Source organism: Rattus norvegicus, chromosome 6 (genome assembly GCF_036323735.1).
Source record: "Rattus norvegicus strain BN/NHsdMcwi chromosome 6, GRCr8, whole genome shotgun sequence".
In the NCBI taxonomy this organism is placed as follows: Eukaryota; Metazoa; Chordata; class Mammalia; order Rodentia; family Muridae; genus Rattus; species Rattus norvegicus.
Window position 1 is genome coordinate 101,201,347 of NC_086024.1, and position 57,963 is coordinate 101,259,309.

At 46.2% G+C, this 57,963-nt stretch overlaps 3 protein-coding genes and 1 non-coding gene across 8 annotated transcripts; 2 read left to right on the plus strand and 2 right to left on the minus strand.

The window, feature by feature from the left end:
- The first annotated feature begins 2,431 nt into the window (after positions 1-2,431).
- Churc1 (churchill domain containing 1) lies at positions 2,432-17,018 on the plus strand. Of its 2 annotated transcripts, NM_001106741.2 has the most exon segments (4): positions 2,495-2,583; positions 8,564-8,699; positions 10,954-11,024; positions 16,849-17,013. In NM_001106741.2, coding segments are annotated over 4 exon segments (339 nt in total). In that variant the 5' UTR covers positions 2,495-2,544; the 3' UTR covers positions 16,942-17,013.
- On the plus strand, positions 5,958-6,060 carry LOC120093305 (U6 spliceosomal RNA). The gene has a single exon (XR_005486411.1). It is a non-coding gene; the product is annotated as a U6 spliceosomal RNA (small nuclear RNA).
- Positions 17,019-25,398: 8,380 nt separating the features above from the next.
- Gpx2 (glutathione peroxidase 2) lies at positions 25,399-28,687 on the minus strand. The gene is made up of 2 exons (NM_183403.2): positions 28,345-28,687; positions 25,399-26,065 (listed from the first exon to the last, which is right to left on the minus strand). The coding sequence occupies exons 1-2, from the start codon at positions 28,564-28,566 to the stop codon at positions 25,715-25,717; spliced, it is 573 nt and encodes a 190-aa protein (NP_899653.2). The 5' UTR covers positions 28,567-28,687; the 3' UTR covers positions 25,399-25,714.
- A 2,706-nt stretch (positions 28,688-31,393) lies between these two features.
- Positions 31,394-56,042, minus strand: Rab15 (RAB15, member RAS oncogene family). Of its 4 annotated transcripts, none has more exons than XM_063261727.1 (7): positions 55,957-56,042; positions 37,603-37,663; positions 36,814-36,874; positions 36,311-36,388; positions 35,308-35,397; positions 34,084-34,149; positions 31,394-33,929 (listed from the first exon to the last, which is right to left on the minus strand). In XM_063261727.1, exons 1-7 carry the CDS (start codon positions 55,985-55,987, stop codon positions 33,771-33,773), a joined length of 546 nt encoding a protein of 181 aa, XP_063117797.1. In that variant the 5' UTR covers positions 55,988-56,042; the 3' UTR covers positions 31,394-33,770. The 4 variants fall into 4 exon arrangements, with proteins under 4 accessions (XP_063117797.1, NP_942044.1, XP_038967946.1 ...); NM_198749.2 differs by lacking the exon at positions 55,957-56,042 and adding an exon at positions 55,239-55,737; XM_039112018.2 differs by lacking the exon at positions 55,957-56,042 and adding an exon at positions 53,077-54,567.
- Between the last annotated feature and the right edge of the window lie 1,921 nt (positions 56,043-57,963).

Here is a 57,963-nt window from a genome sequence, read left to right on the forward strand (position 1 = left end):
ACCTGAGGGAAATGTGTGCTAGCCATGGGGAGGTTTGGAAGCACCCAACCATTGAGCTGGTCAAAGCATATAAAAATCAGCTGGTGTGTGTATGTGTGTGTGTGTGTGTGTGTGTCTTTCATTTGCAAATCCAGAGCTCTTGGGTGGGTGCAGCATGAGACTTGCCAGGAGCCAAAGCAGTTTAACGAATTAACTGCTACACTTTCTGTTCTCTTTTCTCTATGTAATACTATACACACACACACACACACACACACACACACACACACACACACTAGTGACTACATTCTGCATATGATGGAATGTATGATATTTTCTTCTTTTTCCTTCCTGAGGTTCTATTACCTTGCTTAAAATTATAAGTCCACGGGGCTGGGGATTTAGCTCAGTGGTAGAGCGCTTACCTAGGAAGCCCAAGGCCCTGGGTTCGGTCCCCAGCTCCGAAACAAAAGAACCAAAAAAAAAAAAATTATAAGTCCATTCATTTTCCTACAAATTTTGTGATTTCAGTTTTTCTTTTCTTTTTTTTGATTTGTTTATTTATTATATATAAGTACACTCTCGCTGTCTTCAGACACACCAGAAGAGTGCATCAGATCTCATTACAGATGGTTGTGAGCCACCATGTGGTTGCTAGGATTTGAACTCAGGACCTCTGGAAGCACTCAGTGCTCTTAACCACTGAGCCATCTCTCCAGCCCTCAGTTTTTCTTTAGAATGGAACAGTATGCCATTTTTTGTTTGTTTGTTTTGTTTTTTGAAATGGGATGTTTCTGTGTAACTCTGGTTGTCCTGGAACTCACTCTATAGACCAGGCAGACTTTAAATGCACAGAGATTGGCCTGCCTCTGCCTCCTGAGTGTTGGGAGTAAAGTCATGTGCACCATTGCCCGGTTCATTTTTTTAAGATAGATAGATTTATTTATTTATTTATTTATTTATTTATTTATTTATTGTATGTGAGTACACTGTCACTGCCTTCAGACAGACCAGAAGAGGGCATCAGATCCCATAACAGATGGATGTGAGCCACCATGTGGTTGCTGGGAATTGAACTCAGGACCTCTGGAAGAGCAGTCAGTGCTCTTAACCTCTGAACCATCTCTCCAGCCCCGGTTCATTTTTTATATGTAGAAATTTCTCATTTCCTTTCATCTGTTAATGAACACCTAGGTTGATCTTAATTCTTTGCTAGAGTGAATAAATCAGGAATAAACACAGGAGTGTAAATATCCCTATGTATTCTGAGTAAATGCTTAGGAGTGAAATAACAGGGTCGTATGGTAGTTCTGGTTTTAATTTTTTGAGAGATCTCTCAACTGACTTCCACAGTGGCCTTAATTTGCATTCCCATCAACAGTGATAGTTTCTTTTTCTCCACATCCTCTCCAGCATTTGTTGTCAGATTTATTGATAATGCCATTCCAACAAGGGTGAGATGGTATCTCAAAATAATTTTAATTTGCATTTCCCTGATGACTGAGGATACTGAACACATTTAAAAATGGTTATTAGCCTTGTGTGTTTCTTATTTTGAAAAGCATCTATTCAGTTCACTTGCCCATTTATTGACAGGCAGTTTTATTTCCTTGGTATTTAGTTTCTGCAATTCTTGAAAATTCTGAATTTTAGTCCCTTGTCTAAAATATGACTGGTAAAGATGTCTTCCCATTCTGTGAACTGTTTGCTCTGCTAATTGTGTCCTTTGCTAAATAGAAACTTTTTCATGAAGTCTAGTCTGTTGATTCTGAGGGTCCATTTCTGTTAGTATTAATTAGTGTACTATTCAAAAAGTTCTGTCCAACCCAATGTCTTTTTTTTTTAAATTGCTTTTATTTTATTGGTGTTTTGCCTGCATGCATGTCTGTGTGAGGGTGTCAGATGTTACAGTTGTGAGCTGCCATGTGAGTTCTAGGGGGTGAAATTGGGTCCTCTGGAAGAGCATTCAGTGCTCCTAACGTCTGAACTATCTCTCCAGCATCCTCCAACCCAATGTCTTGACAACTATCCCCTAGGTTTCCTTCTGGAAGTTTCAGTGTTTCCTGTTTTAGATAAAAGGTTTTGATCTACTTTGAATTGATTTTTGTGCACAGAGAATGATAAGAATCTAATTTAAATGGTTTAGTAGATTCTCGACAGCACTTTAAGCTTCTCTTCCCAAACACCTGCTCACTCTTAAGTCTGATCTCTTCTCTGTTATTATAGCACAAAATGGTATTTAAACTATCATTCAGATTCTTTGAATCTGGAGTAAATGGAAGCAAGAAGGCGCCTACTAGAAGTTCACTCTGGCTCAAAGTCGCTTTTCGACACATCTTTGAGTCCTCAGATCCTTTCAATATCTAAACATTTTTGAGTCCAGTCTCTGGCGCACCCTCGTTGCCCGGAGACCGCGGTGCATCCCGCCTAACAACCGTTACTATGGGCGGAGACTGCTAGCCAACTAAGGAGTCCTTAGAACGCTTGCGGCAATCAAAATCCCAGTTCTCGCGAGGTTTCGTCTTCCGGGTGTCGCTGGGGACGTTCTCCATAAACTGCGTGACGATGTGTGGGGACTGTGTGGAGAAGAAGTACCCCAATCGGGTGAGCAAGTGGGCACGAAGAGCCTCCCGCAGGTTCGGTGTTCGACCGATATTCCTAGACCTGCCAGAGCCCACTCTGCAGTCCTGTCACCTCAGTGACCAAGCTCACGGGCCTCAGGTCCCCTCCTTGGTGACTGACGTCAGCGGCCCTTCCGGTTCTCTTGGGTTGCTGGGGACAACGGGGAACCCTCAAGACTACCTACCCACCCAAGTTGACAGCAGCTCCTTCTGGCCTTTCTGCAATCCCGGCTTCGTCCTCTAGCTCTCTTGATAAAATTCTTATACTTAATTCTGTCGCTGGATGAACGTCTGAGGTCATTTTAGAATTCTCTTTTTGGAGACAGGCCTTGTGTAGCCCAGGCTGGCTTCAAACTCACTATGTAGCTGAGGAGGATTTTCTTTGACTTATGATCCTCCTTCCGCATTATCTCTTGAACGCTGGCATCACACCCCCAGCCTCTTGTTCTAACCATATTTGAAGATGGTAGAACTGGTATGCAGAGAGGAACTATCGCTTGCCCAAGTATAAGAGCAAAGACTAGATTGTGATTCCCCTTTCCGTCTTGTCCAGTTCTTTTCCTTTCCCCTTCTCTTTGTCCTTCCCTTCTTGATATTGAGGATTGAACCCACGGTGTGTACCTGCCTGGCAAGCACTCTAACCAACGGAACTATACCCCCAGCCCTTATTTTAAGTCTTTGTTCCTCTCAAGCTTAGGAGGTTTTGAGGCTCGATTCTTACCGTTCTTTTGCATATTGATGTGTGTAGACAGATTGCTTTGCTAGTCTGTGCAGGAGTGACTACCAAGGCTCGGGGCTGCTTATGAACTTGCAGTTTGGGAAGTATGATTGACAGAGTGCTATTTAATCGATGTGAAAAGGAAGACTGATCAGGAATGGGGATGCAGTATTTTCCATCCAAATAAGGTATGTTTTGGATGATTTAGAGGGGGAAGAAAATGAAGGAAAATAGCAAGATGAAGGATCCTCGTGTTGGTTGGGAGGTAAAACATCTTCATAGTTCTTTTAATATTTCATGAGTGATAGGGTACAGAGGGTGCAGCATGCCTCTAATCCCAGGACTTGGGAGACAGAGGCAGGCAGATCTCCAAGTTCAATGCCAGCCTGGTCTATAGAGCTAGTTCGAGGACAGCCAGGGCTCGAACACACACACACACACACACACACACACACACACACACACACACACCACAAAAACAAAACTTCTCTTGTGAGTGATATGCAAGTCTTTTGAGATGGTTGTTACATGAATTTTCATTATAGTACAACCACTTTGATTTATAAAATAATTAGCATTCATTATCAAATTTAAATGGCCACTGGAATGGCACAGAAATGTTTATTCTAAAAGAATGCACGTGCACATCTCCTGGCAATGTGTATGAGAATGTTTGTAACATTATTTGCAGCTAGAGCAAAACTCGTATTCGTAGAAGGGAATATCGTAAGAGTAGGGCCATGAATGTGAATTAGCATAGAGCATCTCAAGGGGAAGTGGTTTTGCCTCCCAGGGGATTTGGCAGTATCCAAAGACACTTGATTGTCACAATGAAAGAGCTACTTTACATCTGATGGGGAGAGACGAGGTTTTATGCTATAATAAACAGGACAACCATCAAAACGAAGGGCTCTGTATCCCAGTGTCAGTAGTGCAGAGGTAAGGAACCCAGAGTTAGAGCAATGCAAGCACTAGAATCAGATACAGCCATTTGACTTTAGTCTGACAGTATTGGTGAAAGAGCACATGAGGTGCAACTTTAAATCAAGCAAACTAAATACAGTAAGACTTTTGCAGTTGGTAAAACCAGGCTGGGAAGCAAGAAGTTACTCTAAAGTCATTGTATTGATGGTTGCTATACAGAGTGTGATCAAGGGTGGTCATATAAGGGGCCAGAGAGATTGCTCAGTGACTGGTGCTATTGCAAAGGACCTAGATTCAGTTCCCAGCCCCCACAGGGCAGCCAACAACTGTCTATAACTCCAGTTCCGGGGGATCCAACTCCTCTGGTCTCCATTAGTACCAGGCAGGCATTGATAAACATAAAATAACTATAATCTTTCAACAACAACAAGTGGGGGAGAAGCTTCTGGAATGTAAGAAGTGGGTGGTTTGTGTTTTACTTAACTGGTGGTTCTGTTTGCTTATAATTATTCTGTATGTCTCTGCTTTTATTATTTTTCTATATTGTGTTTTAGTTCATGCTTTTTTTTTTTAAACTAGAAAGGGGTTTTATGGGTCTTAATGATAACCATTTCACACGGGAAACCATGAGGAAAAGTTTGTGGTAAACAGAGTTGTTAGGGGCTAGAGAGATGGCTCAGGAGTCAAGAGCATTTAATGCTGCATCAGAGAACCAAATTCCATTCCCACCACTCACATCAGTGCTCACAGCAGCCTCAGCCCTGGCTCAGGAGATCCAGTCCTCTCCTCTGGCCTGGCCTACACAGGGACTGCACTCATTGCATAACAAGGACACAGACACTTTTTTTTTCACCTTTAAAAGAGAGAGCAGCCGGTTCATTCTTTCTCCTCCTGACCCCAGAAGTAGCAAGAGAACTTTATTTAGAGTACATGATAGTACAGAATAAAAGGGAAATGTGCAGGGCTGGCAAGATGGCCACACTCCATTTCTGTGGCACTGCCTATTGAACCCAGGGCTTCATGTAAATGCTCCCCAGTCAAGCTAAACCACTGGCCTCATCAGCCCTGTTTTTAATTGTAAACCTTCCCTGACAGAAAATACATAGTAGCATACATAAACCTTATAGCTACATTGACATGTATGATCAGAAATAATAATAATGTTTTATGTTGTATTCCCTGTAGTTTCAGGTTTTCTGAAACTTGTAAGTTTTTTGTTGATTTGTTTTGTTGGTTGGTTTTGGTTTTTGAAGACAGGGTTTCTCTGTGTAGTCATGACTGTCCTGTAATTCACTCTGTAGACCAGGCTGGCCTCAGACACAAAGATCTGCCTGTCTGCCTCTTGAGTGCTGGAATTAAAGGCGTGCATCACCATGCCTGGCCCTCAAATTTGTAAGATTTTATACTATACTATCAAACTAATAATCTTTACTGACTAATTTTCATGGTTTTTAGCCATTTCTTCTTTTATTTATCCCTTTACAAGTCTTTAGCTGAGTTTTCTGTAAATCACATTTTCTAAGTGTCCTTAACAGGCCATCCAGGGCTACACAGTGAGACCCTGTCGAAAACAAAGAGTAGGGCCAATAAACATATGTATAGACTCCAGGGAGACTACTAATCATTGGGAGAAGGCAAATTAAAACTTTGGTAAGATTTCCACTTATATCACTAGAAAAGTGAAAAAAATGTGTTCAATAACTGTGGTTGGGGACTCGCTTCAGCAGCACATGTACTAACATTAGAACGATAGAGAGGAGATTAACGTGGCCCCTGTGCAAGGATGACACGCAAATCCGTGTGGCTTCCATATTTGTAAAAAATAGGGATGGGAAGATGTGGAGTGACTGGGGATAACATTGCTGACAGGAGTGTGAAAAGGAGAACCCCGGGTGTGTGCCTGGGGGAGGGGAGCTAGAGAGATTGCTCAGTGGAAAAGAGCATTTACTGCTTTTGCAGAGGGCCGGAGTTTAATTCCCAGCAGCCATATATCAGGCAGCTCATCGATACCTGTAATCCAACTCCAGGGGTATCCAAGATCTCTGGCCTCCCTGGGCACCTGCATCTACTTGTACAAACCCACAGACAGACCACGCATGTTCACATAAAAATAATGGAGAACTTAGAAGTATTTGGTTAACTTATTACAAAGTTCAATATACCACTTAAAAAACAGCCTATGTGACCCAGAAATTGGGTCCACACAAGACTTGTATATGAATCTTTTTTTTTTTTTTGGTTCTTTTTTTCGGAGCTGGGGACCGAACCCAGGGCCTTGCACTTCCTAGGTAAGTGCTCTACCACTGAGCTAAATCCCCAGCCCCAAAGATTTATTTTATTTATTCCATGTATGTAAGTACACTGTTGCTGTCTTCAGACACACCAGAAGAGGGCATCAGATCCCATTACAGATGGCGGTGAGCCACCTTGTTGTTGCTGGGAATTGAACTCAGGACCTCTGGAAGAGCAGTCGGTGCTCTTAACCGCTGAGCCATCTCTCCAGCCCAATGAATCTTTATAATTGCGTTATTCATTATAGCCCCAAACTGAAATCAAGTCAGTGCCACCAACAGCTAACTACACAGAACACTACTTGGCAATAGAAAGCAGTACTAACATAGACAGTGTGTTGAGAAAAAGAAGCCAGAAACAAAAGAATAGTCTAACCATTTGCATAAAATTCTGGAACATGGAAGATTAGAAAGAATAAAATCGGGCTGGAGAGATGGCTCTATATAGTCATGTCTTAGTTCCTGCTCTAGAACTATTCTCTTCTTTAACACACAGTGGTAAGACACCCTCAGAACGGAGAGATTATGGTGCCCGAACTAGGAGGATTTCACTATGGTGTTTAAGGTGGCTCTTCCTGAACTATGTGTATAAAAATCACATTTGGCTCACCATCCCTGTAGTATGGATGGCATCAGGTACATAGGCACTTTGGAGAAATGATTTTTATATCACATTAACTATTAAAATCTCTCAATTGGTCAGGAGAGATGGCTCAGTGGATGAAAGAGCTTGCAAGTCTGATGACCTGAGTTCAGTCCTCAGAACTAACATAAAGTGGGAGGACTCCACAGAATTGTCCTCTTATCTCTACACATGACCACTGGCACATGCGCACTGCCGCACTCCCATTTTATATATCTATAAATAAAAGTATTCAGTGTTGCTTGCAGTTGGATTGGACAATTTGTAAAATAGCTTTTATGTTAATAGAGTCTTTAGCCAGGAATCTGTTTAGTTTCTCCATGCCAAATAAAAAGCCTTGGTTCCTTGGCCACTTCTGTGTTAGTCTGGTCAGTCAAAGCCATTACCCGTCTCTGCCTCAGTCACACACACTCTTAAAGGCTGACGTTTATAGACAGATTTGCTGGTTTATTTTGTGGTATTAGCAAAGGCATGAGAAGTAGTCCTTTCAACAGTGTGTACACTTACTTTTAGTTGTGACTCATTTGTTTCTATTTTGATTGATTTAATTCTAGGTTTTTGGCCTATATTTAAAAATACTTTTAAAATTTTCTGATTTACTTTTTGTATTGAATGTTGTTTTGTTGTTTCTAAGTATTTGGACTTAGTTCTCTTACATTTGTTTGCTGTGATACAGGGATTGCAGCTAAGGCCTCATGGATGCTGAGCAAATGCTTTACCACTGAGCCACATCTCCAGCCCTACTCTTCTTTGCCAAACACACTTGTAGTCCTTAGAAATTCATGGACTTAACATGTTCATCAAGTATCCTTATAAGTATTAATACTGTAGGAAAGCTAGCTACTTAAAAAAGTACTGTGAGCTTTGAGGAGGCTGGAGAGATGGTTCAGTGATTAAGTATACTGGCCGCTCTTCCAGAAGTCCTGAGTTCAATTCCCTGCAACCACATGGTAGCTCATGACCATCTGAATGGATCCGAAGCCCTCTTCTGGTTTGTCTGAAGACAGCTACAGTGCACTCAGATAATTCTTTTTTTTTAAAAAAAAAAAAAGTACTTTGAGCAGGTGTGTTCTGGCTGTGTCTTTGGCCTATAGAGACTTTGAGTCGTTTGGTCAGTTTCACCGAAGGTTTCTTTTTTTTTTTTTTTTTTTTTAATTTTTTTAAGATTTATTTATTTATTATATATAAGTACACTGTAGCTGTCCTCAGATACACCAGAAGAGGGCATCAGATTTCCTTACAGATGGTTGTGAGCCACCATGTGGTTGCTGGGAATTGAACTCATGACCTCTGGAAGAGCAGTTGGGTGCTCTTAACCGCTGAGCCATCTCTCCAGCCCTCACCGAAGGTTTCTAAGTATAAGAGGATCCCTGTTCTCATGCTCTAGGGGAACACCTGTCTGGAGAATGGCTCGTTCTTACTGAACTTTGCAGGCTGCGCCGTGTGCAGTAAGCGGGACTTTATGCTGATCACAAACAGATCCCTGAAAGAGGAAGATGGAGAAGAAATAGTTACCTATGACCGTAAGTAGAGTTCGTCTTGAAATGCAGATCTGTTTGCAGACATCAGCTTTCAGAAGTGGTCGTGTTGTACGGGTGTTCTGAGAGCACGCTCAGTGTTGGGTGTAAGTTACTGAGAGGAAGATAGGATAGGACCTCCCGCTGTGAATAACAACCTGTAGGTGTGATGATCTTCCTGCTTCTGCCTCTTCAGCGCTGAGATTATGCATGTGTGCCACCATGCCCAGCTAGTTGTACAGACTTTATATCACTGTAAATGAGATGACTTCTTGGTTTATTTGTTGTTGTAGTTGTTGTTGTTGTTGTTGTTTTTTGAAGTAAGATCTCATTTTGTAGATCAGGCTAGTCCAGAACTCATGCTATAGCCCAAGCTTCCTAGAACTCATGACTGTCCTGCCTTAGCTTCCCAAGTGCTAGAATTAAAGGCCTACCCACTACTCCTAGCCAGGGATTTTTTTTAAACTTGGATCCATGGGTTTTTAATGGAAGGGGTCCTTCAGTAGATGTAAAGGTCGGGACCAGCCTGGTGAGGTATTTCACCCCTGCTGTGCCAGCACTCAGGTGGCAGAAGGAGGAGGATCAGAGGTCCAAAGGCAAGTGGGGCTGAAGAGTTAGGGGAAAGTTAGAAGAGCGGGGAAGAGTGTCACAGTATAGCACCATTTTCCCTGGTACCAATGACCCTGGTGTGCTTTGGTATTTCCCGCTTTGTTTCTGTTTTTTACCTGCTTTGGCCTCTTGTCCCACTGTCCATCTGATGCTTCCTTCTCTTGCTTTTATTACTGGACCTTCCTATCCTCAACCCTAGCAAAACACACGCAGAGAAAGTTCTTCATGTGAAGGAAGTGTATGTGCATGTTACGTGTGCATGTCATATGTGCATGTTATATGTACTAACGTGTACATGTCATATGTACATTTTAAAATTTTTATTATTTATTTTAAGTATATGAGTACATTGTAGCTGTCTTCAGACACACCAGAAGACAGCATCAGATCTCATTACAGATGGTTGTGAGCCACCATGTGGTTGTTGGGAATTGAACTCAGGACCTTTAGAAGAGCAGCCAGTCCTCTTAACCACCGTGCCTTCTCTCCAGCCCCATATATACATGTTATATGTACATGTTAGCACACAGACATTGTGACAAATATTTAAACTGCTCACATCTCCTCTTTGGTTTTCTTCTGGTTCTTGGTATGTTCTGAATATGAATAAGGAACAAGGATGCTGATAATATTTTTAAGGACAAGTCTGAAAAACATCAAGCTCTTAGAATAGGCTCAGACAGTTAAAAATACTCCAGAAGGTGTCTCTGTCTCCCTTTTTAAGCCTGTGTCCTCTGTAAGATTTTTTTTTTTTTTTGAGCTAGCAGGGAATAGTGAATAAGAGTCACATTCTTGGGTTAAAAATTCTGGCTCCAAACCTCCTATCTCTGTAGTCATCTGCTTACTTAACCATAGTGTGCCTTTTTTCCTGATAAAGAGGTAATAATGTTATGTCTCATTGAATTTGAGGTTGCAAGAATAGCTCTAAACATATCTAAAGAGTATCTGGCACAGTTTATTAATTATTGTTACATTGTTTTTATTTTTAGTAGATATTTTGTTACCTCATATTCACTTTATGCCCACAGTTGGTTTTCTTTATCCCTGGTTATAACTGCAGATTTACTGTCATTCCTGAGAATAACAGCTTCTGCATAGCTAGATGGGCCCACACTTCTAAAAACACACAGTACTGGACTTGGTGGCACAGACCTTTTATCCTAGCAACTTGGTGACAAGCACCTTTACTCAATCGTGCCAGCTTGATAGCAGCTACTCAGGAGACTGAAAGGTCAAGGCCTGCTTGGGCTGCAGAGTGAGTTCAAAGCCAACCTGGACAACTTAGTGAGACCTTGACTTAGAAATGACAAGAGGGTTGGGCATGTAGGTCAGTGGTAGAGTGCCTGCTCTAGGATTGGTCCTTAGTACTGCAAAAGTAAAGAAGTAAACAGCACCTAAGTATCTGCTTGCTACTTTCTGTAGGGAGCTTTCGATAGGAATTAACAAGTGCACAGTGAGCACTTTAGTTCAGATCCTAATTATGTAAAGTTTGATAGAATCTGGATTTCTTGAGGTCAGTATTTTAATGAGTTTCCTGCTCTGTTAAATGTGACAGAGTTAAAATTTCTTTTAAGTACTATGTGCTGAAAATAGAAATTTCATTGTTTTAATAAACTTTTCTAGACTTCATTATGTGTCTTTGTCTTGGCAGATTTGTGTAAGAATTGTCATCATGTCATAGCCAGACATGAGTATACATTCAGCATCATGGATGAATTTCAGGTAAATGTGTATATGGGTATTGTTAAAGAGGGACAAAGACTAAAAGTATTCTGAGCATCTACATATAATTTTTGTAGTGAAGTGCTAACAGTTATTACTTCAGCCCACCCTGTCTTTACCCATGCATGCTGGGAAGCTTTAAAGGTGGGTGGATCTGTGCTTCGTCACAGGAGTCACAAATCAAAATGACATTCCAGCCCTGTTGTTTTATTTAATAACCCAGTATTGGGTTCCCAAAGGAAAAGGATTTGTTTGTGTGTGTGTGTGTGTGTGTGTGTGTGTGTGTGTGTGTGTGTGTGTGTATGTGTGTGTGTGTGTGTGTGTGTGTGTGTGTGAGAGAGAGAGAGAGGTGCCCCCAGAAAACAGAAGAAGGACCTAGATCCTAGATGGCTGTGAGTCACCTTGTGGGTGGTAGGAACTGAACCTGGGTCTTTTGCAAAAGCAGCAAATGTTCTTCACTGCTGAGCCATCTCTCTAGTCTGCCATTTCAGGTTTTTATGGGATTACTACTGAGGTACCTTTTCTGCAGTGGCTTACTTCAAGCGTTGGCTGCTGGGTGGTAAGAGCAGTAGCAGCACACACCTTTAATCCCAGCGCTGGGGAGCCAGAGGCAGGCCCGTAGTGAATTCCATGTGTTGTCCAATCCTCTTGGTGGGTATGAGTCTGACAAGGAGGCTGTCTTTGTTTGCTCCTGTTGGTGTGCTGATTTGAGCAACTCTTTGGTTTTAAGTATAATAAGTTTTGGGTTTTTCTTTTTTCTAATTTGTTAAGCTAAATTTCCTTTTTAAAATATTTTTTAAAATTTTATTTATTCTTTTATGTTATGAGTACACTGTAGCTGTCTTCAGACACACCAGAAGAGGGCATCAGATCCCATTACAGATGGTTGTGAGCCACCATGTGGTTGCTGGGAATTGGACCCAGGACCTCTGGAAGAACAGCCAGTGCTCTTAACCACTGAGCCATCTCTCCAGCCCCTAAGTTTTACTTATTTTATTATATGTATGACTATTTTGCCTGCATGTATATTATCTACCACATTTGTGTCCAGTACCCATGAAGGCCAGAAAAGGACATTAGAACCCCTGGATCTACAGGAGATTTGGAGCCACATGTGTCATGAGCTGGCTGGCCTATGGGTGCTGGATACTGAACCTAGGTCTCCTACAAGAGTAGTAGGGAAGCAAGTGCCCATAACTGCTGAGCCAGCTCTAGTCCCTCACTCATAGCTTCAGTGGATAAAAAGGAACATAGTCAGTGTCAAATGTTTTAGTCAATCTATACATCTTGACCATAACTCTTTAATGTCTAGATTTTATGCCTTAAAATATTTATGCACTATGTGTACCTTAAAGCAAAACCATGGTTCAGGGAATAGAGGCAGCCAAAGAAGAATGACCATTTCATGGCTTAATTCCCCCACCCCCCAGCTGTCTTTATGAGAGGAAATGAGCGCCTGCAGCTCTCTTCCATGAGAGCACATGAGAACCCCTGAATGGATATTGAGATTGCCTGTTTATGTCCTGAGAGAGCTGTTGTAAAGCTTTTCCATGAGACCAAAGTCTGTCATTGTCCTTGACTGAGTGCAGCCACCTTCCAACAGCCCCCAAAATTACTCTGTGTAGACACAAGGAAAGGAAAAAGGAAGATGCTGTAGTCATGGTGTCTAGGCAATCACCACTCCTCCTGAAGACAGACGCTCTTAGGCTGCACTCTGCCTGCAGTCTTATTTCCAACACCTGCCGCTGCTCAACCCACATCCTGTACTCGGCCAGTAGATGGTTTTTGAAAGTATTCTTTTCTACTTCCTTGTTGGCCTTTGATGCCATCCTTGCTACAGATCCTTGCTAATGATCCTTAGCCCATGGCTGTAGCTGGCCCAGCTTCTCTCTCCCTTGCCTCAGCTCTTCCAGACACACCCACATGAGAAGTGTTTCAACAGCAGCCTCTGCCCTCCTTCCCTCCACAGGACGGTTATAGTTCCTCTTCGAAAGCTGCTTGACCTCATTTCCTGCATGATTACATAGTACTGTCTCCAGCATCTTTTCCAGATTGAAATTTTATATTAAATTTATGTTTATATTTTATATTATCCAGTGCCCTCTTTTGGCCTTTCTACAGGCACTGCCCTTACATACTCCCATCCATAGCACACACACAAAATACGTTATTTTTTAAAAATGTTTTAAAATTATATTAAATATACTTAGTTCTTATTTTGTTAAAAAATAATTTAAACTTACATTACTCAGCTACTTCTGTGACCCATTCTGAAAGCAACTTTTTGTCTTTTTCTTTTCTTTTTTTTTTTTTTTAGATTTATTTATTTATTTTGTATATGAGTACACTGTAGCTGTCTTTAGACACACCAGAAGAGGGCGTCGGATCCCATTACAGATGGTTGTGAGCCACCATGTGGTTGCTGGGATTTGAACTCAGGACCTCTGGAAAAGCAGTCGGTGCTCTTAACCGCTGAGCCATCTCTCCAGCCCTGTCTTTTTCTTTTCTACCTGAATATTTTTGTTTTTCCTATTTTGAGAGTGACTCATTGCGCAGCACTGGGAATCCTCCTGCCTCATCCCCAAGTGCTGAGAGCGTGGGCTTGCACCACAAGGCTTGGTTTTGAAAATTTCCTTAGCCAACTTTTCTTATTTCCCTGTTTCTCTGAACTCCGTCATTTTCCTTTGAGTAAATCTACCCTCTCATAGGCTTTCTGTGGTCTGTCTGAATCCTGGGCTTTTGCCCTCCTAACTGGCTCAGTATCTTTCCAGATCTGGGTTTAACCAGATCTTAAGCATTTCTACTCTTGAAGTCCATCCTGCTTGACTGTTTTTCCCCTGTCTTTTAAAATAATTTCTAACTGCTTCTTTGCTTTTTTTCTTTTCTGTTTTAATGACAAGAACACAGGGGGGAGGCATGATAGAGAGAGAAGTACAGAGTACAACAAAAATATATCCCCCATGACTGTGATCTTTGAACTCTTCCACAGAAGCCTTTCAGTGGACGGTGTGTGGCCTCAGGGTGTTGGGATGGGAGATTGTCTTCTGTTCCTCACAGGCCAGGAAAGAGGACGGGATCGAGAGAAGTAGGGTAAAGAGCAAGGGCCTCTGAGTAAGCAGAAGATCTGACCCCACAGTGGGCAGATTCTGCCGATCCACCCTTCCTCCAGATCTCTAACCCTTAGTACTTTGAGTCTCCTATGAATGCCTGGGGCCCGTGACTCTCCCCACTTGGACAGCTTGGTAAGAGGTCCTGATCTCACCACAGCCCTGACAGCACAGGGAGCCAAGTCCCTGGCATCTCAGCTGAGAATCTAGGCATACTTTCCTATGGAAACACTGTAATATGTAGTTAGAGTCCACAGCTTTTGTACAGTGCAAATGTAAAAGACTTGGGCATTTTCCTGGGAATTTGACTGCCACATATATAACATTACTCCCGTGGGAAACTGCTTTTGAATTCCAAATCATTGACTTACAATGAAATTTGCATTTGAGGCTCCCTATAAATCAAAGGGTACGAGTATAACCAGTCTCTAATTTAATAATCTTACCAGGTTATATCATACATTATATCAGTTTTTTTCTACATGTGATGTGTGTCAGTTTGGTAAAGATCATGGTGCATTTTTTCCTTTGTTCATGATTAACCACTGTGCATAACATCGCAAAGCTTGGAAGCATTGACTAGAAACTTGAGAGAGGTTAGGTTAGTTGAAAGTTCAGTTCCCTCTTTTTTAATTGCACAAACGTTTTTATTTAGTTGCTGTTTAAATTTTGTTTTGTTTTGAGCCACAGTGGGAATTAAACCCTAGTCTTCATGCTTGCAAGGCAAGCACACTACCAGCTGAGCTGTATCCTCACTGAGAACTCAACCACGTGTGTAGCTTCCATACAGTCGTCCCCCTCCCTCCCTTCCTCTCTGTGTGTGTGTGTGTGTGTTTTCCTGTTGACACAGGGTCTTGCTGTGTAGCCCAGGCTGACCCTCAGCCTTATGATCCTCCTGCCTCAACCTAGTGTGTGATTGGAAATGTTCTCCATCACACTTGGTTACTTTGATCTTTGTTTCCAATAAGAGATTGCCTTCCCAATAGTGATGTCTAGTGGGTTCAAGCAGTAGAAGTATTTGACAATGGTAAACCCTTGTAGAGGAAGATTAGTGTTGTATTTTATGCTCATGTGTGGTATTTATCCTGTAATCTTTAGCCTGTATGTATTTCTACTAGGCGTACAGAGGAGACTTTAAATAATGAGTGCAGGGGGGTAGCTCCGTGGAAGACTGCCTGCCTAGTGTGCATAAAGTTTAGAATTTAACCTCTAGCACTGAAAAATCAATCAGCTGGCCGATTGATTAATTCAAGAACAGTCTTTAAGAAGCAGGCTGGCTGCTGGCTGCTGCCTGTCTGGATTGGACTTGCCAGCTGAAATAGAAAGGAACTTCCGTTCTTGAGAGTCTTTATGCCCTTGTCTCTGTTGAGATCAGCATCCTCCTCTAGTGACTGTCCAGACCCAAGAAACTAATTGACTTGATCCATTTCCAGGCAGCTAGCGATAGCAACATCGTGTGGAGACACTAGAAGAATTGACGGAGATGCTTGTTTTTGTAAACAAAATAAAAATGTTTAAAGGGAATACGTCTATGACAACTGTCAGAACAGGACTTTGCCCTAAGGAATTGTGCTTAAAATAAATCCCCTTCTGTCAGCAGTCTAGATACTTGTTACATACCAGATCTATGAAACTTTGTAGGTACTTAAATAGATGAAGTCTTAGGCAATTAACTGTTTTAAGTATGAGGTACGCATGCTAGTTAATTTAATGCACTTTTTTTTTATTTCCTAGAGCTGATAAAAATAGCTTTTCGGTTTGAGAATTCTGTTTCTTTTTTCCCCTCCTGTTGCATAAATATCCTGAAAGGAAAGGTTCTAAGAACAAGAATTTGTCCTTAGAAATACCCATCCAAACTGCTCTGTTATTTATCTTAGTGTGTGTGTGTGTGTGTGTGTGTGTGTGTGTGTGTGTGAAACAGAGAGAGAGAGAGAGAGAGACAGAGAGAGAGAGAGAGAGAGAGAGAGACAGATAGAGAGAGGGAGAGAGAGAGAGAGAGAGAGAGAGAGAGAGAGAGAGAGAGAGAAAATACAATGCACATGTTCGGAAGTAGATTCTCCCACTATGTAGGTTCCTAGGATCAAGCTCAGGTTACCAAGCTTGCTTTACTCAATGAGCCATCTCACTGGCCTCCTGGTCTGTTTTGTTCTGTTTGTTTGTTTGTTTGTTTTGTTAGTGGTGGTGCTGTGGTTTTTGTTTATTGTGTTTTGTTTTATTTGTATTTATTTATTTACTTATTTATTTTTTGATACAAGATCTCCTGGAGTCCAGGGCAGTTTTGAACTCCTGATCCTCCTCCTGAGTGCTGGGATGTAGTTGTGTACCATCATGCCCAGCTGTACCCTGCTGGAGATTGATATCAGGTTTTGTGCATGCTAGGCAGGTACTTTACCAATTGAGCTACATGCCAGCCCAGATATCTTCATTAGTTTTAAAAAAGCACTAAGCTAAATGTGTATGCTTTCTTAAGCCAAGAAATAGCCATATACTTCAGTATACTTAAGCCATTCTTACATACGTGATGAGAGTTTACATAAACAGAAGGCTCCAGGAATATACAGAATACACCTAAAGCATTACTAATAGGTTTTGAAGAGTTAATCTAATATGCGAGAAGATTATCAGTGATAATTCTAGAGAAGCTTTATGGAGCAGTGGTTTATAAAGCGTCTTTCTCTCTGTCCCTTGAGGTAATTTTGCACTTTGTCTTGTTCTAGGAATATACCATGCTGTGTCTGTTGTGTGGCAAAGCCGAAGATACTATCAGTATTCTCCCTGATGACCCCCGACAAATGGCTCTGTTATTCTAAGCCTCCTGCAATTCTGTTGTAACTATATTGGGTTGCTTTAAAATATAGCAGGCCTAAAGGTTTGGCTAATAATGAAAGTTGTTTGTATGTTTTCTTTTCTATTTAACTTTCCTATTTGGATGAAAATGTAATTTGGGTACTGTTGTTTACTAGAGTTGAGTTGCTCTGCTAAAGTCCCCTGTACACATCAGTGCAGCTAGAGTGAGACGCCTTTGCCAGTGGTTATTTGGCTAGAACACAACTAGAACCAAAGCACTTCTGCACTCAGATCAAGGTTTCCTGACAAAGGAACCCAGGACTCCTTGCAAAAGTAAATGATGGAATGGGGCAGAAATTCTGCATTGTGAACTTAGAGCATTTTGTGCCACCAAAAAAAAAGGGGGGGGGGAATATATGAACAAAAACCACAGTGATTAAGGCAGTGGTTCTCAACCTTCCTAATGCTGTGACCCTTTAATACAGTTCCTCCAACTGTATAGTTGGGTGGCCCCCAACTATAAAAATATTTTCATTGCTACTTCTAGCTGTAATTTTGCTAGTTATGAATTATAAATATCTGATATGTAGGAGATCTGATATGTGACCCCTGTGAAAGGGCTGTTCAGTCCCAAAGGGATCGCAACCCATGGGTTGAGAGCCACTGGATTAAGGGATGGTCAGACAGGAGCTCCCAGTGAACATAGCTTTAATAATTTGAAAATGAGCAAGTTGCTGCTACAGCCCAGAGTGTGCACTGAATTTCCATAGGTCCATGCTGATAGCAGTGATTGGGTGGGTGGATAAATAAGGAAGAGAAAAAAGCAGGAGCAGGGGTAGGAAGGGATTTCTGATGGTCCTACTTTGTCAGTGTGGGCTGTGTACCAAGTGACTTCCTTCCAAAGAGTAGCAAGGAAAGAGGGGGCGAGGGTGACTTCAGGGAAGAGAAGCCTAACAGGCACTGACTCCATCAGGTGACGTCAGGCATCCTTGATATGATGCAGTGGGAAGGTCTTCCCAGTGAGCCATAATCTGTGTAATCATAAGACCAGCATGATAGTTCAGTTAAACAGACTACCAGGGTCTTCCAAAACAAGGGAAATCTGAGAAACTGTTAGGAGGCGGAGGAGGGAGGCGTGGTGACTGACAGTACATGGAAGCCTAGCCCAGAAGAGCACATGGTAGAGAGCAGAAATCCGAGTAAAGGGTGTGATATGAGTGAGTAGAACTGTTCCATTTACTCCACAGGGATCTTAGAATGTGCTGTGTGCATAACTGAGAGCACTGGCTTGGTAGCCATAGCACTGGCATTTAGGTTGCACTGTCCTTGACAATCAGATAGCCACTAAACAGAGCAGTACTCTGGACTTCGGTATCTGGTTTCTGTAAAACCAGGCTAACAGAATGTGATATTGTACTCCTTTTGCAGTTCTGTTAGGAGACCCAAATGAATTAATGACTGTAAAATACTTTGGAAAGCCTGTAAAGTTCTAGATACAATGATGCCCCTTCAGTTCTTAGTCTAACACCCAAGTTTAAAGGGAGCAGGTATTAGAAATAAAGCTATTTCTTACATTGTATCTAAGAGTTCCCTACATGCAAAAGGTGAGCCACTGTGCAGTGTGGGTGCCAGGGAACCCTTTATGTATTGTAGCAGTTTGAGTGCTGCCCTGCACAATAGCCATTGAAAGCTCGCACTTACCCTGCCATGGAAGTGGTAATTCCACCTTTGAGGCAGGAAGAACCTACTTAGTGTGAGCAGCTCAGAGTCTCTCAGCTACCCAGCGACCCCTCCCCACAGTGGTGCTGGCTGATGGTGAGTTATAGAGCTCAGGAAGAGGTTGGTTCAGGGTGCGATGATGACGCTCCACAAAGCCCAGGCATGTCAGGCGAAGACTTATTATTCAGGCTAAGTCAGGTGGTTTATTCCTGGACAATGCTCTCCGTTTTGCTATAAATGTATATCTGATCTGTTGAGGAAACCATTTGGTAAAATGAGTCCAAAAGACTGGGAACTGCTTCATTTCTGCAGATAGCAGCAGTGAGTGATTACGGCCGCTGAGAGATCCCTTTTACAGTCTGCTGATGGCCCTGGCCTAGTCATCTGAAGCTGAAGAGTGCGATTCTGTGCCCCACTGACACCTCAGCTGTCACAGAGTATTACAAAAGTATCCATCTATCTTGGATATAGATTACAACGTTTCAAAACACAATATCCTTTCTATTTCACTATTATTCAGCCCACCTAGAGCTGTACTTTGTAATAATGCTGTTGTGTTAGGGAATTCTTCTGGGACTCTAATGGAATTAAGATGCCTTTTTCCCCCCTTTTTTTATTAATTATTTCCATTTGTTTATATCTCAAATGATATCCCACTTCCCTGTTACCCCCTCCACCAGGCCACCCCCCATCCGGGAAAAAGATGTCTTAACTCCAGTTCTGCTGATTTCTCCTTTTTCTGTTCAAATGAAGGAAATCCAGACAAACTCATTAGTCTTTACTAATGAAAGGAAGTCACTGTGAGTATTCGAGTGTCCTCTGTTCTGACATTTCTCTTTACTCAGCTATGATGACCGATCGAGAGTCTGCCTGACTGTCTTTTATTTCTACATGTGTTTTGTTGTTAGTTGTATTATTTTTCATGTTTTATTTCCTTTTTGAAAGTTTCATATACTTTACTGACACACGCTTTCCCTCCCCAACTCCTCCCAGATCCACTTCCACCTCCTTATCCTCCCAACTTTATGTTCTCTCTCCTCTCAAACAAACAAGCAAATTCGAAAACCCAAGCCCAAACCAGCAACAACTACAACAACGGTGGAGTCTGACTGATCAGCTACGGGGTGTGCGGCCCACCCTGGCGTGTGGTTACTGTCCCCAGTATCACTCCACTGAGGACAAGTGGTTTTCCTTCTCCCAGCAGCTATCAATTGAAATAGCCTCTTAGCTAGGGATGGGACCTTGTGCCAACCTCCTCTTCTCTGGGATGGAATTTGTCTGACTTGAGCTGCGTGGTTTTCATTTGTGTGTGCGTGAGCGTGTGTTCTGAGACAGGATCTCCTTATGTAGCCCTGGCTGGTATAGAATTTACTAGATAAACCAGGCTTCATCCACAGTCACAGATACCCTCCAACCTATGCCTCCTTCCTAGTGCTATTAAAGGTGTGTACCACCATGTCTGGAAACTTTATTTACTTTTGGTTTTTTAGGACAGGGTTTCTCTGTATAGCCTTGACCATCCTGGAACTGGCTCTGTAGTCCAGGCTGGCCTCAAACTCAGATATCTGTCTGCCTCTGCCTCCCAAGTGCTGGGATTAAAGGTATGTGCCACCATATCCAACCTTAAATACTTGTTTTTATGTTTATATTTGTGTGTGTATGTTTGTGTGTGTGTGTGTGTGTGTGTGTGTGTGTGCGTGTGTGTGTGTGTGTATGTGTGTTTGCCTCATGTGTGTGGGTACCCGAGGACATCAGAAGAGCATGGCAGATCCCATGGAGCTAGAGTTACAGCCTTTGTGACCTACCTGCCCAGTGTGGGTACTGGGAACCAAACTTGAGTTCTCTGGAAGAGCAACAAATGCTTTTGGGCAGTCTCCCAGCCTCCATAATTGGCAATATATACATACATACACACATACCTACATAAATACATACATACATACATAAAATCATATACTTAAAGTTTGTAATTAAAATACAATTACATCATTTTCCCTCTTTGATCTCTTGTATTTGCCCCTCCACTTGCTTCCAAATTCATGTTGCTTTCCCCGTGTGTGTGTGTGTGTGTGTGTGTGTGTGTGTGTGTGTGTGTGTGTGCGCTATTCCTAAATACAGAAATACAGCTTGCTCAGTGTGTATAGTGTTCCTTGTGTGTATACGATTTCAGGGCTGACAACTTGGCACTGGATAACCAACTTGGGCTTTCTTCTGTAGCTAGGGAAGACGATTTCTCCCTTGTTGCCTGGAGCTCTCTGCCTGTGGTTGAGGCCTCTCCTCCTTCCGTGTTAGCATGTCTACTGGTAGTGTCCTGGTTCTGGTCTTGTTTAGACAGCCATGTTGATGCCAGTTCATGGTGTTTCTTCATTGATATTTCTAGGACACATAATCTAAGCAAACTTCCTGTTCCTCTGGCTTTTACAATTTTTTTTAAGGTTTACTGATCTTTATATATGTGAGTACACTGTAGCTGTCTTCAGAGGGCATCGGATCCCATTACAGATGGTTGTGAGCCACCATGTTGTAACTTGGAATTGAACTCAGAATGTCTGGAAGAACAGCCAGTGCTCTTAACCATCTCTCCTGCCTCATAATTTTTTTTTTTTTAAGAATTTCACCCTGGAGGTTGGAGAGATGACTCAGAGGTTAAGAGCACTGTCTACTACTCCACAAGTCCTGAGTTCAATTCCCAGCAATCACATGGTGGCTTATAACCATCTAAAATGAGATCTGGTGCCCTTTTCTGGCCAGTAGGCATACGTACAATCAGAACACTGTATACATAATAAATAAATAAATCTCTAAAAAAGAAAAAGAATCTTACCTGCTTTGGTCAGGAACTCAGTATGTCGAAACTTTCAACTTTCAATTCTGCTATTTACTAGTTCTTTATCCTTGGTAAGATGTCTTACCCAGGGTTCTCTAGAGGAACAGAACTTCAAGAGTCATCTGTCTATCTATCTAGAGAGAGAGTAAGAAAGACAGAGAAAGCTTTATTGAGTGACTTATAGGCTGTGGTCTAGCTGACTCTCTACCAATGGAAGGTCTAAAATTCTAGTAACTGTTCACCACAAGGCTGGATGTCTCAGCTGGTCGTCAGTATGTGCCACAATCCCCAAGAAGTAGGCTCTAATGCCAGTGAAGAAATGGACTTGCTAGGGAGAGCAAACAGACAAAGAAAAGCATCCTTCTTCCATGTCCTTTATATAGGCTGCCAGCAGAAGATGTAGCCCAGATTTAATATATATCTTCTTGTTTCAGAGATCTGGGATAGAAGTGGGTCTTCCTACTTCAAATGGTTTAGTTAAGAAAAAAAAAATCCCTCACAGGTGTGCCCAGCCATTCTAGATGTAGTCAAGTTGATGACTAAGAATAGCCATCAAGTCCACCCTTGCCAATTTGCCAATCATACCTCCTCATGCTTAATAACCCAATGAAAACAGTAGCCAGGTCATAATGCCTAAACATGATGGAACTGTCCCAAATACAATTGCAAACACACTACATATTTAACCACATTATAACTATACCTAACATGATATAGCTATTCCCCAGAAGGCTGAAAATTGTGAATTTAGAGTAGGGGGCAATGTCCCTCTAAGGACATTATTTTAGTATCTCAAATATAGCCACTGATATTTTCTTAACCGTTACATCAGATGATAAATTGAGTAAAGAAAACACAAGTATTTGTATAAAGGAATACTTAGCAAAATATGGCAGAAGCATTCGTGTCAATTATAATCCTCATTTCTACAAATGGCCAAGTAACCTTGGCTGACTTTTATAACTACCTTTCTCTGCTACCCACTCTGTAGTTCCTGCAACCTTAGAAGGTCTTGGTTTCCCGGAGGACTGATCCATACCTTCATTCCTAAAGGGTGTGTGCCCTTAGTCATCCGGTCTGGATTAGGTTTTTATGTTTTCCTAGTGACTCTAATCACAGCACATGGTAGCACTAGTAGATGCCCTAAAGCGGTGGTTCCCAAACTTTCTAATGCTGTGACTCTTTCACACAGCTCCTCATAAAATTATTTCATTGCTTCCTTATAACTGTAAGTTTGCTACTGTTATGAATTGTAATGTAATTTTTTTTTTGGTTCTTTTTTTCGGAGCTGGGGATCGAACCCAGGGCCTTGCGCTTCCTAGGCAAGCGCTCTACCACTGAGCTAAATACCCAACCCCTGTAATGTAAATTTTTAAGAAATACTGAGCCAAACTCTAGAACTTTCCTATAAACACCATTTACCACTATAATTGAAAATGCCAGTTACTTAAATAGACTATATTTACACTCTGCATTGAGTAATTTATGCGTTATTTACATGGACTCCATGAGAAATTCCCTCTCTAAAGAGAGGGTAGCTGGACCAGTCTGTAAGCCATTCTAATAAATCCCACCTCCATGCCCCTATGGATCCGTTCTATAAGTTCTGTTTATCTAGAGAACCCAAAGAAAGGCCTTTTGAGGACACCGTTAGAGTGCCAGTTACACTGCAGCAGCCTGGAGGGCTGGGCCAGGGATTGCGGGAAGGCAGAATATGCTTTGGATCGGTGTTCAATATATGGTCCCATAAGCAGAATCCACAGGTCCAGGAGTCAAGGGGTGGGAATGAGAAGAGCTCCACTCACTGTCTCCCCTAGTGACCCAGTACCTAGTGACCCAGTAGAAACGTTTTTGCTTCCTGTTCCTGTGACCTCAAGTTCTACTTGAATAGAAGTTTTGTTTCTAGAGGTGGGAAAGCTCCTGATAGAAGTCACAACAAACATTCCATTGAACTGGAAGCCCACCCCCCACTCTCCACTACCCCCTACCCACACACCCCCACCCCGCCACTTGGGGCTTCTGATGCCCTTAAGCCAACAGGCTAAGACAGGAATAACATCGTTAGGAGGAGTGATTGATCCAGATTACCGAGAGGGAAACTGATTGCTTCTCCACAATGGAGTACGATTATGTCAGGAGTATAGGAGAGCCTTTAGGGCAATTTTCTCAACCTGTGGGTGGAACCTCTTTGAAGGACATTGACCAACACTCCCACATGGGAAAATCCAACACACTGCACTGGCACATCACACCCTAAAGTCGCCAGTGGCATAATGCCAACATCTAGGCTCGCCAGACATCCAAGATAACCGTCTCTGTTATCAGATACAGTGACAGGCACCAAGATGATAGAAAACAAGACAAAGCAAAACATAGCCCCTGGTACAAATCCCCGACCCCATTTTATCAGAGTCTCTCTCTATCATTACTACTGTAAAATTAGTGCATGGTCCCCCTGCAAAAGAATTTATACACCAGCTGCTGGCTTTGAGATAAGCCATCCAATAGGGCTGAATTTTCAGAGTCAAGCTGAGGGCAGCCTTAATGGAAGGTGCCTCAGAAGGACACCTGGGCTCCCCACTGTAACACTCAGGTTACCCCTTTGAAATGAAGCACCACCTGTGACAGCTGGAGCTGAAGGTCAGACAATGGGCATCATTAACCTCAGTCTCACACTCTTGCTTCTCAAATGATACACATGCTTGGAAACAGAGTATGAGGAACAGATTAAAGGGAAAACACCGTCAGTATTGCCATTCTTTAGCAGGGTCTCTTGCTTGGAGAACCAATCCTTGAGGGCTTCAAGACAGAGATGATCGTCTATTGCCCAAAGGGAAAAATGTTAACAGGAAGGAATCCTCCAGAACATGACAGCCCCTGGTTTTGGTGTTATTGGTACTTTTCAATGTGCTGGATGAGGAATTGGGGGCATCCTGACAAAGCCATTTGTCACCCCTGTTCTCACAGTGAGTACCAATTGTGGGAAGATTATAAACTCATTCTCTAAAGGGTCTCTCTGACCCCTCACTCATGGAGGAAGTAAATGCAATCATGCCTCTGTCCTCTTCTGTCCCTACCTTCATAGAAGACACGAACTCAGTCATTCATTCATGCCTCTGCTTGCCCTGTGCCTGAATTTGTGAGTGTGTGAACTTGAAATGAACAAAGGTAGAACATGAGTGTCCATTTATAAGTTCTGATGACCTGATTTCAGTCCCTGCCATTCCCATGGCAGAGGGAGGCTTTGCAAGTTACTCTCTGACCTCCACATGCCACAGTAAATGCCCATACACAGACATGTATATGAACATGCATGTGTGTGCACACACTATAATTTAAGAAATTTTAAGTAATCAAGAAAAGGATAAAGTGCTTTCGTGTTCCTGGTAACTGTGCACTTTACACCCTTGCTGTCGGTAAAAGTCAGTTAATGTTTAATTAGTCCAGGACCCACAACGATGTGATGTCATGACTGTAGCTGTAGTCTAACAGCCTCCTAATACACTCAGCCAAAGGGCCCTGCTGTCTTTTACTTCTCTTTGTTTCACTCTGTCACTGCCTCTCTTTGCTTGGTTCTAAAAGAGCCATGAAACAATTCAGTTACTACAACTCCAACTGTCACAGCAGACCTTGACCACACCCTAATCCATACAGTATGGAGTATCCCCTTGACCAGAGGGAGCCACACCCTCCCAAACCTTAGTGTGTTTCCAGCATCCCACCACAGTTCTGACTGCCCCTCTACTTCTGTCCTGAAAGAACAGGACAGAACAGGATGGCTCAGTGAGGCAATCCCAGGGACCCAAGTTCCAACCCTGGAGCCAAGGTAGAAGGAGGGAATAACTCCCCAAAGTTGTCCTCTGACCTCCACCCATGTGCTCACTCATACACAGAATGAAATACTGGAGGATTTTAGAAAGGAAGACACAAAGACCCAGGTCATTCCTACCCTTTATTGGACTCTAAACCGAGCTGGCTCTGGGCCCTTCACAACGTCTCAGACATCCCCCAGAAGGGTTTAGGAAGATGCCATCATTCTGTGAAGAAGGCCTAGCACCTACCCCAGACTTAGAGCCCCCAGTGGACTCCCCAAGAGCCTTTAGGGAGCTAAAGGAAATGGGTGGCAGGAAGGCAAGGGGACAATATTGAGGAAATGCTTCGGTTTCCCAGTGTCTCCTGAGGGTACACTGAGCTCTGAAGAGGACTACTTGGAGAAACAGTCGGAGATTCCTAGGCTGAGCAGCCCTCATTTAGATGGCAACTTTGAGGAGACGTTTGATGTCAGGCTCGATGTTGATGGTCTGGAAGGTGCGGCTGTAGCGACGGAAAGGCTCCCCTTCTGGCCCTATGAGGAACTTCTCAAAGTTCCAGGACACATCTGAGCGGCGCACCGGACTCCATATGATGAGCTTGGGATCGGTCATGAGGGAGAATGGGTCGTCATAAGGGTAGGGCAGCTTGTCTTTCAGGTAGGCAAAGACAGGATGCTGATTCTGCCCATTGACATCACACTTTTGGGTAAGACTGAAGGTGGGCTGGAACCCACCCCCAGGGCGGACATACTTGAGGCTGTTCAGGATCTCCTCATTCTGACAGTTCTCCTGGATGAGAAGACAAAGAGCATGGAGAAAGGAAGAGGAAACCAAGGATGCACCAGTGCAAACCATTCCTTCTCCAACACTCTCTCCCACGATCACGCTTTCCTTTGTGTGTGTATGAGTGTGTTGCTCATGTGTGTCTCTTCTCCATTTACTCTGCCCTCCCCTGCCATTGTGTTGTTGTTGTTTTCTTATTTTTACATTTATTTTATACTGAGTGTCACCATTGTACATGTAGAAGTCAGAGAACAACCTGTGGAAATCACTTCTTTCCTTCCATCACATGGGTTCTGAGGACTGAATTCAGGTCATCGGGGTTGAGTGGCCTTTGGTGGCGGCATGATAGGCTACATCCAAAACTCTGGAGGCCAGGGAGTACCATATGATTTAAAAGAGTCTACTCTCATAAATTGTCCTCGAATCTCTACCTGTGCACTGTGGCAGGTGCACAGCCTCACGCACATTAAAATAAATTAATACACATAATTAGAGATTCAGCAGTTTTTAACACTTGCTTCAGACCCTAATCTGGTGTTTGGTGCTTTAAGGAACCTTGAGGCCAGGGAAGAGAGGGAAAGGAGGTGCTTCTACATCTATGTACTCTATGTACACACCGCACACACACACACACACACACACACACACACTCTCTCTCTCTCTCTCTCTCTCTCTCTCCCTCCCTCCCTCCCTCCCTCCCTCCCTCCCTCCCTCCCTCCCTCCCTCCCTCCCATTTTTCCTTTCCTCTGCTCTGACTGTGCTCCTTTCTGGCTCTGTGGATACTGAGTTTTGACGTCTTCCAGCAGTTAGCCAGCCGCAAGTGAGGTGTAAGGCCAGAGGTGCCTCCTGGGTTGAGAAACGGCTGCAATGAGGTTTAGGCTTTCCTATCTCTCCCTGGAAAAGTCTAAAATGAGGCTTGAGGGGAAGGGATCTGTGAGCACAGTGATGGCTGGATCTCTGGTTTATCACAGCCACCCTTCCTGTGTATGCCACAGTCACCCTTCCTGTGTATATCACAGCCATCTTTCCTGTGTATATCTCAGCCATCCTTCCTGCCACTGTGATTTGAACTGTGGGGACTCTAATTAGAGAGTCCACTTAGGGACACCTGGCTTGCTTGTGCAGTTAAAGCCTAAGTAGAACCAGAATCCCTAAAAGATAGCTGGAGGCGTACACGCTGAAGCTCTGTAATAATGTGACCCGTTCTTCAGAGACTGAGGAGCATGTGATGTCCAGAGGAGGTGTGCACGCTGCTGACCTTTCCCTTCTCTCATGTTCCCTTTCCAACTTGCCGATTAGAAACAAGTCTTTAAATAATAAAACTGTTTATATTCGCACACTATTTCCACATCTTTCTCCTTCTTTTTCTTTTTTCTTTTTTTTTTTTCGGAGCTGAGGACTGAACCCAGGGCCTTGCGCTTCCTAGGCAAGCGCTCTACCACTGAGCTAAATCCCCAACCCCTCCTTATTTTTCATATGTCTTATTCCATAAGCCTCACAATAAACTTATGAGCTAAGTCAACTTCTATTAAATCAACACACGGGGAAATTCAAACAGAAAACAATGGTCTCAGAGCCATCAAAGCATAGAACCAAGGCAACAGGGACTAAGGACGCCCAAGGAACCGGTCAGCTTAATTCCAATTGTTTGTTTTTCTGAGACAAATTGCTCAGGCCAGGCTGGCTTCAAACTTGCTGTAGTCAAGGGATCGCCTTGAATTTCTGATCTTTCTGTCTCCATCTCCCAAATGCTGGGATTACAGGCTAGCGATCAGCGCTGCCTTCTGCAGTGCTTGGGATCAAACCCACGTTTTGTGTAGGCTAGGCAAGGAATCTAGCAACTGAGCTATATTCACGGGCTGATGTTTGAGATCTTGCTGATAAGCCCAGGTTCGCTGTCAGTCAAACTCACATCAATCCCCAGCCTCCACCTCACACGTCTTCCTAGGATTGCAAGGACACTCAACCATGCCAATTTAGTGATTCTTAACCTTCTATTGTCTCCACTCATTCATTCAACAAATAATGAAGTACTCCAAGACACAATGGAGAGACCTGGTAGCAACCCTCATGAACTGTTCTGGAAAGACAGTAATAAAAGTCACACCCTTGATATTTAATCTCAGACCATCTCTACTTCCCTGTGCTGTTTTACGTTCACCTAGACCTAGATTGATGAAGCGTGCCCTTCAAGTCCAGATACTCCAAGACACACTCAATCCTTTCTTTATCCCACTCAGGCTCCGCCAATCGGCTCCTTGGGTAGGACCCAAGGGACGCCTCACCTGATGTCCGAACTGGTTGCAAGGGAAGCCGAGAACCACTAGGCGCCTGGGAAAGCGGCACTGCAACTCATTGAGCTGGGTGTAGTCCCGGGTAGTTGTTCCTCAGAGCGAGGCCACATTCTCAATCAGCACGGCCCTGCCTCGGAACGTGTTGAAGTCTATCTTCTCCCCATCCAGGCCGATGGCACTGAGATCGTAAAAAGACTTGGCGATGTAAGCCATGCTGGAGTGCTGTGAGTCCTGCCCGGCTGTGGGAGCCTCCTTAAGTTCCTTGACTGGGTGGGGAGGAAGGAGGAGCCAGGAAGGACAGAAAGAATTTCACAAAGGGCCTTTGAGCATTCCCAGAATGACTTAGCGAAACCAGGTACCCACCTGCGGAACTGTTTGAACAAGGTTGTAGCTCCTCCTATTTACAGCCACTGAACAAAGCCGCCTCTGCCCCACCCCGCTGGCAGCCTGGAAAGGGCCAATTTGATATCTACGAGAAGATGTGAATAATTCACTCCTTGCTGGAAACCAGAACCGTAAAGGTCAAGTGGGGAGGAAAAGAAGGGAGGGAGCATGCAAGATTGACTTCTGTTTGCCCCAGCAAGTTGTTTTTACCCGGCACAGACATGTTTTAACGCATTTAATGAGCATCCGTCTCTGAGTTGTGGGAGGTCAGATGTGCTTGGGTCTGAACTGAGTCAGGTGGATTCTCGAGCAGAATCAAAGGGACCCTTAGAAGGAGAGTGCGTCGTTTTCTAGAAGCAATCGATTTCCAGTGCCTCAGTTTGCACCAGGCAGAGGGACAGAGTTGTGTTTGTCTTAGACAGCCTTTTGGTGAGTGATGTTCCTTGTCCTGGAGAAGAGTGAGGTCTTTGTCCCTGTACTGTCGCATGTCCTACATTAGAGCCTCCACCTCTGTTCCACATTCCCAAACCAGTCATGAGGATGGAGTCCTTGCTGACTTAGTGATCAGGAGTCTCAGAATGGATGGTAAATTCTGGGTAGACAACTGTACCTATCTCCCTTTCAGACAAAGTCTCTGAGACTTTCTGTGTCAATGTGTGACCATCTCCTCACAGGAGGGAATATACAGGAAGGCAAAGCAGCTGTGGTTTGCCAACTAGGCCACTAAGATGTCTTTGGAGCCGGCCAGGTATGATGGGATATCTTCGGCCTGCTGAGGGCTGTCACTGGGGTCCACTCTTGGAAGACCAGCAGCTGAAAAGACCATAGTGCCACTCCATTATCCAAGCACTAGCTAACTGAATAAGAAACTTTTCAGAAACACCATTAGGCTTATCCTGACTGTTCTAATGAGGCAGGTGTTTCCCAGAGAGCATTTTCACAGGTTCGTATCCAGTGGGAGCTTCTCCTAGAACAGAGTCAGCAAGTGTGGCAACTAGTCTTCGAAATTTGATTTGTTGGGAGACAAAAAACTGCTTGCTAGGGAGTGTTCGTCAATTCTGCCGAATAGCTTGTTTTAAAGGGTGTGGGGCTCATTGTCTCGGCTGACAGCTCCCTAAAAACAAGTTTCCATTATCCATGTGGGAATGGAATCTTTTGATGCCATAAATGGTGGTAAGAAGGTAAGTCTCCTGGGGCAGGATCAAGTCCTTGGACACAGTCAATGAATATTTCTACCAAGCTACAGAGCCAGAGGGACTTGGCAGTGATGTAAATAAGAACTTGATACTAGGGCTGGAGAGATGGCTCAGCGGTTAAGAGCACTGACTGCTCTTCCAGAAGTCCTCAGCTCAAATCCCAGCAACCACATGATGGCTCACAACCATCTGTGATGGGATCCGATGCCCTCTTCTGGTGTGTCTGAAGACAGCGACAGTGTACGCATATAAGTAAAAAAAAAAATCTTAAAAAAACAAACCTTGATATTAATTTACCAGGTTTCTCTGCCCTCTAGAGCTTTCTCCAGCATCGGGGGCTTCCAAAGAGAAGCTCTCATCAGGCAAACCATGAGTCTTGAGTGAGGAATGGCTTCGTACTTCTCCAAGAAAACCTAGAGCCCTCATAGGTCTCCTGGAGACTCACTTCTCACCACTGAGTAAAACTGTTAAGGTATTCCTAAAATATCTGTCTCCAGGTGTATACACTGCCTCCCCTTCCAGAAGCTTATAACTTTGTGTATGCACCGACACAGCGTGTTCCCTGTGGTGTTCTGCAATAGAGTGATTGTCCTTATTCTTAGTAGGTAGAAAAACCTAGGTGGGTGGTTCTTGGTTCTGACTGTAAAAGAGAATTGCTTATGGAGACTTTTCTTTTTAGATAGATATTCCAAAGCGTTATCACATACACTCTAAATTCTAGGAAGTCCAAGGCACTGATTTCAGTTATTACTCTGCTATTTCCTTGGAACCCTTGGTGAAGTCTTTAGAGCTCTCTGAGTATCTGTTTCCTTATCTGTTGGACTCATAAAGATAAGCACTCCCTCCCACATGTGTTCAGAGTCCGGAAGTGCTCTCTAAAGTGCAATGGAGGTTTAAGACTGCCACTGTCCTGCTGTTTCACTCCTTCCCTCCACCTCCTACCCACCTCGTCTGTCTCCAGTATCCATACTGCCAACACCTTACCTTCCAAGGTTCCAATCCAACCTAGGTCCTCATGGGGTCTCTTATGGGATGGGATATCTGGGCTCCCATGGGTTATCTTATGGCATGGGGTACCTGGAATCTGGAGAACACCTATGCTTGCTCTATTCTAGCAGATCTGAAACATTACCCAATCCTTCCTAATGCCCCCCAGGAAGGACTTTCCTGATCTAGCTTCATCAGATGGTCACCAATTTGGCTTTAAAGATCCCCATGATGTTCAGCCTCCTCCTAGTCCTACCCCTGCTCCTGTGAGTTCACACTCGTGCAGTGGGTAGGTGGGGGCGTTGCTCTGGGCTCTTCTGCAGATGTTACTAGGGAAGACAGATGAAGCTCACCAGGTCCACTGCCATTCTGCTGTGGCTTTAGAATTCTGGGGGCTCTTCTACCGTTTCACTCTGTCTCCCATGTCCGATAACACCTTCTCCCTCACAGAGATTCAAACAGGCCCGCACACCTATGGTTTGAAAGATTCTTTATTTTGTAAACATTTGTGTTTAAAATAGATGAACCCTGCTCACAATTCATATAATGAACTCAAGACACGGTACACAAAGTTCACCCATCACGGGGAGATTGTGGGACTCGGGTGATGTACCAGGGGGAGCTGATCTCGGGTGACAGGCAGACAGGCGGGAAAGCCTGCTGAACAGTCAAGGCCAGTGACACAGCCCACGCCACTTCCCAGACTGGCAGTTAGGGTGAGGCGAGCTCCAGAAGAGAGAGAGCACAGATGTTCTTCATATCCCAGTCCCCTGTCGCTGTACCTCAGAGCCGTGACCATGGTACAGAGTCCCTCCCAGAATCCCCAGGGTAGTAAAAATCAAGTCCCTGCTTGAGGGGCTGGGACAAGAAGAGAGTGACACTTGCCACAGGTTAGGGCCAGTGCCCTGTAGAAGCTCTCCTCGGGTCCCTGGCTGAAGGCAGCTCTGCTCACTGTTGTGTGAGTCTACCTAGGACCTGCTACTACCTAAGAGTCAGTCCCCAGGGAAGCCACCTCAGCCAGTCATGGTCCAGGCTTCCAGCCAACACCCTGTCTCTCTTTAGTGAACAATGGCCTACTATTCCCGGTCTCCTTTTCCCTCCACCAGACATCCAGAGCTGTTCTCTCCCGCTGAATGCTTCCTGGCTTGCTAAGTCAGGAAGGAATTCCCATTGCTTTCATCCCCATCTCCTTTTTAGAGGACTAAAAAGGTGTGAGGCTCTCTGTCATCACCGCTGTGCCCTGGATTTGAAAAAATCCCTGGTCAGTCAGTGAATGCTCATCAGAGCCCAGCTCCTCCTTTGGTTTGGCTCCAGACCCAGCCTTGAAGTGCATCTTGGGACTATTCTCTTACCTGAGCTCCTCCCACCTTGGGAATGTAAGGACAAACCCTACCAGGGTTGGTTTTTTGCTTTCGTTTTCTTTTTTTTTTCTGAGGGGCCTCCTTCAAGCTACTCTTGGGCCACAGGGTTAAAGAAACTTCCTGAGCATAGAACTCTGGAGGAGGTGTCCTTCCCTCCCTGAGTAGCCACTCAGCAGTTGGCAAAGCTTCAGCCTTAGACTTAGAAATAAGGGAACAAGGGGGAGGGAGTCCTGGAAGGCAGAACAGCACCAAGTATTCTACCCATACCCGCCCTTCTCTTGCCATGTTTAAGGCCTGTTGTCCACGGACTCTGGGGGAAAACCTTAACTTCCGAAGGCTGGGTTCAGTGAACGAGGAGTGATTGACTATATCACTTGTGACCTCTGCCAGGGAGTCTGGGTAAATGTCCTCACAGGGGACCGCCCTGCTGTCACCACAGCACTCACTGTTCTGTGAAGCCCCCTCTACTCTTGTCCTAACCCTGCCATCTAGGAGCCAGCTCTTCGCATCCGCTCTGGCCTCTAACTCAAGCTCACAGCTGACTACACAGTGTCTGACCCTGGGGATCCCCTTGCCCTCTGGCGTCCTCAGGCCTTGATCCCATCTTTAAATCCACGAACCCGGGTGAAAAGGCTGTGCACTCGCTGCATGGGAGGTAGAGAACAGAGTGACTTAATCCCCGCCACCCCATCTTGTCATCTTCTTCTCTGCTGTGCCTGCCTCTGGACTCAGGTCCTCACAGAGGCACGTAGGCAGCCAGGCAAGGCCAAAACTCCAGCAGAAGGCAAAGGCAGAAGAGGCCAGTCCAGGCTTGAGGACCACCTCATAGTGTTTCCTTCCTACCTCAATGTTCTACCTCCCAGGCCATTGGGGAGGCAGCCCATGGCACAAAAAGGGGCAGCAGGGAGGGGAGGAGGAAGAAGCACCCTTAGCCTTCAGCCCAGCCCAGAGCAGGGTGAGCCATCCTCCCTGGGGCAGAGCCTGGGTCCATTCCCTTAGGCAGAATCAGGAAGGAAAGAAGAAAGGAACTGCATTAGCAGGACACACAGGCTAGGGAGGAGAGACGTGGATGACGTGGACGCAAAATACATGGGAAGGAAGGGACTGGAGAAAGAGAAGAAAGAAGAGAAAAAGCAGAGAGCCCACGAGATGCACTAAAGGAGTCTTTAAGTGGCTTTGACTCCAGCCTTGACCGTTGTCCCAGGAGCCTGGGGTGGTGAGATGGTCGAAGCACATTCTGGGGTCACAGCAGGCCTGCGGCTGGGAAACAGGTTGAAAGGTTACCACTCCAGGATAGCAGGGCTGGGGACAGAGGTTGCTCGGAGACCACAGCAAAGCTGCTCACAGGGCCAGGCAGGGGAGTAGCAGCTACTGGTTTTCAACAGGATCTTCAAATGAAAGGACAGTGATGGACAAAGCCCAGACTCCCTGCCTCCACGGGCCTCCTGAGGGAAGGGGACTGGGGGAGGGAGGATTCCACACAGGACCCTCAGCACCAGCAGGTCTTTGAAGAGTTTGCTGGGCCTTCAGTTTTGCCTTCGTCTTCCTCCAGCTCGGCCAGTGCGAGCTCATTGCTGGCACATGTTCGGAGACCATCCAGCTCTTTCCTGTGAGCCTGCAGCACCAGCTCGGTCAGACGAGTGAAGGACTGGGAAGGCAAGGAACACAAGTTAGGCCAGCGTATCCATCTCTGCTTATCCTTCTACTGCCAACATGGAGGCATTTCCCACCTTATCTTGGCTCCTGTCTGCTGCTGCTTCTCACCATCCCACCAGAGACAGAGAAGTCCCCACTGTTCTCACCTCTTTAATGTTAAGGTTGGTGCAGGCACTTGTTTCGTAAAAGTCCATGCCATACTCCTTAGCCAGCTGCAAGACAAGGGCATTTCTGAGAGAGAGTCAGTGAGGGAGGGGAGGCCCATGCCACCTGGTGTGTGCCTCTGCCATTGCACGGCCCGGCCAGGGTGCATTGAGAAAACGACCGAATGTCTTACTTCTTAGAAACTGTGGGCTTTTTAGGACATAGGCTGGCAGAGAATGGGACAAGATATCCCACCAATACATCCATTTCATCCAAATCTACACACACACACACACACACACACACACACACACACACACACACACACCACTATATCAGGTCACAAAGACAACATGAGGAGTATAAATGAGAAAAATGGGCTTTGAGTGTAACAGACCCAGTCTAGGTGCCATGCTGTCACTCAAGAGCTGTAAAAGCTGGAACAAGTTACTGTGAATTCTCTCCAAGGCCCAGCATCACCCTCTGTTAAAGGAGAGTGGCGGTGTCTACATCAGGGTTGTAGAATGATCCCATTGGGTCACACGACTAAGAACACTTACCGCAGTGCCACGAGTATAGCGCTCAATAAGAACTGTTACTCTCATAGGACATGTCTCTATTTTTCACATGTTAATGACATTGTGTTATTTTTTATGCCCCCCCAAATCAATTTTATTTTAAGGACTAATGGAATGCTATTGACTGCAGAGGAAGAGGAAAACTCCTGAGGTGCTCAGGGTTGAGAGGATGACTCTTGTCTCAGAATAGTAACCTTTCTGTTGTGTGGGAGTATGGTCTCCCGGTGTGTGTGTGTGTGTGTGTGTGTGTGTGTGTGTGTGTGTGTGTGTGCTTGGACCCTCTCTGCCCCTTGGCTTGGCTACCTGGGGACCCTTCATTCCCACACTTTCCAGGCATGTGGAGTCAGGGTGTGGGAGGGATGCAGTGGGAGGTGGTTCCCTGACTGCAAAAGGTCAGTTGTACACAGATGCTGTTAAAAATGCCAGCAACTCCTTCCTCATTGCCGTCACAGAGGGGGTCTTCGGAGCACCGTGCCATCCTGTTTAGGGGGTCTGGGACCTTGCCTAAGAGGTCTTATTTGTCCCCTATGTGGATCCCTGAGGGTCAGAAAGCAAGCTCTCTCTCAAGAATGTAGACTCCCCAGTGTTAAGGTCCCTGCTCTCTGGACAGGTCCTGCAAGAAGCCCTGAAGGGTGGGACTTCACCTACCTGCTGCCCTTGCTCTCTCCCCACCTGCCGTTTCTGTTCTTCGTCAGCCTTATTCCCGATGAGGATCTTCTGGACGCCTTCTGGGGCGTACTAGGGGCAAACAGAGGTGAGCCTAAGCGAGTGTGCTTCTTCATTTCCAGATCCCTATGCCATCTCCACCGGCCTCCAAACCACCACGTCCAAGAACCCTAGAGGCAGAATAGGCTCCCAGAGTACTGGAGCCCTCTCCTTTATCTGCAGTTTGGTTTCCCACAATTTCAATTACCACCAGCCTTGATCTAAAAATATTAAATGCAAAATTCCAGAAATAAACAATTCATAAGTAACTTTTATTATAGCACATTGCAATCTTGCTGCTGTTGTTGTTGCTTTAAAAGAAAAACCAAACCTGTGTCTAATTTATATATTTTTGTCACAGGTATTCAAGACTAAGGAAAACCAGCATATAAAGGGGTCGGTACCAGCTGAGTGCTCAGCTTCCATTGTGAGCCCAGGATTGGAGTGTCATGGGGACTACAATGCCATGGCTGACGCCCGAAGAGTGTCTCAGGGACATCTTAGGGTAGAAGACACCACAACAGATGTCTCTTTGGGCTGAAAAAATGGTGTCTGAACTACATTGGGTTTCATTTAGCCTTTACTTGACAGATGAGAGACCGGGGACCCAAGGAGTTGATATGCCTTTGCCAAGGCTCCACCATGTTCAGCAGGTCTAGAAGCCCAGTCTGCCCCTGAGGTTTTAGGAAGGAAGCTGCCCATGAGGAGTCCTGGGACTAATGCATCTCCAGGAAAGACATTGCTATAGAAGCCTTGTAGGGTATAACACATAAGGGTATGGAAGTGTTGGCTTTTTCTGCCCAACTTACCCAAAGGTCTCTATGTCAGGTTGGAAAACACAAGATTGTTTGACCGACACTTAGAGCTTGTTTTTGTCCCATGGCCCTTGTTTTGCTTTTCCCTAAGCACCCCTCCCCCATCCCATCAGTGAGGCGGTATCTCCTACCTCATCCACGTCACTGACCCACTTCATGATGTGCTGATAAGAGCGCTCGCTGCTAATGTCGTAGACTAAAAATATTCCCTGAGAAAGAGAGGGAAAAAAAGAGAGACGGAGATGGGAAACACACACAGAAGATGTGCAGTCATGTACAGGCTGGTGGTCCTTGTATGTCCAGCCCACTTTCCCCTTCCCCCTGCCTACAGTGAGGAGGCCTCAGCATCTAGACATGCTTGCTTTTCCCTCAGATAGGAAGGCCCTGCACGGTTTGACCAGGCTCTCTGGCATGAGGTAGAGGTAGTGGGGCAGAAGTTGTGTGTGTGAATGACGAAGGTACAATAAGTGCTCTGTGAATAGCTAAAGGACAAATGACAAGTGAGAGAGTCGGGTCCCCTAGCAGGCAATCCGAGGACACCACATCAGGGTTCAGTAACACAGGTATCTCGAACACTCAGTGCTGGAAGTGTGAGTGGCAGTCTCCCAGGTCTAACCCTGAAATGGTGGCTCACCTGGGCTCGCCGGTAGTACTGTTTTGTGATAGTCTGGTACCTCTCCTGCCCTGCTGTGTCCCTGCAAGAAAAAGCCAGTCCCTCAGATAAGAGGCCATGGGGATAGAAGATGAGTCCCTGTACCCTAGGAGGAAATGTGTGGAATTTCAGGGTGAAAACTTAGTAATGCTCTAATCCCCAAGAGTATCCAAACACACCCTAGTCTGCAGTGAGAGGCCTGGTCCTTGGCATCAGCATGAGCAAGGCCCGTGTTGGTCATGATTGAGCAGAAGGAAGGATCTGTCACACACCCAGTGCCCAGGATATCTCTGAAGGCAGTTTCCCATGGCATTCTAGAATTGGGAGGTAGAGCCATACTGTAGTAAGGGCTTCCAAGACCTTTAGGCCAGAGACACACAGCAGCCCCTGGTGGTCAACAGTGGAAACTGCACCATGTAGTTAGTACAGAGGCAATCTGAAAAAACAGTCCCAAGCTGAACCAGAGAGTGCTGCTTTCAGCCTTCCTGTCTTACTGCAGTAGTACAGCTCCAGAGTAAAGCCTAATTCTGAGATAACCCCGCACTATTTTACCAACTCCCCGATTTCCTTCCCTTTAGTGAGCTCTCATCACTCCAGTGGTTTGTTGGAGTTAAGGTTCACTGAACAGGGGTGGGGGTTTCTGACCTCACTCTTCCTACATGTATCCAGTTATCTCAGATGAAGCTCAGAGATTTTACAAATGGTAGGGGTACTCAGAGACAGCTCAGAGCCCTCCCTCCTTTACCTGTCTCCTCCTACAGCTCAACTCACCAAATCTGTATCCTCACTTTGATGCCGTCTACTTCGATGGTTTTCATCTTAAAGTCAACACCTGGAGAAAGCAAGCAAGTCAGGAAGAAGGGCTCCTTCAAAGAAGGCTGCGACACTCAACACTCGTGGGAGGGATTTCGCTTTGGTCTAACATGACAAAGAGGTGGCTGGAAGCAAGTGCCTTCACTAACATTTTACCTCTAAACTCATCCTAGGGAGTCATTTGGAGCTTTGGATGGGTGTCCATTTAACCAAGCTGCCATTTCCTTGGCAATAAAAAGTGGGAACAGCCAGGTGGTGGTGGCACATGCTTTTAATCCCAGCACTGGGGAGGCAGAGGCAGGCAGATTTTTGAATTCGTGGCCGGCCTGATCTACAGAGTGAGCTCCAGGACAGCCAGAGCTACCCAGAAAAGAAGAAAAAGTGGGAACATTACAAATTATGTTTAGGTTGCTAAGAGGACCCTGAGAGACACAGCGCTGGCCTGCGCACTCCGCTGTAGCTGTCGCTGACCTAGTGCAGTGCCTGACACGCAGCAGGTGCTCAAAGACCATTAACTGATGGGAAAAACAGGAAGAAACAGGAAACCCAGAGTTCTCTGGTTCCTCAGTCCCGGGCCTTGAAGAGCTAAACTGCCAGTCCCACCTGATCAGAGGACCCAGAGCAGAAACATTTGAGGAAATCTACAAGGTTCCAAGGAGGCTAGCATTCCCAACCCCACCACCATTCTCCCTCCACATCTGGGCTTTGCTAAACAGGAAAGCACGTTCTCTTATCTCTCCTGTCCCAGGTTTCCACCAATATAGACATTAAAGTCAGCCCCTTCCCTCCCACCACCAAGAGCAATCATCGTTTAATTAGAAGGGAGAAGCTTCAGAATGGAAGGCCCAAACTAAATCAAGCCGGTCAGGCATGAATCACTTGCTGCCCGCCCGAGCTGATTCATATCTATCCGGCTGTACTTTTCCAAATGGCATTCTTCCCTGTGTAAAGAGAAAGGATGATGAAGAGGAAGAGGATGAAAGGAGAGGGGCACCTGGCCCTGGTGGGAGGCTGCAGCCTACTTCCTCCCTCCCTCCTTGGACAAATAGTTACAAAGAATTGCCTTCTCCTCAGAACCTGACACAGGAGGTAATCCAGAATCAGGAAGTTCTTGCTTCAAAGAATGGTACCTTCGTCCAGGAAGGAGCAGGGGATTTCCCATATAATAAACCTAGCTCATGCTCACTGGTCAGGAGCATTTCTTGCTCAAAGTACTCACAGGAGAGACGGAATAGACACTTTTATTGCCTCTACTGAACATCTGTGAGATTTTCCATTGTACCCTGCACAGGTCTCAGTCTCAAGGGGGACAGGGCAGCAGAGACACACGGTCCCTTCCCTTACAGGGGAGAGTAGGAAGGAGGCAAAGGCCCAGATGCAAATAGCCTGCCTGAGGTTGGCACAGTGTGGATTAGAGTTTCAAACACAGGCTTGCTTGACACTGGAGTGCACGCTCCCCCTGTACTGCTTCTTGGGTTGGAGGACGTGTGAGGGGAGAGTCAAGGGTTAGCATGTTGACTCCACACGGAAGTGGTTAATATCACCGACTCATCAGGAATCTAGAGTCACAAGCCTTCTGGACCATCTGAGAGGGAGTCTCCAGATTGTAGCAACTAAGGTGGGAAGAGTCAACCTAAATGTGGGTGATGCCATTTCAAGATCTGGGGGTCCTAAGCTGAATAAAAGTGGGAAGGCAAGCAGGGCAGGAACATTGAGTCCCTCCTGCTTCCTGACTGCAGATGCAACGCAACAGCTCCCCCAAGCATCTGCCATGACCCTCGAACTGTGGGCCAAGGTAAACTCCACCTTCCTTACATCACTTTTGTCTGGCATTTTGTCACAGGGACAAAAATCCGTAAGCCAAAAGAGAAGTCGACACTGTTCCCTTTCCTGGTTCCCTGCATGTCCTTGAGAAGGAAGGGCTGTGCTGAGAGGGGGAGCTGCCAATCCAAGGAGACCTTCCTTGTGAGAGGAGGAGGGAGAGAAGATGCTGTTAGAGGGGCAGAAGGGATAAGCAGAGCTGGAGCCTGATCCATCCTCCCTCACTTTTTTTTTTTTTTAAGATTTATTTTATTTTATGTATGTGAGTACACTATCGCTGTCTTCAGACACACCAGAAGAGGGCATCAGATCCCATTACAGGCGGTTGCTGGGAATTGAACTCAGGACCTCGGGAAGAACAGTCAGTGCTCCTAACCACTGAGCCATCTCTCCAGCCCTCTCCCTTACTTTGGACCTGCATGGATGGGAGTCAAGACTGGGCAATTTGGGGATCTCAGAACCTCCACTCTTACAGGCTGTACTGCAACCTCACCACTCCAAGTTTGTTTAACATGTCTGAGAAATAAAGGCCTTCCTCTTGGCTTCCGATATATTAATGTATGAAGGAAGGAATGGTCTGTACTTCTGAAGGATTTCCCCCACTTTTTTCTCTAAATGTAGAAGATGTGCTAGCCCAAGGGTCTCCATGTTCTCCTATTCTGTGTCCACCCCCTCCCCTGACTTTCCGTTCTATCCATGCAGTACCACGTGCTGACCCGGGACCTTGCTCTACCCTGCGTGGCTGTTGGGTTTTTGTTTGTTTGTTTGTTTTTTGTTTTCTATTGCAAGATAGAATCAAACACTAGCCTGACAGAGTCCTCTGTAGACTCAGACTTCCCACTTCAGACGGTTGGCTGCTCAGCAAGCTAATTCTTCAAATGTGTTGACCTGTCACATCTTCATGCAACCGTTCTTCAGCCCCTGTGCGCCCTCTCCTCAGGTCAACCATCAACAGAGTGACTTTCCACAGCACCTCCTCCGGGGCCCACCACCTCTCTCCCTTCTTCACAGAAAAGTCCTCTCTCCTCCTGGAATCTGTCTATCAGCAGTCCTCCCTGCTGCTTGTCCTAACACAGAGCTCCTCCTCCTTGCTGCTTTTGTCTCTCCTAGGAAAGAGAGAAATCCTCTCTCTACCTCCACCCCAGGGTTTGTTCACGCCTTGCCTCTCTAAGGCAGAATTAAGATGCATACAGATTTGGACTCAGGAGGTGTGAGCTGAAGCCGGAGGAGTTATATCTCGCTTCCAGGTCCGAGGATTGTTCCTCAGTGAGCTCTCGGGACTATAGTTTTCAAAGTGTATTCCCAGACTCACAGCCTTATAGCATCATCTTGGACTTAGAAAGGCATGTGTCTGGATCCTACTTCAGCCTTGGAGACTCGGAACCCCAGAGATGTGAGGCCAGCAGTCTGTTTCAAGAAGCTCCCAGGGAGAGTCCCACACATCTTAAGTTTGCCAGCCACGTGGTTCAAAGCTTTGCACCTGAACTGTCAAGGCAGGCAGCGTGGGTAGTCTCTTTCAGAGTGTGCTTTGCAAAACCTTGGCTAAATTTAGAATTACCCAGGAGATCTTTTTTCTTTTTCTTTTTTTAAATTTAATGCAGCTACCTTAAAACATAAATAATAAAAATTAAAGAAAAGAGAGAAAAAGAAATATAGCTACCTTAATTTGTCTAAATCCACTAAGTCATAATTTGAGTAAGGTGCAGAAACTATATTTTAACAGACTGTGTAGAGCAGGGGTTCTAAACCTTCCTAATGCTACGACCCTATAATATAGTTCCTCATGTTGTGGTGACCTTCAACCATAAAATTGTTTTTGTTGCTACTTCATAATTGTAATTCTGCTGTTATGAATTATAATGTAAATGTCTGTGTCTTCTGGTGACCCCTTTGAAAGGGTCATTTGACCCCCAAAAGGGTCAAGGTCCACAGGTTGAGAACCACTGGTGCAGCCTATGGCAGGAAGTTAGTTAGAGGAAGTCTGAGAATATAATGTAGGGTAATGTAGGTTAGCCCTGGGATCAGAAAGACCTGGGTTTGAGTTGGGTACTTAATACATGACTACAGGCAAATCATAATTTCTTCCAGCTTCCATTTTCTAGCCTGTAGAATAGAGTACCACTCGCCTCCTAAGGGTTGTTGTGTATAATTACAACATCGAACTCCCTGCAGTTTCTATTGTGGTTTAAATGAGAATGTTCCTCAGAGGCTCAGATGTCAGCTGAAGGCTTGCTTCCTAGTGGGTGGCGCTGTTTGGGTAGCCTTAGGAAGTGTGGCCTTGTTGAGGAAACACATCGTTAGGTGTAGGCTTTGAGGTTGTAAGGCCTGGTACTAAAACCAATGTTTCAATGATTCATATTCATATTCTCTCTCTCTCTCTCTCTCTCTCTCTCTCTCTCTCTCTCTCTCTCTCTCTCTCTCTCTCCTTCCTGCTTGGAGTTCAAGATGTGAGAGCCCTTAGCTTCTGCTCCAGCCACTGTTTGCCTGCTTCTTACCATGATGGACTCTTAGATCTCTGGAAACAAAAGCTAAATAAACCCTTGCTTCTCTAAGTTGCATTGGTCATGGGTTCTATCGCAGCAATGCAAAAGTTACCGATGCGTCCACCTTTGTCTACTGACTAGGGCTCCTGAAAACGCTGGGACTGTAAAACCGGAGGACCTAATACAAAACGGATTTCACCATCAAGATCCTTGCAACCCTGCTATTCTTGGTAGGTTAGGAACAGCCCGAGGGAGCTTTGCGATGCCAATTCTCAGGTCCAGACCCATCAAAGCTGATGCTGAGCCTCCGGCCAATCACCAGGCAGAACCACACCCAAGGCTCATAATGATACTCATCTTTATTTAAAAAAAAAAAAAGATGCCTCTTAGCTACAGAATCCCAGTGAATCTCAAAGGTGTGGGTATTGCTATTATGAGGCATGTAGAAACCGATTTATGCCCATACCCTATAGCTGAGTCAGAACTGGAGAAACCGGTCTCTTAAAATCTACAGGGATGCTCTTCACTCAGACAGTGACTTCCAACCCTTTAAGGCTGAGGAATCCTCAGGGCTCTTCCAACCCAGTGCTCAAAGCCCAGCAAGCTGCTGTATCCAGCATGGTGCCTGCCACAAAACAGTCCCCTTTCTGGCTAAAACTGCAGAGTCAAACCCTCTGCTCAAGGAATTAGGTTTGGGCGCAGTGTGCTCTTTGTGGATAGGTAACTCCTGACTGAACCATTGGTGGGCGCAGTGGTGATTCCCAAGGTGGCCTAGCCAACATGGGCAAGGAGGGTTAGCCAACTTCAGACGGACCCTCGCCAAACCATCATAGTGGCACACGTGTAGTCCCAGCTACTCATGAAGCTGAGGCAAGAAACTTGCTTGAGCCCAGGAGATCAAGGACAGTGTAGACAACACAACTCTTGAGAAATCTCTTTGAGAAAAAGAAGAAGACGAAGAAGAAGAAGAAGAAGAAGAAGAAGAAGAAGAAGAAGAAGAAGAAGAAGAAGAACAAGAACAAGAAGAACAAGAAGAAGAAGAACAACAAGAAGAACAAGAAGAAGAACAAGAAGAAGAACAACAACAAGAAGAAGAACAACAACAAGAAGAAGAACAACAACAAGAAGAAGAACAACAAGAAGAAGAAGAACAACAAGAAGAGGAAGAAGAAGAAGATGAAGAAGAAGAAGAAGAAGAAGAAGAAGAAGAAGAAGAAGAAGAAGAAGAAGAAGAAGGAGAAGAAGGAGGAGGAGGAGGAGGAGGAGAAGAAGAAGAAGAAGAAGAAGAAGAAGAAGAAGAAGAAGAAGAAGAAGAAGAAGAAGAAGAAGAAGAAGAAGAAGTCAGCTAGCCTCCTCCGGATGAAGCAGAAAGCATATCCAGGTCCTATCCGGAGGGACACCAACAAAAGGATGCTCGAGAGGAGAACAGCTAATGCCAGAAGCGTGCATGAAGAAAATGCCGGCTGAAGCTGGGGCTGTGGTGCTATACCATGGCACTGGAGTCAGTTTAGACCAGGCTCCAAGTTCAGTGTCTGAGTATCTGCATAGTCACAACGCTTGGCTTAGTGATACCCGAAAGTGTCTTAGGACTTCCAAAGGAGTCTCAGCCTGTGACTGTCCACTGCTGCCTGATGGCTTCCGCGTTGATGGGCAGTACTTCAACCATGGGTTTGGAAGAAGGGTTGAAAACAATGTTCCCTCTCTTTACTGCCTCTTACTCTTGGCTTCAAGCCCTATCTAGAAATAAAGCTCCTAAGGGCCAGAGAACATATTTTGGTTTTTTTTTTTAAAGTCTTGCCGCTATGTAAGCACAGTACTAGGAATAAAGCTCTTGTCCCAGAGAGCATAACAAAGGACAGGCATGCGTCTGTGACTTAAGAACAGAGGCATGTTCTCTGCCACCTAACCCCTCACAGACACTGACACCTTAGGCACTGGGTGTCTGTGAACGGTGCAGCCCTCTCCATGTAACTGTGGGCTAGGGAACCTCAGGCCTCTTCTCTTCCTGCTGGGTTCTGGCTATGAGGCCTCTACCCTTGGAGCACCAGTCTCTCACAGCACCAGCCAGAGACTGCCAGGACTGAGTGCAGTTCTAGTACCAGCCTCAGTTACTGGAGAGATGGTCAAGGCTCTTCTCTGGGCATTGACATCTGAGGTGACATAAGGACAGGGCCAGAGATGAGACCTGGTGCTTACTTGGTTCCAAAAATATCCTAAAGTCTTGCCAGCTCTCCTGTTTAGCAGTGAAGGTGAAGGCTATGGAAAGAAGCAACAGGACTTGTCTGGGACTCTTCCTGCCCACTGCTGAAGGTGACAAGGGCAGAGCTCAGAAATGCACACATAGGCTATATTAAGAACACCGTGAAAGCCCACTGGTGATGGCACAGGCCTTTAATCCCAGGGAGGCAGAAATGGGTGGATCTCTGTGATTTCGAGGCCAGCCTGGTCTACAGAGTGAGTTACAGGACAGTCAGGGGTACACAAAAAAAACTCTGTCTCAACAAAACAAAACAAAACCAACAAAAACAAACAAAAAAAATCCTAAAACAAAAATAATACAACAGAAAGAACACAATGGGTGGTCAGAATTCACTTTCCAATTCTGCCTTTACCACTAGTTGCCTGTTTGGTCATGGGTGTGCTGGTTGATCTCTTTAGACCTCCAATTCCCCACCTGTTCAATGGAGAAGGGCAATCCCAATGTCAGAAGATTCTTGTGAAGAGCATGAGAAAGCGTATAAAACCCCTAACAAGATCTGGCACAGGGCTTTATGAAATGCTAGCTGAAGACCTCATCAATCTCCCGTAGAGAAGGAGAATGGACACTTGTCCTGGTTGGTCGGTTTCGTTTGTTTGTATTTAGTTAGACACAACCAAGAACCACCTGGGCAGAGGGAACCTCAATTGAAGATTTACCTTGTTTATAGACATGTCTGTGACCAGGTCTAGAAAAGACTGTCTTGATGGGTGATAGATATATCACCAATATACAGGAGGGCCCCAGCCCACTGTGGGCAACACCATCCCTAGGCAAGTGACGCTAGACTGTATAAGAAGTTAACTGGGCATGAGTCAGTGAGCCAGCCAGTAAGCAACATTCTCCAATGATTTTTGTTTCAGTTCATGCTTGAGTTCTTGCCCTGAATTCCCTCAGTGATCGGTTGTGATCAGGAAGTGTAAGCCAAGCAAACCCTTTCCTCCCCCAAATTGCTTTTGGTTAGAGTGTTTTATCACAGCAATAGAAGGCAAACCAGAATGGAAACCAAGCATCACAGCCCAGGCAATGGAAAGAACATAGGAGGTAGAGAGTGCTTCCTGCTGGGCAGGAGAGCACAGCTCTAAGCAAAGCAAAAAGCAAAGTCTACCAAGTGTGGAACCCAGAGGGCTTCTGGAGTAGACAAACCTAAGCTGTCCCTATGGGTGTCAGCTGCTGTCTCCCTCCAGCCAGCACCTCATGGGTTAAGACCCGGTGCCAGCCTGCCGGTCGGCCAACTTGAGTGCCACATGCTTGAGTGGAAACAGGGCGGTCTCTGGATGCCAAATGCTATCACCATGATCAACCATAGCCCAAAAGACCAGCATCGTGACCTGAGCCTTTTCATTAGCAATGAGACGCCACGTAAGGAACAATTTAATACAGTTGAAACCCAAGGCAGACACCCAATCTCTGGGGCCATGCTGGCTCCAGTTACCCAGCATCAGTCCCATGAATGCTCTCATTCTCCACCCTGGCACATACTGGGCATGTGCAGTTCCTATGGGTTATGGCTGGAGGGCACTTCTAAACAGGTCACCCTTATTGACACGGAAACAGGCTTTAGGTAGAGACTCTGTGAAGAGGGGGCTGGCTAACTCTAAACCTTCTTCCCAAATGGGCAGTGGTGGTGCACACCTTTAATCCCAGCACTTAGGAGGCAGAGGTAAGCGGCTCTCTGAATTCGAGGCCAGCCTTGTCTATAGGATGAGTCCCAGGAGAGCCAGGGCTACACAGAGAAACCCTGTCTCAAGAAATAACAAAACAAAACAAAACTCCCAAGCCTCCCACTCAGCAAATATCTCCTCAGGAGACTAACAGTGCCACCCCCATAACTGAGGGGCATGTGACAGCAAGAGAGGACTCAAGACAAAGGCACACAGTCCTTCCAGGAAAAGGAAGAGAACCTTGTGTCCCGCCTGTCACTTGCATCCTTCCGTTTTCTGTCTGGTGACTCTTACCTCACTCTTCCCTGGACCACATGCTGACTGACTTTCTCCTCTGTAGAATGGCAGACCGTCCCTCATTCTGTCTTTGTTCTGAGGAAAAGGTACACACAGACCTCAAGGCAAACACATTAGTCACCATCACACTGTCTTGCTCTGGAAGTCTCAGGAAGCAGAGACATAAGAAGGTACCCTGGTCTAGACAGAATCCTGATCCTCTAACTTACTCCAGGGTGTGTTCTAACCTCCAGGATACTGGGACAAAGGCTCTGATTCCCATGTCTACCCACTGGAAGGTCTAGAAATCTCAGCACTGATACTCTAGCTGTTCTTCTTTGAAGCTCAAACACATGCACGCACTGTGTGTCCTCAAGCACCCAATCATAATTACTTAATTTTTATATTCATTTTGTGTATCTGTGTATGTATGCACGCACACCTGTTTGTCATGGCGCACATACATGAGTGTGTGTGTGCGTGTGAGTGTGCGTATGCGTACGTTTTGGAGGGCACCTCAAAGAAGTCATCTCTTGGGCTGGAGAGAGATGGTTCAGTGGTTAAGAGCTCTTCCAGAGTTCTGAGTTCAAATCTCAACAACCACATGGTGGCTCACAACCATCTGTAATGAGATCTGAAGCCCTCTTTTGGTGTGTCTGAAGACAGCTACAGCGTACTTATATATAATAAAAAAAAAATCTTTAAAAGAAGGAAGTCATTTCTCTCCATCTATAATGTGTCCCAGGGACTGAACTCAGGCTAGCAGGCTTGGCAGCAGGGACCCTTATCCACTGAGCTGTCTCACCTGCCATTTTTTAAAAAATGTTTTTAAAGTAAAAAATTAGCAATAGGTGGGAGACCATCAAAGTAATTAGAGGCTTTTCCTTTTTTAAAGATTCAGCCTTTGGGATGCTAGGAGTTTAAGAGCTATTATCAGATGATAGAGGGGGTCTCGCTGTCCAACACTGACGCTCTTGAGACTATAAGGAATATGTGGTCCCAAGGCTTGCATCCAAGAAGCGTCTTACTCTATGGCTCCCTGGCTGCTGACATGGTCTAGGAAGGTCACTCCGGCAGCCTGGCTAAGCTGATGAGTAAGCACCATGTCACCCCTGGAACACTGGCTAAGAAGCAACGTTTACGTTTACTCTAAAACACCAATCTATCATCCTTGTATGTCCCGGAGAACTCCACTCACGTGCCCATCACAGGAGTCACTGCCTCCTTCCCTGCTATGTCTGATTTCTTCTACGAAATGCAAAAGAGTTAGACGCTCTTGCAAACAGTTCCCCCCTTGTTCTTCCTCCCCGCCTCTCACAGCCCTATGTGTGTGTGCCTGATATACTGACTCATTGTCTTAAGAGTCCCCAAAACCCAATACAGCCCTTTGCCTGTCCTAGGGAAGGGTGGAAGGCCTCTAAGGAAGAGCACACATTCCTTTGTTCAAATACACCGCTCGCTCATAAACGCTTAATGTGTGTCAGGGACTAAGCGAGGCACTCTGAAACAAGCTGCGTGCATAGACTGTGCTCTGGGAGCACTCATTTTAGCAGAGAGGACAGACTGAGGAAAGGAACCAACGCACCATTTTGAGAAGGTCAGGAAGCCAGAGCAGGATAGAGGGAGAAGATGCTAAAAGTAGGATGTTCAGAGAAGGTCTTTCTCTCTCTCTCTTTCTTTCTTCCTTTCTTTCTTTCTTTCTTTCTTTCTTTCTTTCTTTCTTTGTATAGGATAGAGTTTATTCAGGGCATGTGGAGGGGAGTTAAGAGGGTAGTAGGGGCAGAGATAAGCAGAGAGAGTAGAGGAGTGGAAAAGTAGAGGAGTAGAGAAGAGGAGTAGAGGCTGGTCATGAGTACATGTGGGGGGGGGAGGGAATGGGGAGAGAAGGGACAAAGGGGGAAGAGGGTAAGAGAGAACAAGAGAGCAACAAGGTAGGTGGTCTCTAAGTTGAGGTCCCAGTGTCAAGGGCATGCAACAGAGAGCACTGAAGGCTCAGGGCTCCAAGCAGAGGAAGCAACAAGCATCTGTCAACAAGCATCTAGCTAGTAGAGACTAGCATTATTTTGCATGTTGTATATTTCTTATAAAGTGAGAAAATATGCAAGACCGTTGCATCTTGTTGAGATCCTCACACATGCAGGCAAGCACATGTACACACACACATACACACGTACACACAAAAGAAGAGTGACTATCTTAGGCTCTGACCCTAACAAATCCAGCTGTAATGGAAAGGGTAGGGCTTCCACATACAGCCAGGAAGGGCTTTGGTGTGTCCAAGCTGAGAAATGGCCTCCACATGCTTTCTCTCCAGCACCTTCCCTTGACCCCTGGAAACCTTCCCAGTCCCATGAGGAACTGACTTAGCTCTCAAGATCCTACTCAAATGTCACTTCTGTGATCAACCTGCCCAGGAGGGATTCCTAACTCTGTAAGTTCAAAGCCTTAGAGTGTGCCACCCGCCCCCTTACATGGTAATGCCCTGTTTGTTCGGAAGCCTATTGCCCAATGACTCTTTGAGCCCATGGACGGCAAAGCAGCATCTTATTCATTTCATCTTCCCTTTGTCTGGAAGAAGGGCAGATCACTAAATAATATCCAATGAAATTGAATACATGCAAGGACAAAATGAATGAGAAAGTGAGTGGAAGGAGATGGATGGGCGGATGGACAGACGGACGAATGGATGAAGTATAAGCCAGGAGAAAAGAGCAGTGAAGAGACAATTTTAATCAAGGGAGAGCAGTCAGGGATCAGTCCACATTTCAACTGCTGGCCTTCTCCCTAGATCATGGTGCCCCATCCCAGAGTTCTCAGTAAATCGACATCAAACCAGTAATAAAAGAGCAGCATTCAGACCGAGGTACTGGTCCTCATCAGGCATCCCCAGTCCTCCCTCCCAGGCTCCCCTCGGCGGATGTGCAGAGGAAGCAGAACCCTCTGCCATGCAGGGAAGATGTGCATCCTCTGTTCTGTGGCTTGCAGGATAGCGGTTCCTTTTGGCAGCTTCTGAAGGGATTGCTGGGATGAAGAGCCTGCCCAAAGCCAGTTTGGAAGAAGTGAAAGGGAATAGTTCAAGTATGGGTCGCCCGCGCGCGGGAGGATGGCAGTCACTGAGTTATCCTGAATATTTTTTGAAATTAGGGTGGATAATTAGCTCTTTCCTCCCCAGCAGAAAGAATTAAATATGGAAAAAGCCCTGGACCCTCTTTGACTGAGTGCACCAACTAAACAGAGGAGCCAAGAAGAAGCCGGATGCCTGTTAAGGCACACAGCAGTTTTACAAAGGAAAAGGCCGCAGTATTAGATTTCAAAAGTAGCCGCTCTGAGAAAAGCTGGAGATCAGGACAGAAGGGTAATGGCCAAATATTGACTTTCTCATTATAAACCACCTTTCCAATTTCAGTGCAGGGAGAGGAGGAAGAAGAAGAGGAAAGACCATCGAGTGCAGGAAGGCAGGAGAGAAACAGGGTCTAAAAGCCAGCAGGTCTGCGTGGTACAGACGTGCAGATCAGCAAGACCTGCAAGTTTCAGCTGTTCTCTTCCAGGGATGGCGTCCTTGGGGAAGGGGTGGGAGGCTGTCTGTGCCTGTGTCAAAGGAGGAAGGAACAAGATGGAGAAATAGATGGCTGAGAGACAGTGACACTTGGTAGGAGCCCCAGCCCAAGGTGGAGTCACCTTCACCCTCCTGGGCTACCCAACTCTGTTGTACATCCTTGCTAACACTCTTCCTTCAAAGACACTGCCAGCACCAAAGATGAGAGACGTGGAACAGAGATTAAAACAAACAAACAAAAAAAAAACCCAAAAAACAAAAAACAAACCACAAACAAACTGGTCCCACACCCATGGCACATCTGACAGCTTCCTGATTTCTCCCCATTCATTTAGCACTGGATTCCCCAACCCTAGCTTAATGCCTGACACATACCAGCCTCATGCTCAATAAACAGTGCCCAGATGGGGCCAGGGTGAGGTAGCTCATTTGGTAAAGCACATGACACACAAGCATGTGGAATCTCCATCGTCCAGGCAAAAGGCCAGGTGAGGCAGTGCGAGCCTGTAATCCCAGTGCTGACAGGGCAGAGCCAGACAGCTCCCTGGCTAACAAGCCTAGCAGAATCAGTGAGCCCCGGACCCAGGTGAGAGAGTGTTGTCTCAAAGACCAAGGTGGGCAGCTCTGAGGAATGACATCCAAGGTTGACCTTTGGCCTGCATGGGTACCAGTACGTACATCCCACACACAAAACAGCATCCAAATGATGAGTCTTCAAGTGATGGGCAGGATGACATCATAGCACATTACTGACCATTTACTCATCTCCGTAACATTCTTAGGAGCTAAGAATAATAACTGACAGCAGCTACAGTTTTATGGCGGACTCTCCCAAGTGTGTTGGATCTATTAACCTCTATAATCTTCCTAGCAACCATTAAGAAGGGCTCTGTCGCTGTCTTTTATTTGGAACTGGAGAACTAAGCACAGAGATCAAGTGGGTGTTTGAAGGATTCAGGGCTGAAATGTGCGGGTCACTGGCTGGGCTCTTCCCATTCTACCCAGGGCCTTTTATCTTCCTTTCCTTTCTATGAAGCCTGGAGGAACAGAGTAGGGGGAGATGGGTGGGTCTCATGCTGCCCTAGATCCGCTAAAATCTGACAAAGCCATGAAGCATAGAAAGCGACTGAGCCCTAAGTCTTACTGTGTGTCTCCTACTGTAATTGTATCCAGATCCCCGCTTGGTCTAGAAACCTTCAGAACCTGGGGTCATGGACCCTGGGGTCACAGTACCCAAACACTGGGTCTCTTAGGTCCAGGCTCAGATTGAGTTCTCCTGGTTCTCCCTCCCCTCTGACACCTCCCCCGCAACCCCCCAAGTTAACACAAACGCCTGCTTTAGGCAGTCAGATCCAGTTCCAGTTGAACTTCTTAAGGCAGGTGGCTGCAAGCGGTAAGAGAAAACAACCACGGCTTAAGCTGCAGCAGCCAGACCAGTCCAACCAGAAAGAGGCCACAGCCCTCCTCACTCTGAAGGGGAGCAGCCTGAGGGAGGAGGCTTTTCAAACAAAAGGCCCAGAGAACTAGGTGAGCCTACTTAGGGAGGACCAAGGATGGGCAGGCAGAAACCAACCCCCAGGAAACCCCCTCAGGCTGGTATTATACCCCTGTCTGGCCACCACAAAGGTGCCTGGTCACAAGTATCCACAGAGGAAGTCTCCTGTCTGCCTGACCAGATAGCACTGGTCACATGATACTCTTTATTTTTTTTCAGAAGTGCCAGCCTGGTGGTTTGAGTCACTTCCCATGTCAAGAGCTGAAACCAAATCACGAAGGTGACAGCTCGGGCAGCTGCTTGTTCCCAGAGGAGTGGAAAGGAGCTGAGTGGGGTTCCTCCTAACACGGAGAGCAGCACACCCTGGATCAGCCCTCAAAGTCTTCACCTCCTTCTCTGGCTAACATCTTCTGTACCTCACTAAAAAAAAAATCCTATTGCTAGGCTCAAGCCATAACCAGCGCCATCATGGCCTCTGCTGATTGGGCCTTATGTATACTATATCATATGATTATAATATTATGATACTATATCACAGATGGTGAGATGGTGCCTGGCCTTGCACTCTACCCATAGAACTAAGAGGCATATGACTGGGCCTGCCTCACCCTCAAATTACTTATAGTTTAGGAGACAGTGCCAAACAGAGGAATGCTCTCTGTCCTAAAAACTTCCTTCGGTTGCAACCAGACTGCCCGGAGTCCCGTTGACTCCCACTCACTTCTCACCTCTGTTATCTATGGTCTCCCAGCTCCTTCTGCTCCCTTCCACTGCGGGAACCCACCCACAGGCAACCCACACGGCAGCAGCACTTCCCCGCCTGCTGCTGGATTCCACAGGGACGGCTCTCCCTTTCCAACACCACCCTCCCCCTTTCCCTGTCAGCATCATCACCTCTCACTGGCTGCCTCAGGCACACAGGAGACCATTAAGACCTTTACTGGGAGCCGTGGGGCAGCTGTAGTCAGTCCCTTCTATCTGAAGAGTGCTTTAAGGAGCACTTGCAGATATGTTATCTCGTTTTTGGCAATAACTCTTTATTGCCTGTGTCTTACTAGATGAGAGACTTCTCTGGGCAGGAAAGGGTGCGTTTAATGTCACTAGGATGCCTGGTATGACCCTTCCTGGGAATACTCCATTACATTAACAGATAAGATAGTCTTATCAGGAAACTGCAGGAGCACTAAGGTTCTCCGCTCCCCACCAGCCCTCGCCTGGCAGCTCAGTTGCATGGAGTGCATGGAGAGGGAGTACCTGTGGTACTAGCTTCAGGGTTGACGGACGGATGGTGAGGATATGAGTGCCTCGGTCTCCCTGGCTGGCTCTTTCATGGAATGCTTGGGCTCTTGCGTAGAATATACTGTAAATTCTAAAAGAAGCAGCCAAAGGTGACATCAGGATGAGCCAAGAATGTGAACTCTCGCCTTGGCAGGAATTAGCGAATGGCCTCATTTTCTCCAATCACAAGTGAAACAAAACAAATGAGGGAAGATGTCTAGATCCATGTCTGACATGGACTTTCCCACGCACGCACACTTTCCTTAATGGAGAAATTATGAATCGGACCTGGCAGTCTCATTTCCCTGGCTTTTTGGTTCGTCTCCTGGCTGCCCCTTCCTTGGGAAACTTTCCAAATCACAGAACGAGAAAGCCTCTCTGGACCATCCAACTCTTCCCCTTCAATTGTAGTTAATGCTGGAAACATGGCCAAGATGAGGAGGACCTCAGGGCCTCTGTAAGCTTTAAATAAGAAAGCACTTGAGAACCACAGAGGGGCAGGTTTGAAGGGCTGGAGTGAAGAATGACATGTTTGTCTTCCGTGGACTTTGGAATCCTAAGGACTCAGTGCACCATGTGGAGAGCGGAACCTGGCCACCCACCTGACAGCAGAGAGCAAACTTCCGGAGTAGGTTTTAGGCTGACATACTTAAGCTTCGAAGTGGGTATATAGAAGCGGACCACGCAATTCTTCCCCACTGCCTGACACAGCGAGCTCCAGAGAGTTTTCAGAGAAGCCCCTGCACTCTATCCAGAAAGACAAGGAGGGTCAGTGGTTGGAGGTGTGGGGTGAGGGATGGCTCTCTTTCAGGGAAAGTACAGCCTCTCCAGGGTCATCTGGTATTTCAGAAACAGATACTCCTTCCCTCATTCCTTCTACTGAAGAGGGGGACGGCATATGTCTGTCTCCTGGGGGATGCTGACTCCTCACACAGTAATCAGGAGACCTGAGGTCTTCCGAAGGGATGGGAACCAGTAAAACCCTCAAAGGGAGAAGTCCAGGTTACTCCTAGGACTTGTACCATGACTCCAAGGTGCAAACTAATGTTCTTCAGGCAAAATCCAGGCAGATACCACCACCCCTCTCCTCCATACCCCTTGACTCATTGCAGATAGCTCAACAGCTCTTGGCCTCAGACCCTCGTCAAGGATAATCAGGATACGCTTGCATAGTAGCAGCCTGTTGCCCTTTGTCCCCAAGCCTGAACCTCTCTCATATCCCATATGGCTTCTCAGCCCCTCCCTGCTCACTCCCATGACTTTCCCCAACACCTGTCTCATCTCCAAGGGCTCTAGAGAGGCAGGAAGCCCTCTCTCAGGCAAGGCTCAGTATCTGTGCCCTTCTATTCTCTCCACAATGGTTCTGACTCAAACAGTGACCCAATCCTAGCTCCTGGATCTTTTAGGAGATGACCTTAGCGTTTCAGAGAAATATGGACAAGTTTTGTTCTCTGGTTCTACGTGATACAAGGAGAGGGATGCACAAAAGGAGACTATACGAACTCAATGAGAGGGACCACCAGCCCTCATACATGCCACTGTCACATACATGCCACCATCATATATGTGCCAAATACTTTACAAACATTTGTTCATTTAATTTGATCCTCAGGAAGGTCTCACTATTAGACCCATTCAACAGCTCAGAAGTTTAAGTCATAGTCAAGGCCATGTTCCAAAGCAGGTCTCCAGGTTTACCTGACATTGCCTGCCCCAACTACAAGGCTCTGCTTCTTCAGACTGCAACTACCCTCACCGCCTTCTCTCTTGGCAACGAGTGTGTGTTGGCGGAGGAGTGTGAAGGGGGGAGAAGAACGCCTTAAGAGGAAGCTCTCAAGGAGGGCTGGAGCCCTCCATGAAGGCAGCAGGGCCTTCTAGGAGAGGATTCCTACTGGATGACCAGGCAACCAGCAGGTTTTTTCTGTCAGGAGCAGTGAGAAGGCTATTCCAGAGTTGACCAAGTCTGGTACCCTGGAGTTAGATATGGGTGGAATCCCCTCAAGTCAGACTTCCTGGAAGAGAGGACTTTCCCTTGCCCCTGAAGCAGGCACCATTGAGTCACTCTCAAAGTGACCCTCACTGGCCTTGCCAGGGTACCACCAGGCCTTTGTCCCAGTCTAACATAGGTCCTGCCTACTTGATGGCCCCCTGTTCTGCATGAACATTTCCAATCTTCCCAACCCTCCTTCATACTGTCGCTGCCCACCCCATCCCCCTTCCTGCACTGAGGTTTCCCAGTCCTCCTCCAGGTATACCACCTTGTGGCTTTACCATCGCTATTGCCCTGGAAACTGTTTCTTTGACTAGTGTCTGACTCTGTCCACTCCTCTCCTGGCTCCATATCAACTCACCCTAAAACTAAGGTTACCTCAGTGATTGGTCCTCACTTCGATCTCATTCTCCTCCCTTCATCTGGAACTGTGGGTCTATCACTTCGCTGGCTGTGAATCTCGCTGCCCCGGCTCAGGGCATTCTGGCCTACACCCGCCTGTTTTCTCATCTTGGATCAGAAGGCTCCCCTGCCAGAAGGCAGAACTCCCACCTCTAGACCATGACTGTAGGCAACACATAACCCTCACCTGTGGGAACCCAGGCTCAGGGCCCCAGTCGGGGGACCTCTCACCCCTAGGTGCATGTACTCCCTGTCTCTGCCTCCCGCGCCACTGCCTCTACCTTGAGGGGCGCACCATCCCTTCCGGGCTGGGGATGAATTAGCAGCCACCGGGAGGGGAGAATAGGGCGCCCCCGGGCCACCGCCCCTTACCGATGGTGGAGATATGCGAGGAGTGGAACTCGTTGTCGGTGAAGCGGCATAGCAGGCAGGTCTTGCCCACCCCGGAGTCCCCGATCAGCAGTAGCCGAAATAGCACATCGTACTGTTTCGCCATGGCAGGGACTCAAGGGGGCCCGAAGGCTGCAGGCGGCTGCGGGCTCAGCCCCGCTCAGCCTCTGCCATCGCGGCCGGAGCCCGCCCCAGGACGCCGCGGTGGCGAGAAGGAAGCGGCCCGGCCCCCGCGCTGGCCTCGCCCGCTCGCTCGCTGGCTCGCTGGCGCGGGGAAGCGCGGCTGCGGCGGGAGCGCGGCGCGGGGAAGCTCGCGCTGGCGGGGAGGTGGGAGGGGACAGCTGCGGCTGCCGCCCCTGGCCGGCCCTCCCCTCGTCCCCTGCGCCGCCGCTGCAGCGGGAGCGGGGGAGGGGAGCGGCGGGGACCCTGTGGCTGTCCGGGGCGGTGTCCCAGCTCTGCTTTCAAGCCCTGGGGTGTCCCGACCCGGGCAGAGTTGCGAAGGGATACATCTGCATCTTTCCGCCGAGGATCTGAGAGGCGGAGTTGGAATGAGCGCCCATCCAGCCCACATCCCCAACCTTGACTTCCCGGTCCCATCGCTTCTCCTCGAATCCCATCCTGAGCTTAATTTTAATCACTCCGCCCTACCTAGGTTGCCCCTACAGAAGCCTGGCCCAGCTTATGAGTGGCAGGTCCTCACCTGGGCTCACCCCTAGTTGGAAGGCCTTCATCAGGGTCTGGATTAGAACGCCCTTCCCTTCACCAACACTCTGGGGTTTTGCCCGAATTAACTGTCATTGCCATTTGGCCTCCCCACAACAGTGACTTATGTCACGCCCTCCCACCTCTTAAACCCGGAAAACACCCGCTGACCCATTCATTGTTCAGTTCATCAGAGTAGACAGATAAATTATCATTAAAAAAAGAAACCCAAGTGCAAAATTACTTGGAGGAGGTTCCTGTAAAGTTTTCTTTAGGTCTAAATTGCTAGGGTGGGTTCTCGGATTACGAAATATTTCTGTACACAAATGGTACCCAAGAATGAATCGTTCTCTCTAGAGACCCAGTTTACTACTGCCAAATGTGTTAGCACCAGAGAGAAAAATCAATCCTCTCTGGGGTTCAGAAAATTGCCTGCTCTTAAGAACTGGTATTAGGGGAGAAGTCTAGCCTATGGGGTCTTTAAAAGCAACGAGTGTGTGTGTGTGTGTGTGTGTGTGTGTGTGTGTGTGTGTGTGTGTGTGTGTGTGTGTTCAGGCATGAATTTGTCAGTAGGAGAAATGGATCAAGGAAAATGGTAAGCCTACTGTCTTGAACTATATTTCAAGCAACGTGTCTAAATGTATATTAAAGAGGGGAAAACACAAAACATGATCACTACTTTGATTTAAGGAACAGATCCTAGTCTGGCCATTAAGATTCATAGGTGTGGGACTGGAGCGCCGCCGGCTCAGAGGTTGGGAAAAAGAGCTGCTCTTCCAGAGGTTCAGTTCTCAGTATAGCACACACACAGCGGCCTAACTCGAGTTCTAGAGGTTCCGACACCCACTTCTAGTCTCTGCAGGCGCCAGTTATGCGTGTGATGCACAGATAGGCATGTATAAATGCGATAATTTAAAAAATTCACATGTGCGTTTCTCTGCATTTGGTTTTTGCTGGGCTTCAAAGGCAAGCTGGGGGCTCTTGGGTGAGATACATGAAATCTTGCCTCTCACTTTCCTCATCAAAATAAGGGTATTTAGGGTAACAATCTTCTTATAGGATTGTAAAAATAAGGTGGTGCATAGAAAGGACTTTGTTGAACGTGGTAGTTGACTTAGTAAATCCTGAATTATAGAACACGTCATTGATGGTTTCTGCTTCCCTGGGCTATAAAAATAGCCCTCAGAAGATGGCTAGGGATGGTTTTGCTGAACTGAGGCCTAATTTCTGTGATCCCCACCCCAGCCCCATCATCAATGCAAAGAGCAGAAAGCTTGTGTTGCAGGCAGTGCAGATGTTAGGGCCTGTAGCTGCTCTCCCATTGGGCCACTGCAGCTGCTCTCCCATTGGGCCACTGTAGCTGCTCTCCCATTGGGCCACTGCAGCTGCTCTTCCATTGGGCCACTGCAGCTGCTCTCCCATTGGGCCACTGCAGCTGCTCTCCCATTGGGCCACTGTAGCTGCTCTCCCACTGTAAATACTCTGGTCTTTCTTTTGGGGATGATACTGCGGCTCTGTCAGAGAAAGCAGGGGAGACATGCAAGATGAGGCAGATCTCTCAACCCAAAGGGGAGCTTTACTTTTAAAGAAATTGCTTTTTCTAGGTAAGACAGGAAAGAAGTTTTGTTTTTTTTTTTTAAGGGGGGGGGTAAACTAAAAATTAAGCCTATTTCATCACTCAGAGCTGATTTCAAATTCAGTAGTTTCCACTGTTTGTTTGTTTGAATGCATCTGGGTAGTGCTGAAGAGACTTGACTCAGTGATTAAGAGGACTTGGGTTGGGGATTTAGCTCAGTGGTAGAGCGCTTGCCTAGCAAGCGCAAGGTCCTGGGTTCAGTCCTCAGCTCCAACAAAAAAAAAAAAAAAAAAAAAAAAAAGAGGACTTGGTGTCTGCTCTGGCAGAGGCCTGGGATTAGGTTCTCAGGATCCACACTGGATGGCTCACAACTGCCAATAGCTTCAGTTCCAGAGGATCTGAAGTTCTTTTCTGTGCTCCACAGGCACG

Excerpts from the sequence above, each read along its gene's own strand:
- Churc1 (XM_039112015.2), top strand. The coding sequence starts at position 2,545 with ATGTGTGGGGACTGTGTGGAGAAGAAGTACCCCAATCGG. Across the intron at positions 2,584-8,563 it reads AGAAGAAGTACCCCAATCGG|GGGAACACCTGTCTGGAGAA; the intron begins GTGAGCAAGTGG and ends CTCATGCTCTAG. Across the intron at positions 8,700-16,848 it reads AGAAATAGTTACCTATGACC|GAATATACCATGCTGTGTCT; the intron begins GTAAGTAGAGTT and ends GTCTTGTTCTAG.
- Rab15 (NM_198749.2), bottom strand. The coding sequence starts at position 55,362 with ATGGCGAAACAGTACGATGTGCTATTTCGGCTACTGCTGATCGGGGAC. Across the intron at positions 37,664-55,238 it reads CTCGCATATCTCCACCATCG|GTGTTGACTTTAAGATGAAA; the intron begins GTAAGGGGCGGT and ends TGCTTTCTCCAG. Across the intron at positions 34,150-35,307 it reads GGAGAGAGCAAGGGCAGCAG|CTGGCTAAGGAGTATGGCAT; the intron begins GTAGGTGAAGTC and ends CTTGTCTTGCAG.